Source organism: Magnolia sinica, chromosome 13 (genome assembly GCF_029962835.1).
Source record: "Magnolia sinica isolate HGM2019 chromosome 13, MsV1, whole genome shotgun sequence".
Taxonomy (NCBI): Eukaryota; Viridiplantae; Streptophyta; class Magnoliopsida; order Magnoliales; family Magnoliaceae; genus Magnolia; species Magnolia sinica.
In genome coordinates this window covers 21,939,905-22,011,993 of record NC_080585.1, presented here as the reverse complement: position 1 = coordinate 22,011,993, position 72,089 = coordinate 21,939,905, and the positions used below count along the sequence as shown (strand labels likewise).

Genomic DNA, 72,089 nt, shown 5'->3' with positions numbered 1-72,089 from the left:
AAATGATGTGGTCCCCCCTGGGTCCCACAGAAAAATGCCCCGATTGGCCCCTTGTGTAATTTGAAGCTTATCGGGTCATTCTGACAGAAATCAAACCGGCGATTTCTGGAAGGTTTAAAACTGAATAATGGGAGGGTAGACCATCTACACTCATTTATAGAGGGGTTTTGGGTCGCTGTGTGTGATCGGGTAAGAGTACAGACTCGATCTCGGTAAAGGTTTTCGAAACTTTCGCCGATAGAAACTACGAAGCACAAACACAAAGCGATGATAGACCCGCACCACTTACACTATAGTGGTGACAACGTGCGGTGTGTGACCATAACCGGTCCGGTTTAATCCAGATCATGCTCGGATACCAATGTAACGCCCCGAAATTTGGGGGTCGAGCATAACTCACCTCCCGAGTTCCAAAACATCACTTATGCAACATAATTAATGAATGATGTATGTTGATTGTATTAGCACATAAACAGGGATAGATTAAGCCAAAACGCAGATATGATTCAGGGGTAAGTGAATAAAGCAAGCGGAAGACTTATAGTAAAATATGTGTACAAGTGTAAGTCGCTGAATTACATATACAACCTGATCGTGTAAAAGTGTTATTTATCAAAATTTATAAGTACAAGTTACATCATTTGATTCCCAAAAATAGTAATCCCATAGATCCCGCGCAAGGCCGAGGCTCGCTAGAACCCGTTTAAAACTGCATATAGGAGAAGGCGGCCTCGTCGTCATCCAGCTCCGCTCTGCCTCAGACGTCACATCCACATCTGCAACATCGGGGCCTAAGACAGAGTCTGGTGGGTTAAAATACCGTCCCGTAACGTGGGGAGTGAGTGATCAACTCGGTGGAACAATAAGGCCTTTTAACATGCTATCGATTCAATCAAACAAGAAATGATAAAGCGGGACAATTAAATAAATCCTAAGTACTCTTGTTAATGCAAGTATGAATGCAATATGATGCGTGCCCCCAGGTACCCCTCCGCGTCTTCCTCTTACGTTACGCATGACCTCGCCTCAAAGTGCGCCACATCTACAAAGCACATGCAAATGCGGTGCATGGATATGATTACCAAGTTGTTATTAGTCCAATTCATACAAGTCCAATTCATACAGCAGGATTGCCTCATATCATCATCCAAACAGTGGTCCATCCTAGGGTCGTCAATCCTAGACATCTCATACGATGTTAGAGTTAAGGTCGGAGCAAAGGGCTCGTCACCAATCAATGCACGCCTTTCGTGCCCTTACTACCACGATCGGCTCGTCACCTCCTTGCGGTATCCAGGGATGCTCGAGGTCACTACAAAGGGCTCGTCACCACTAAATGTAGGCCGACAAAACGAATATAGTGTCCCAGGCCACCATAATCGGCTCACGAGTTTAGTTGCTCAGTGGTCACTACAGGGAGGCTTGTCACTGTCCCATACCACCATGTCGGCTCATGAGTCTTAGCGGATCGTACCATGGTTATTAGGATTTCACGGTAAGTTCGGTACCCTAGATTCAAGCGATCGGCCATACATGGTTAACATACACACAATCGGGTTATTGACGAACTCGACTAGCACGAGCGCACGTTTTGAAACGACATAGAGTGCGCAAACACTCCGCGTGGCCAAACCCCTGCGCCAACTCTAATACGACTCGGGTTCGTCTAATCGTCTCACGTGGCGAAAGCAATCTCAACCCGACCAATGGGTCAATTACCGATTTCCTGGACTAAGGCATAGTCCCAAACATCCTACACTACGACAGATATTCATATGGAATGTAAAACAGTAATGGAACAATAACTCAAATCATGTTACATACACATCTGAATAATATCAACTTAACATAAATGTAAGCATAGGAATGCTTGAATTTAAATAACTTGGAATGTAAATGCATAAGGGAAATCATGCGCATCCATAGGAGTATTGAGAATCACTTCTCAACGCCCACATTTAGTGTAATCAGTTACACTTAGGTCATTCATGCATTTCTACAAACACTTAGCATACAAGGAATAACATACATGACGTATGTTGGAATACATGCACTTAGACAATTCCCTTTACCAAGGAGTTGTCATACATGCATCTAGCATACATACATGACCAATAATCATGGCAAGCACAAGTGCGTATTTTATACGTATACGGTACTTTATAAATACACATAGAATACACAAATCTCAATATAGCACATGCATATCAGGAAAGCAATGCAAACATAACATTTGACATGTGAAATCTCATCCATAACAAGAATAAATCACTAACTGGGATTGAAAGCCTTGAAAACCATAACCTATACACTTAAAGTCCGCACCTTAAGCAAAGAAAGAACCGCCGAACTGATTTAGACGAGTTGTCTTCGTCAACGGCGCAAGAATACCCTAAAATAAGGATAGAAATGAGATACAACAACACCAAGTCTAATCTAAGCTCTAACACAGGTTAGGGTTAGGTTAACTTACCCCAAAGGAACTCAGAATCGTCAGAGGAACGATTCAAAGTGAAGATTCAAAGGTGAAGAAGAACAAGGAAGAATCAAGATGATTCACCAACCAATCTCTCTCACTAACTCTCTCTTTTCCACTCTCTCTCCAAGCTAGGGTTAGAGAAAATTCGTATGGAAATGAGAGCTAGGGTTTAAGGACTATATATAGGCCTTAAAATGATGGAAATAACCCGGGTCAAGGTATACTTAGGTAATAACCAAAGTACGCCTTTCTCGATCCAACGAAGCACTTGGTGGGCCTATAACCACGAAAGGTCGGACTTAAGCTCACCGACCATGGATCTAGGTCAGCCGAGTTTTCGTACCGACCGGCTCTTGAGATCGGCCGTGGCGGACCACACTCAATTCAACGGTCACGGAAACTCGATCAGTCCACAAGCACTAGGATATGCCGGGCCAACCATCCTGATCGGAGGGTGAAATTGGGTCAAGAATCCAACGGTCGATAGCTTAAAATCGTCGCGCGACACGACTCAATTTCATAAAAGCTTATTAAATTCCAACCGTTCTCACACTCTTCACTCGAACTCAATCAAATCGACCCAACATCGGATCGACTTGATTTTGAGGTGAAGACCAAGCCCAACTCAGTGAACTGACTAAGATCATCGCCATCGGACTTTCGATGCGCGGTCTAGGTCCGATCCAGATCTTCCAAAAAATCCCCAGAACGACTGGATTTAGCGATGGATCCCAGATTTCAGAGTGATGTAGCGCTCACTAATCTACACGTTTAGAGCCATGCAGATACAATTTAAAGTGATTGATGCGAATTTCACAAGCAATCAAGTAGAGCGCTAATTACCCCAAAAACAACTACTTAAGGAAAGATTAGCACAAAAATTCCAAGGTCGTTACATCATGGGCCTTAGACAATGGCTTTTGGATAATGGGCTCTTAGATCATGGGCCTTATGATGATGGGCCTTGGACAATGGCTTTTGGATAATGGGCCTGGGACTGTGGGCTTAAATCATGGGCCTTGGATCATAGGCCTTGGAATGTGGGCCCGGATCATGTCAGTGATTATTGGTGGACCATTCATGATGTGCCTTCCTTCTTTAGAAAGTTTGAGCTATTCAAGAAGGTAAGGGTGGATACTTACCTATGAATGTTGATCTTGCAGCATGCCTCGTCGTGGTAGGAGTGAGGCTGGACATTCTCGCCAATTAGTCGATCCTTATTATGTTCCTCAAGAGGATCAGCATCTTTCAAATGTGGCTCGGGAAGGAGGGGCTCCTGCTGTCTTGCGGGGTCGTGGGGTTCTCACCCATTGGTCAGATTGGTTCAAGGATCCTCAGCCACTGTTTTTCCAGGTGTTGGAGCATACTTCACTCTTCGGTTTGTTTAAAGTTCGTTTGAGCAAGATGAATATGGCACTCTTGTCTGTGCTGACCGAGAGTGGGGGATCACCCCCTATTACATTTTCATTCAACTGGGCCTTCAATACAAGGGGGATCCATTCCCTTTGAGGAGGACCTCCCTATTCCTACTGAGGATGATTGGACGAGTCTTTTAGGGATGGTTCCTCATTCTTCGGACTTCTCAGGGCCTCGATTTAAATTGCTCTAGCTATCGACGAATTTTTCCCCGCGCATTTTGCAGACCGAGGGCGAAGCTATTGTGAAAGCTCGTGCCTTGATTTTATACACTTTGGGAGCCATGATCTTCGGTCATGGAAATAAGTTAATGCGCTCTCATCTGCCGACACTCATGGCAAACATCACTTTTCCTACGCCGTATAACTGGAATGCGACGCTCCTGGCCCACTTGTATGAAGGGTTGGACAAGGCCAGTCATTGCAGCAGCAAATCGATAACTGGCTTTTATCCAGTTATCGAGGTGTGTATCGAAACCTTTTGTCTTGCATTTTTCTCATGAACGTGCCTTTTGATGATTGATTCTTGTGTAGGTCTGCTTTTTTTTACCATTTTCCATGCCTGGGGCTTACCTTAATAAACCACACCCCTCCTTTCCCTCGCATGATACTGTGGTACAAGGATAATCATAGTCGTACCTGCCAGTTTTCCAATCTCGTTGGAGATCGAATGTTGATGCCCTGATTCCTGATGATGTGAGTAATTGTCTTTTCCTGCCCTTTTTCTTTTTGTTTGTACCTTTATGCTGAGCCCATTTTGTTTTCACTAGTTTCGCACTGGGCCTTACTTTCGCTCGGCCACCTCTCTTACTCCTGAGGCCTAGGAAGCTTTTCAGGCCTCACGCCATCGTCGCATTCTAGAGGATCCTCGAGTGATGAAATGATACTTGGGAGAGAGACTTTTTTGGCAGTTGACTGGTAGTCCCCTTGTACCCTTTAGTCCTCCTTCCAAGCAAACGAACTAGAGGGCAGTCCCCGAGCGTGAGTTGGCAGCTGCTCTAGAAGGATATGAAGTCAGTGCTTTTGTTGATCCGTCGAGAGAGTACAGCTCTTGGTGCGAGCAATACGGCATAGGCCCGATTTTGAGTAGTGTCTATGCTCCTAGTGGTGGTGCACGCTTTGCTGAAGGGGGCCTTTGGGGACCTGAAGTCTTTCCGAAGGATACATATGATTATGTACCTAACGAGTAGTGTCTATTTACCTTTTCTACCCATGTATCTTGTGTGTACTTTCTTCTGTATATATCAGATTTTGCTTATCCCGTGTCACCCTTCGCATTGCTTTTCGAGCCCTTCCGTTGATCTGATTGTACAACATGTAGGTTCTTTGGCTTCCCTGACTTCTGTCCGTTTATTTGGAGCTGGCAGGCTACTGCAGCAGAGGGCGCATGCGTGGTGGTAATCTGATTACCTCCCCTGTTCATCTTTTCTTCCAGCAGCAGGAGCTTCCTCTCTGTTCATCCGAGGTTGCTGTCCTTGATATTCTTCTCTGCTCTTGCAACTCGAATCTTCTTTTTGTCTTCTTTTTCCTTCCTTTTGTCCCCTCTTTTATCCTTTCTCTCTCCTGTCTTCTTCTTGGTGTCATTTTTCAATTGCTGGAAATGGAGGAAACCTTGGTGGGTCCAACAATGGTGGGAGAATGGGTCCACTTGAGGTAAATGATGCACCTCTTTTCCCTTTTTATAATGAGATGGTGGGTGAGAGCTCATTTATGGATAAATTTGATGATGGGTTGGTGGATGTTAATGGTGGTTTGGTAGGGCCACATGGAGAGGTTAATGCTATTTATGGTGTGGCTCCAACCACCATTAATGGTGGGATGGGTTTTGATGATGTGGTAGGAGAAAGTTTGGAAGATTGATGGTTGCTTGATGGTTTGGATGGGCCTACATTTGGTGGTCCATTGGGTAGTGAGGATGAAGGATTTAGTGGATTGGTTTTTGGGGGTTTGGATATGGGCATACCATTGAATGGTGTGGATGGGACCATGATGATGGTGGATGGTCCGGATTTCACCATGATTGATGGCATGGGTTTTGGTGATGGAGATGATGGCTTGATTGGGATGGATGGTTTGGATGGGGCGGATCATAGGGTTATGATGGATGGTGGGCCCCACATTGATGGTTTGGGCATGATGGATGGATTGGATGTGATAGATTGTGGAGATGGTTTGTTGGACGGTGGGTCCCACGTTGATGGTTTGGGTATGATTTTTAACGCGGGTTACGAGGCTGTGATGGGTGGTATAACTGTTGGTCAGGATGATGGAGATCTGGGTGGTGGTATTGATAGTTCTTTGTACTGGGGTGACCCTGGTATCGCGACGCCTGGGTTGGGTACTGTTCTGACAGTTCCGAATGTGATGATTGTGGGTGACTCATGTCCGCATGTTGCTGCTTTTCATGAAATGCTTTGCGGGGCTATGAGAGCGTCAGGCTTCTTTCGTCACCCACGAGATTGATTGTTTGGATGAGGGGATGCCTATTTTTAACGACTCATCAGCTAGTCCCGACTTCCAGATCATTGAGGGTGTGTCAGTTCGTGTAACGCCCCAGTTTTAAGAACCCGAGTATATGACTCGAATTCCAAGAACCCAAGAGTTAGTTAAGGATAATGGTAATCAATGTATAAATCAAAGTGCAGATAGTAGGAAAAGGGACATAATATATATCCGAACCAACATACGAACAATATTCTGGCCCACTCAGCTGGGGGCCGATTACAAAACCTCAAATTCCTAAATAAACTGAAATGATAATAAGCAAATAATCTACTGATTTAATCCAAAATAAGTAGCCGCCTCCTGCTACGGCTCCTCGTCATAGAGTTCCTCCTCGACTGCCACATCCTCCGGGTCTGTCGCATACTCATCAGCTCCTGAACCTATATTTTCCGTACGGTTGAACATTGATGAATGAGTGGCCAACTCAGTGTGATCTCCCCTCAGATTACACACCGCCGCCTTAAACAAGAAATAACAAAACATACAGGTAATCCAAAACACAGTGGATGCAATCTTATTAGGTGCATGGATGTATAAAATGCAATCATCACCCCGGGGATGCTCATCTGTGCGGACAGTGGGCTCATCACCCATGCAATCATCGAACCTAGGACACATCATCCAGTTGAAACAATACGTACATCATGTACGATAGTAATAGATGCTGGTCTGTGCCATGTATGCATGATTAGCCAGTCCATTGTTAATCCGATTACACTTAACCATTTTGAATAAGCTCACGGTCACTACGGGGAGTGCATGGCCTAGCGTAGGTTGACGGCTCGGGCATAACATCCCATTACCACTATCCCTGGCCCATGAGGCTACCGTCTTAGGGTGTATGTAGTACCCACCAACATGTGGTCAATAATTCAATGTGAGGGGTCCACCACCAATGCTGATTAGGGATGAAGGGTTGAACTCACAAAGTGTGGCGATGAAAGCAGTACGGCATGGATGGTTCAAGGTTGGGTAAACGGCGGTGTCGGAAAAGTCATGAAATTCACCCCAAATCAGTTAGGTGAAACCACACATGGATGGTAAGCCATATGGTCAAATATCAACAACCAAAACATCTATGTTAGGGGCTACTCATATCACAACTAGTCCGACTACACCCAAAGCACGGACTCTCCGTTGCTTAGAATTTCCCATGGAGAGATTTTAATAGTACGTGTGTCATATTATCATAATAACAGACATGAATTTTATCATAAATAGGGAATAGGAAACAACATATACACTCCTATCAAAACATATTACTGAGTTAACGTAAAATACATATCATGAATGGTTGAATTATCTACTTAAGCAGTTCAGAGTATATAACAAAGAGTCTAGTCAATAGTAAGCACGGAAATCATTTTGTGAATATGGTCCATTTGTATTCACAATTGTTATCAGTTTAACTAGCCATTTAAAACCTACAAAACTACTATTTTTGGCCTAGTTAGGGATGAAAAGCTTAAGGGGAAAGAAATCATCACCTAAAGGGGTTGTATCTCCTTGGTTTAGTTTTCCGTGGCTAATTAGCGGTCCAATTCCAATTAAGGGGCTTCTTGAAATAATTTCCAAGACACGAGTTGCATCCATAAGTCGACAGTTTGATGACAAATCTTCCTATACATGGCTTTGGGCCAAACTTGGCCCAATTAGTCAAGGCCTGGACTGGGCCTTACCCTAGCCTGACCTAGCAGTCCATTTTGTAATTAATCTGGGCCCAATCGGGACCCACCTTACTGAGATGCGTTCGATTCGTACAAGTGTGTCCAGATCCAAACCACGCAGACACGGAATAATAGTAATAATGATAAAAGCCTTCCAGATTGGAAGATCCTAGCCATCAAGGTGTCTGGTCTTTTACTGTGAACCGTTACCACAATTTTTACTAGCTATGCCACTCATCAATCGTTTTAAATAATACTAACACATGGATGAATAATGAAAATATTTGTACATTTGAGGAACCTCTAGTCAGAAGTACGAATCAACGGTCCAAATGACCTAATGATTGGCCCCATTGTGCACGATTACACACGAATGTGGGAGATCGGCCAACGCCCATCCACATTCGATCAAACGTCAAAATATCGAACACATATGGAACCTTTTGACGTGGCCCGCCTGATCATCAGACCAGCCCTAAATCTCTTTTTAGGCCTTTAGGACGAGCTCGCCTATTGGGTGGATGGTTTGGATAAACCATAGGCATCAAGGTGGGGTCCACAGAATTGCTGACGTCACACGGCTGGTGGACTCACAGAACCTCACTAGTGAGTACAACAGCTGTCCCCTGGCATGAGGTATTCCGGCTAAACCAACCTCCCCACCGCGGATAGTGAGGGCACAATACATCCATCATGGCACGCTCTACACGTGTACAACATGCAGGGTGGGCCCCACTCCGCTGACAAAAACAGGTGGACGGCGTGGATACGCATCAAGGTGGACCGCGTCCAGACTTTGGACGGTCTATATTTAACACACGTATAACGTGGTTTCACACATACGTGGGTCCCACATGGGCCATCATATACATGATATATATATATATATATATATATATATATATATATATATCAATGTGGGTCCATATGGAGCCCACCACTGTTGCAGGGTGCGGCCCACCTGTAATTTGGTGGAGCCCAGCGTCAGACAGCCCACCTGCATTTGTGCGGGGCCCAACGCCAGATGGAGCAGCCCACCTACATTTACGTCCTGCACGGCCCATCTGCTACATATGAAAAAGAAAGAAAGAAACGGCCCAACTGAGGCACGTTTCCAACTGTTTGCGGCCAGGTTCTGGGTTATCTTTCCAGTCATGGATTGGCGTGGTTTTGACCCAAACTCCCGCCATTGCTCCCGAGCCAGGTCACCTTCATGCAGGGCCGTCGTTTGGCCACTGTTTTAGCTCATAACAGAGCCTGACGAAGGCCTGATTCCCGGTTCTAATCACAACCATTAAAAGAAACTGGTGCAGGTGTTCTTAGGCCCGGTTTTAGCTTAGAACCATGGCCATTGTTTGGCCCATATTCAGCTCAAAACAGAGCTTCGGTTTGGCTTCGATCCTAGCCACTATCATGGCCTTGACTTAACCATTTATTAGCTTGGCCAAGGTCTGAAACAGGGCCATAGTTGGGTCTGTTTTCAGTTCAGCATAGAGCCATTGATTGGCTCATCTTTGTTCCGAAACAGGGACCCAGCCTAACGGATTTCTCAGCCCACCACGCTGCCATTAATTGGCTCGGGTATGGACTGAAACAGAGTCTCTCTTCTAGCCTGATTTGACCATGTTGGGGACAAAACATACAAGTCCGCAGACTCGGACTAAATGCCTCGGGCCACCAAAGGATGTGTCAAATCCGAGGAGTTATTCGCTAGACCGAGGCAAAGGTTGAGTCGGCCCCGACGGGTCGGTAGGGTCGTCAGTGTCTCGGGCATGCTTCGGGCGGACCTCTTTATCGGATCGACCGTCACAAGATGAAGCCGCACTCCGGATGTCTTGGGATAAGATTCCCGATCCCGAAGCTCACGGGATCGGATGAAGGCATGAGACGGGCACGATCCTGTTTCCGTGATCCCAGGAGAAGATCTCGCGCACAATACCAGGAAGAGAATCCTCGTACGATTAAATGCCCCAGCAGCTATAAAAGAAGGGGGGGCCCTCACCTTGAGAGGTACGAAAACAAATTCCTCCAAAAGACTTTTCAATACTTTAAGACCCCGAGTCCAGGCCTGACTTTGGCATCGGAGGGTCCCCTGCGCTAGCCAGGGTCTCCTTTGTCCTTTTTCTGTGCAGGCATACAAGGGTCCAGGAGGACGAACCAGATAATTGCATCAACAGTTTGGCGCCGTCTGTGGGAACGTGCAAAAAGCCATCCCGTACCTCTATATTGAGTCCAATGGTGATGACTAGAAGGACGGTCCCAGAAGAAGATTTGAATGAGAACGCACCTAACAACCGCCGACGAGGGGCGACCGGAACAAGCAACAATCAGCGGGGTCGCGACGATGGGCGGTTGGACAAGGAGGTTCAAGAAATCCGTTCTGATATGAATACGATGAAACAGATGCTGGAACGAATGTATCAGCAGCAAATGCAGCCACTCCCGCATCCTCAAGGGGAGACGGCGCGCGTACCGACGGCGGCGGTTGATCCTCAACCTTCTGCGCCGCAGTCTTTCCGGCCGAGCCAACCCCAAGGCGGGTCAGAACCATCTCCAGCGCAGTCAGCCAACGCCTCCCTCCCCCCGACTGATCTTCGGCACGAAATAGAACGAAGAAGGCGCAATCGCCCTTCCATGGAAGGCACGGCATGAACCTTGGAAAGCCGACATTCAAAATTTCAAAAGAGAGCGGGAAGAGATGGCAAAAGAGATGGCGGACATAAAGCACGGAATGTATATTCAACCGGGTCGAAGCGAAAGCGTCCCCCTTTGTGGACTCGGTAATGAAAGCCCGATTGCGAGAGGTTTCGATTACCTCAAATCACTCCTTTCACCGGCACGACCGAGCATGCTTCAGAACCTATATGGAACTCCATGATGCCTCGGATGCGGTAATGTGTCGGGCCTTTTCTCTTACATTGGCCGATGTAGCTCGACTGTGGTTCAAACAGTTGAAAAAAATCCATCAGTTCATTCGTTGAGCTAAGCAACGCCTTCCTCACCAACTTCATCGGCGGAAAGAAAAAATTAAAGCCCCCTGCACATCTGAATAACCTAGTTCAGAAGCAGGGATATTGAAAGATTACATCAAGCGTTTTAATTTCGAATCCCTTCAAGTTCGGAAACATTCGGAAGAAACGGCCCTCAATGCACTCATGCAAGGAGTTAGGGATAAGCCATTCTTGGCATCTCTAGACAAAACTCCGCCCGATACTCTGGCAGAGTTTATGGCACGATCCGATAAATATGCCAACGCCGAGGAAGCGCGAATCCTGCGTGAAACCAAAACCTCGGCCAAAGAGTCGGCCCGAAAAGAAGCCGACTCGGCCGGGGGAAGGAAACGCAAGCACGTGACGAGCGAAGGTCAGGAAAACGGCCGGATCGAAAATTTTCCACATATACTCCCCTGAATAAAACTCGGGAAGAGGTACTGATGGAAATAAAAAACGAAGGCTTTGTTAGCTGGCCCAGTAAGCTCAGGAGTATAATCGGCGGGATAAGGATAAGTACTGTCATTATCATCGCGATCACGGGCATAACACAAGTGATTGCCGTCACTTAAAAGAAGAGATCGAAAGACTCATAAAAGACGGCCGACTCAGAGAACATATGGTCAAAGCTGGGGCATCTGAGGCGCGCCCGACCGAGAGTCAGCCTATGGAAGAAATCCGGACGATTATCGGCGGTCCACAATGTGGGGGCGACTCAAACAACGCGCGAAGGAATCACGCACGAAAACTTAGTCAGCCTCAGTCCGAGCTCATGATTATAGATCGGCCATCAAAGGAAAAGAAAAGAGAAAGATATTGCATATCGTTCACTGAAGAAGACGCCCGAGGTATCCATCACCCCCACGATGATGCGTTGATCGTCTCCTTGGCGATCGCTAACCGAAAAGTGTTTCGGATACTCGTCGATACGGGGTCATCTGCAGACGTGATATTTACCCAGGCGTTCGACAAAATGGGGATCGAACGATCCACACTGCGCCCAGTTCGGACCCCGTTGATCGGTTTTTCCGGAGGACAGGTACTGCCTGAAGGGATTGTCTCGTTACCGCTCACTGCCGGCAATGCCCCACATCAGACGACGATGATGGTTGACTTCCTGGTCGTCGATCAACCCTCGGTATACAACGCGATACTCGGCCGACCTTCATTGAGTCTCCTCCAGGCTGTGGTATCCACATACCATCTTACAATAAAATTCTCGACCGAGTCAGGAGTCGGAATTGTCAAAGGAGACCAGCAAGACGCGAGGCGATGTTATACGATAGCTGTAAAAGGAGCCGCCAACAAGAATCCGACCAACATTTTAACAATCGAATCATTGGACCCTCGGAGCGAGAATTATGAACGAGGACAGCCGGTCGAAGATCTTGTCTCGATCCCCTTAGTCGAAACAGATGGATCCAAGACAGTACGAATTGGCTCATCTCTGCAGTCCCCTTTGAGAGAAAAGCTGATCGCCTTGCTCCGAGAGTACGCCGACGTATTCGCTTGGAATCATGAAGATATGCAAGGGATCGACCCCTCCGTGGTGACTCACCGGCTTAACGTCGATCCGTCATATCGACCGATCCGACAGAAGCGACGACAGCTCGGCCCTGATCGAGAAAGAAGTCAACAAACTACTACAGGCTAATTTCATAGAAGAAATACACTATCCAGAGTGGGTCGCGAATGTCGTGCTTGTGAAGAAGTCCAACGGGAAATGGCGAGTCTGTATTGATTATACCGACTTGAATAAAGCCTGCCCCAAAGATAGCTTTCCGCTTCCGAGGATAGACCAGCTAGTAGATAGTACAGCCGGACATGAGCTCCTTAGCTTCATGGATGCTTATTCAGGATATAATCAAATTATAATGCATCAAACAGATAAATCAAAAACTACCTTTGTCACTGACAAAGGCCTTTATTGTTACCGAGTGATGCCATTTGGTCTGAAGAATGCCGGTGCAACTTATCAAAGGTTAGTTAACAAAATCTTTGCTCGACTTATAGGCCGAACCATGGAGGTATACATCGACGACATGCTTGTCAAGAGCATACACGCGGCGGATCATGTGAATGATTTGGAAGAAATGTTTCTAATCCTACGGAAGTTCCGGATGAAGCTGAATCCAAGTAAATGTGCTTTTGGAGTAGGCTCCGGAAAATTCCTCGGTTTCTTAGTCAGTCAGCGAGGAATAGAGGCAAACCCTGAGAAGATAAAGGCTCTGATTGATATGGAATCCCCCAAAACCATTAAGGACGTCCAAAGATTGACCGGACGAGTCGCAGCACTTAATCGATTCCTGTCCAGAGCTACGGATAAATGTCTCCCTTTCTTCAATCAATTGAAAGGAGACAAGCGATGGGTTGGACGGAAGAGTGTGAAGCGGCATTCCAGCAATTAAAATCATATCTCGGTTATGCACCTCTCTTATCGAAACCCGAACCGGAAGTCGTTGCTCCTCTACCTAGCCGTGTCCAAGCGGTTAGCTCGGCTTTGATACGAGAATCAGAAGGAAAGCAACTGCCGGTTTACTATGTCAGCAAAGCATGACGGCAGAAACAAGATACCCAAGCTTGGAGAAAGTTGCCTTGGCTTTAATAACTTCATCTCGGCGGCTTAGGCCGTATTTCCATGCCCACACCATCATTGTAATGACCGACCTTCCGCTTCGCCAGGTACTGCAAAAACCAGAAGCTTCCGGCCGACTCACCAAATGGGCTATCGAGCTGAGTGAGTTTGATATTCAATACCGACCAAAGGCAGCAATCAAAGGGCAAGCCGTAGCTGATTTTATCGCCGAAGGAACACCTTCAACCGAACTCTCAGTGAACGATACGCCGAAGGTCGATGCAGTGCCCGCCTCGACCGCTTCCCCTTGCCCTATTCCATGGAATCTGTATGTCGACGGTTCTTCCAACTCGAAGGCCAGTGCGGCTCGGCTGTTGCTCGAAACCCCCGATCACACCTATATACAGTATGCCTTACGACTTGGATTTCAAGCGTCGAACAATACGGCGGAATATGAAGCGTTGCTACTCGGCCTCCGACTCGCCGCTAGCATGGAGGTCACGCACCTAAGCGTTTTCAGCGACTCTCAGTTGGTTGTTAAACAAGTTACCAGACACGGAAAGACCGGCTAAGGGCTTACATGGAGAAAGCGAAAGAACTTATCAACAGATTTCAATTCTGTCGTGTAACTCGGATACCTCGTGCGGAAAACAGCAAAGCCGATTTGCTAGCAAAGCTCGCCTCGGCCGAAGAAGACGATATACCCAGGTCCGTCCCTGTCGAATACGTCGATAAACCAAGTATAGACGAGCCAATTAGCGAGGCCGTCAATACAATCGACCCGGAACCATCCTGGATTGATCCAATCCGCCAATTCCTTGACGAAGGAAAGTTGCCAGAAGATCGCACCGAGGCCCGACGAATTAGGATCCGAGCTTCCCGTTACACCATACTCAACGGGACCCTTTATAAGAAAGGATACTACGCCCCGTTGCTGCGGTGCCTCAAACCCAGCGAGGCAAACTATGTGTTACGGGAAATTCATGAAGGAATCTGCGGAAACCACTCTGGAGGGCGATCCCTCGCCTACAAGGTCTTACGACAGGGATACTACTGGCCCACTATCCAACACGACGCTCGTGAGCTCGTTCAAAAATGCGACAGATGCCAACGGTTTGCGGCAATTCCGAGGCAAGCACCCGAGGCACGACGCCGATGACTGGTCCCTGGCCTTTCGCACAATGGGGCATCGACCTCATAGGACCGCTCCCTATGGGAAAAGGCAGACCAAGTTTGCTGTGGTAGCAGTGGACTATTTTACGAAGTGGGCCGAGGCAGACAAAAATAACCGAGCAGAAGATCACCGAGTTTGTATGGAAAAACATTATCTGCCGATTCGGAGTACCCCGTACCATTGTCACAGACAATGGAAGGCAATTTGATAATAGGAGCTTTCGTGAGATGTGCAAGAACCTCGGGATCAGGAATATTTATTCATCACCGCATCACCCTCAAACCAACGGACAAGTCGAGGCAGTTAACAAGATTATCAAGCAACATCTTCGGACCAAGCTTGGCCGGGCCAAAGGAGCATGGGCCGAAGAGCTCCCGAAAATTCTTTGGGCTTACCGAACTACAACCCGAACGGCCACAGGAGAAACCCCGTTTTCACTCGCTTACGGCTCGGAAGCAGTCACTCCCGTCGAAATCGGATTACCTTCGGCTCGAATCACCTTATTCAATGCGGAAGAGAATGAAGAACTCCTTGCACTCGGACTCGACCTTCTGGACGAACAAAGGGAAAGGGCGAGGCTGCGCACGGAGGCTCGACAACGACAAGTGACTCGGTTCTACAATACCCGAGTTAAGATTAGAAGATTCCGAAGGGGAGATATGGTTCTTCGGAAAGTGTTTTCCAACACTAAGGAGTTTGGGTCGGGTACACTGGGACCCAATTGGGAAGGACCCTATATCGTCTCGGGCACCATTAGACCAGGAACATATCGGCTGGAAGACCTGAACGGACAGTCATTGCCTCATCCATGGAACGCTGAACACCTCAAGGTCTACTATCCTTAGCTTACTATTTGATGTTTAAAGACATGCTTTTTCATTCGTCCGAATACGTGTAAGTACAAAAGCAACCGAATACATCGGAGCAAAAAAAAATATTTACATATAAAAAAAAAAAAAAAAAACCAAAGTCTTCATGCGTCGGCCCCGTCCCCGGCAGTTGTGTCTTCAGCGGCGGCGTCCGGATTCTCGGATTCTGAGGCTGCCCCGCCTTCGATTTCTGAAAGGTCAAGGTCAGGAAAAGACTTCTTTATATCCTTGACGCATTCCAGATATCCGCTCTGGAACAGGCGATCCCTCTCGTCCTCAAACTCGGCCGACTCAAGGAATGCTTGGACGGCCTGGTCCCTAGCCGTCTCGGCCTCCGAGTCTTCTCGTTGGCCTGCTGAATGTGCCGCCGCCTCAAGCTTAGCCCGAGCTAAGTCATCCGCGCACGAAGCATGGTCTGACTCGCTGATTCTCCTCTTCGGCTTTGGAGAGTCGAACCAGTGCCTGAGCGACCTCGCTTCGTCCAGGGCCCTTCTGGAAGAAGCCGCCTCTGCCCTCGCGTCTTGGCGGCTTTCGAGCGAGACGCCTCGCTGTCGGGGCCAGGCCGGATCTCGGCCTCGAGGCGAGAAGAGCACATGGCCGATGAGTTGAGATAGCTCCTTGCGGCCTTGATTAAGCAAGGAGCGAGTTAAAAAAAGAGCTGACGGTCTGCGATGACGGGGCGTTGTACAGTTTCACGAACTCTCTTTCACACCCATGGGCCAGGGCCCAAGGAACCATCCCCGACACCACTTGTTGCAGGATTGACGGCCCCTCCTGGTTCGTCTCTTCCCCTCGGGAGGACGCAGTCCTCGTCTCTTCCTCCCCCCTTGAGGTCGTGGCCCCGGTCTCTCCTTCCCGACTCGGCACCGTCGTCTCAACGCGTGCCGAGTCAGGTGCCGCCTGAGGATCCGAAGCAGCAATCGCCGTCTCTTCCGCCCTTTCGTCCAGGTCGGGAATCACGACGACCGGAGGGGCAGAAGAGCTCGCTGGCTCTTTCTCCTTCCGCGGCACCCTTTGCCTCTTCGGTGGCCGAGGCTCTGAAAGAAGAACTGACCGTGGAGGAGCCTTCAACTTCGTGACTGGTCTAAGGGCAGGACGAGCTCCAGTCATCTCCGGTTCGGGGACAATCCTTAGGTTGGGACGAGCTTCGGGCAGATCTGCAAAAACAAAAAAAAAGGAGGGGGAGAGCAAGGCGAAGTAAGTCGGCGGAAATTTGAAAAGTTCAGAAGATTCGTTCTTAATTACCTGTAACTTCCGAGTCCAGACCTGCAAGGTGAAGGCGCTCCGGCTGAAGAAGCACCTTCCAAGACCTGTCCCTCGGATCCAACGACTTCAACTCTTTGATCCGAGCCGAGGCAGTGCTGCCGAGCTTCGGCTTCTTCGGAATATCTGCCAAACACAAGTCCGTCAGACAAAAATAAAAAAAATGAAAAAGGGCGAGGAGAGAAGACCCAAGTCACTTGCTCTCTGAAATGTCCGAGGGACACGAGCCTCGCAAGACCCGGACTCGTCCGTCTCCCATCGACCACATGCCCGAACCAACGCTCTTTCCAATGTTTGTTGGAAGTGGGAGGATCGGTTATCAGAGAACCGCCTCCGCCTCGCCAAGCAGCAAAGACGTAGAAGCCGGGGTAGTTCGGATTTACCCGCACTTGTACAGTGGAGAAACTCGTCGGCCGTGAGCGGTGGGTTCCATCTCGACCACAACACCGCACATCCGAGTAAGTTCCTCCACCCATTCGGGACTATCTGCCCGGGAATCCGTATGCGAGATAAAACTCCCGGACGATGGTCGAAGGGGCGACGCAAGCCGCACCGCATCGATACTTGGTAAATTCGGCGCCCCGGAGGGTGATCTGGCGAGTCATTCGGGCGAGGAAGATACGTGATGACCGACTCGGGGATATGATACCCGACTCACTCGAACCAAGTCCGCCTCGATCAAGGCCAAGGAACCGGACGCTTAAATCTTCCCCGATTCTTCCCCTTCGGACTCGGCTGCGCCGATTCATCGCAGAAGCTGGTCGGGGTTCCTCCGTGATTAAAATTTCATCTTCTTCCTCTTCATCTTCCTCCATGTCCCTTGGTAAGTTGGGCCTCCCGGCGGGTTAATAAGGATGACCCGCCACGGGAAGGAACGACGGAAGCGCTCCGCTTGATCGTCGGTGACTCTCTCAGGCATACAAGCGGCGTTGGCATCCATTGCTATCTCCGTTAGTAAAGAGGGCGATTCCGGTTCCAAAAGCGTTGCGCTTCGCCTTCGTCTCGGGAAGCTCCCCCCTGGGGAGAACCCCTATCCGCCATTATTATCTAATAAAGAGGAAGGAGAAACTCACCGGAGAGAAAGGAACAGTGGCGGAAAGAAGTGCCGACGATAAAGAGAGAAGAAAGGAAGGAGATGAAAGGCTACGCAAATCCCAGAGAACACGCAGAGCGAGAATGGCAAGAGCAGTAAAAGTTCGAAGTGCGGGACCCCTGACGTTTTATAAGGTCGCCCTACGGCGGAGACATTAATGGGAAAATGATTCGACGCCTGCATCGATTCCCCCACTCGACACGTGGAGCACGCCGACTAGCAACAATAATAGCTTTACTACGTGTCCAATCCTCATTGGCGGGACCTGCGATTTGATAGCTGACGGCGCATACGATGTCAGAAGCTGAACCGTCCCCATCAAAGGTCTCAATGAATGCGCTTAACGACTACTTCTCGTCTCGGACTAAGTTATGAACCGACTCAGCACTCGCTACTCCTCAGTGTCATATGAAAACACTCGGAGTAAGGGGGCTTACTGTTGGGGACAAAACATACAAGTCCGCAGACTCGGACTAAATGCCTCGGGCCACCAAAGGATGTGTCAAATCCGAGGAGTTATTCGCTAGACCGAGGCAAAGGTTGAGTCGGCCCCGACGGGTCGGTAGGGTCGTCAATGTCTCGGGCATGCTTCGGGCGGACCTCTTTATCGGATCGACCGTCACAAGATGAAGCCGCACTCCGGATGTCTTGGGATAAGATTCCCGATCCCGAAGCTCACGGGATCGGATGAAGGCATGAGACGGGCACGATCCTGTTTCCGTGATCCCAGGAGAAGATCTCGCGCACAATACCAGGAAGAGAATCCTCGTACGATTAAATGCCCCAGCAGCTATAAAAGAAGGGGGGGCCCTCACCTTGAGAGGTACGAAAACAAATTCCTCCAAAAGACTTTTCAATACTTTAAGACCCCGAGTCCAGGCCTGACTTTGGCATCGGAGGGTCCCCTGCGCTAGCCAGGGTCTCCTTTGTCCTTTTTCTGTGCAGGCATACAAGGATCCAGGAGGACGAACCAGATAATTGCATCAACAGACCACGTTTGGCTTGCACCCTGAGCTGGTCTTGAACTCTACAAAGAGCTCAAAAACACAGCTCAAATGGGGCCTGAATTAGTGTCTCGGCCTGACTGGTTTCAGTTTGAAACGAAGCCATTGCTTGGCTCATCCCAACCTTACTGCGGCTGAACTGAACCCAGTCATTGTTTGGCTTGGTTTCGGTCCAGGCAAACATCATCTGAAGCCACAAAGAAACATGAAAACAACAGCAGGGAGGTGGTTTACCTGGGACAGTCGCTACCAACCTCACTTACGATGGAACAGGGGGTCGGTTTCCCTGTTATCTCTCTCTTTCCTCTCCCACTCTTTCTCTTCTCTCTTCTACTATCTCTCTCTCTTAACTGGACTCGACCGGACTGCATTGACTCGTCTCAACCTGCATGGGTTGGGTCGACGCAGTGCAGCACCGGGTCTGTCCTTCTCACGCTCTCAGCTCTCAGTTCTCTGTTTCTCCCTCCCTACACTCTCTTTCCTCCTCTCTTTCTCTTTCTCTTGGCGTCAATCCCAAGGGATACAGTGCCCTTTTATAGCTGAGGGAGAGAGAGCAGGAACGACTGAGATTGCTTCCACAGCGGACGGCTGGGATTCCTCCTTCCCAAAGAGGAAGGTCGGCTCTCTCTCTCTTTCCTCCCACAGGCCTTGGTCGGGCTGTTTTTGGCAAAGAAAGGGCGTGCGTTCGATGGGAAGATGGACGGATGGGATCACATGATTGGACCGACCGTGATCCGCCCAATTGACCTCATTATGGTCCCCACTCTCGGATGCCTCCCACGTGTAATGTATTTGATGGTGGTAGCCATCTTCTTCATCCGTTTACAAGGGGTTAAATGGCTATAGGGTTCTATTAAGATGGGCCCCATGGAGACTTTGAATGGACCGGATGGTTCGGAAAGTGATCATGGTGGGCCACTTAGGGGCTCAAAAATTGGTTGCTCGGACCTCTGTTTTGGCGGGAGGGAAAACCATTTCAAATGGTTGAGAGGAGCTCGGTCAAAGCCAATTTGACCAAGCCCATTGCTTTGGTGCACGTCGTGCACATGTATATGGGGTGCACACACGCACCGCATGGGGCCCGCTACGACGTTAGTACCATAATCCACTCCGTCCATTCACATTTGGAGACCCTACACAGGAATCCCAGCCCATTTCGAGCTGATGGTGAGGCCCAGGTGGGCCGTTACACCCTTCTTTGGTCTATCATTGGCCCATATGATGTGACCTGTCAATCCCGTGGGTCTGATACTTATTTTCAACGATTAATATAAGGTACTGGTTATGATGAAGGTTTGATTTGTCACTAACAAATCTTAAGATGTTTGTAGCAATATTCATTAACATAAATGCTTTAATTTAGAGTGTTCAGGTAACCATACCCTCTTGAATGTTGTAGGGCATGTTCTGGCTATTGGAGACCCTGATGGATGACTTTAATGTCTACTTGAATCCCCATCCTGCGTATGTCGAGTTCAAGGTTCTGATTAACCCAATTTGTTTTATGTTAGTGTGGGTTTAAAAGGTAACACCCGTGTACTAAAGGTACAGGGTGTTATAGTTCGTATCGGTCGCCTGCAGCTACGCAATACCTGTTCAAGGAGATTGTGCGTCTGGATTGGTAGTCTAACCATCTCTAAGAGTCACGAGCTGCATCTTGTGGGATTTAGAGAGGTCCTACACCTCTGTCGAGTTCGCCTGGATTAGCGATTGCTGAGTGCTGCTCCTTACGACTGGGTTCCGGCGTTGAACCTGTTCTTCTTCAATGACCTAGAGTTAGGTCCTTCTCTAGAGGAGCTGTCTCGTCTGACTAGCCTCCTTTTCTCCCAGGAGCCTTATCTTCTTTTATCTCATCGGATGCAGTCTTCAGATTTCAAGCCTTGGTTCGGATTTTCAGCAGCTCTACCCATAGTTGATGGTAGTACCAGTGAGTTCTCTCTTAAGCTCTTGTATGATTGATGTTCGTCTGCTCGAGGAGGCGATGGATCTGCTCGTCAGCTTCAGTGCTTGAATGCACTTGATATTTTGTGTTTTGGCTTAACTGCTTTTCTCGAGATGGCGGCAATCATCTTTAAAAGTTTTTTTTTTTACGCTTTTTGCCGTATCCTCTCTCGCTAGAGTATCGTCCCAGTGGTGCTGGCGGAGCTTTTCCTAGGTTTGTCTGAGTATTCGCTTGGGCTGACCCGCATCCTCAGGGGATGCTGCTCTTTCCTCCAAATACTTCTCGTTCCATCACCTTCTCTCTCCCCCATTTTTTTTGTTTGGTTCTATGTATGATTTTTTTTTTTCTTTCTTTAGGTATGGTTATGGAAGTACTTGTTTATGACACCTACTCAATCACTGAGAATTTGAACACGTGGTATATAAGAACCTCAAACTCAACTGTCCAATTTATGTGTCCTATCTCAGATGTACCATAAACAAAAATTGCATTTATATGATCATTAAATGATGAGGTTGGCGAACATTTTAATTTAACGGTTGATATGAAACTAATTCCTTGTTCCCATTTAAGAAAAAAAGGGTACACCAATCAGAGGTTAGTATCAACTAATCTGACTTTCGGATCGTAATCTGGCTACAGTTGTTTACACAATTTAAGTGGTTTCATTTGATTTATCTATGCCACGTGTACAATTTCCGTGTACTTCCTGCGGATTAAGCATCAGACACTACGCTGCCAGAGGATCGCATACTTTCTCTGAAACGTGGGAAACGGATTGGCTACTCCCCAGCCATCAGCCAATGGATGATCGTCGGTGATCTGTGGGCCCCACCATGATGTATGTGTTTCATCCATTCCATCCATATATTTTTATAGATCATTTAATGGTATGATACAAAAAATGAGGTATATCCCAATCTCAATTGGGCCACATTACAGGAAACAGTTTTGAATGAGCGTTGACCATTAAAAACTTTTTGGGCTCCATAAAAGTTTTGGATCAAGCCGATCTTTGTTTTTTCCCTACATCTGGGTCTGTATGACCTAATCATCCAAGTCACTAAATCAACTATGGTGGAGCATGACTAAGCATACGTGTCAGCCTCCAAACACATGGTGTTCAAGTATCAAACTCTTTACACTATCCATGCATGCTTCTACAAATAGGTAGTTTCACTGTCAAACACTAACATCATTATAATCATCGTAAAATAACCTTACTTAGGAAAAGCTATCTACACATCCGTGTGATGCACACAAAACAAACCCATAGAGACAATATCTCCTAGCTCTCAGTTTTCTAGATACAATTCAAATTCCTTACAATTACTGTCACTTATCTTGCAACCTACTTGTTGCTTACCAAACAATATCAAGACAATGTGAAATCAATCTCATTTTAAAGCTTATCGGGTTACCTTTCCAACAAGCTTAAGATTATATGATTTTGATTCCCTTTTGAGTTAAGGTCGCAATTTACTGGAATCATGTATTATTGTGGTGAGATTAGGAGATAGATAGTTTTATGTTTCATTGAAACAGATGGCTCGAATTTAAAATGATAGATGGTTATGATTATTTTAGGATTTATTTTAAGGATTTATTTACAATAACAAATATGGTTATGTATAAAGACTTTTTTATGACTGGTTGATTGATTTTGATTTCTAAAAAGCTCTTTTTGGTGCCACTTAAAAAATGAGTTCATCTCCTTGTAGGTAACAGTAATTGTATACCAAAGATTACATTAAGGATAAAAGATAATCTTGATAACCAATAATTTAAATGGACTATGATCACTAATACATAATCATTTTTAACTAAAAAAAATGAGTTTGATGAACTATGATCTCTAATACATGTTACTGTTAACTAAAAAATGAGATAAACTTATTTTTAATTGGCACGCAATAGGCCCTAAAAGGTCGAGTTTTCTCCTTAAATTTCCAACATTAACGTGCCTGATTTCCTAGAGCTTTGTGCTTGATCCGGCTGAGCCACTCGCTGGTCAATTGTAATTGGGTTTTCATCAATTCTCACCGAGCCACCTAGTCAGGGAAAATGGGGTGGGCTTAAGCGGGTAAAAGGGTCATAAATGGGTCGTACAGTGGTAAATTTCTCCGCTTTCACAGCGGAAAAAATGGGAAACGGTTTGGCTACTCCACTGCCACCAGCCAATGGCTGATGGTCGGTGCTCCGTGGGTGCTACTATGATGTATGTGTTTCATCCATGCCTTCCATCTATTTTTTAAGATCATTTTAGGTTATGAGACTAAAAATTAAGTATATCCCAATCTTAAGTGGACCACATTTTGGGAAGCAGTGTTGAATGAACGTCGACCGTTAAAAACTTTTTGGGGCCATAAGAGTTTTGTATCAAGCTTCTCTTTGTTTCTACCTTCATCTAGGTCTGTATGACCTAATCAACAGATTGGATGTCAAATAAACAGTGCAGTGTGTCAAGGAGGATTTTAATGGTGGATATCCAATCCTTATTGTTTTCCTGTGGTGTGGTCCACGTGAGATTTATATCCGTTTTCTTTTTTTGATCAAACTCTAAAATGATCTCTAAAAATGGATGAACGGAATGGATGAAACACACACATCATGGTGGGTCTCACAGATCACCGACCACCAGTCACCGGGCTGGTGGCAAGGGGAGTAGCCAATCCGTTTCCGAAAAAATGGAACATTGCGATCAAACCCTACCGTTCTGGGAGGAGTAGAGAGGGAGGGCGGTCGTTAGACAGAGAGAGATTGCAGAGAGGGAGGGTGGTCGTTGCAGACAGAGAGAGATAGCAGAGAGGGGGAGAGAGAGAGATTGCAGAGAGGGAGGGCGGTCGTTGCAGACAGAGAGAGATAGCAGAGAGGGGGAGAGAGAGAGATTGCAGAGAGGGAGAGTGCGTTTCTCCCTCTTTCCCTCTTTTTAAAAATCCGACCGTTGAGCCTGTAAGTGGCTTACAGGGAAGTGACTTCTCACCCCCATCGCCCTGCAGTTTTTTGGTAGATTTGCCTGTAAGTGACTTACAGGTGAATTTTCTCCCCCAAACACCACCTGTAAGCTGTAAGTGATTTCCCTGTAAGTCACTTCCCACATACCCAACTTACAGGCATCCAAACAGGCTCTAAAGCATGGAAGCAACGCCATCACCTGAGCTACCAGCCAGTCAAATCCCGGCCACCTCGTGTCAGATTCCGCTAATCCCTTCAAATCTCCTCCAAACATTTCTCTCCTCCACTAATTCGAAAACCCTAGACGAAGCTCTCCAATCCTTTTTAGAAGCTTCTAGAACCTCTGAAGGCCGCTCCCATCTCGCCTCTATAAAATCCCTCCTTCCATCCCTTCTCTCTCTCCTCTCTCACTCCCTGTATCCAATATCTCTCCCTCTTAAAATACTACGGAACCTCTGTGCTGGAGAGATCTTGAACCAGACGTCATTCGTTGAATTGGATGGCATCAATGTTGTTGCAGCCGCTTTCAAATCTCAGCCTCGGGATCTCGATGTGGCTCGGTTTGGTCTGCAGCTCCTGGGGAATGTTTCATTAGCAGGAGAAATGCACAGGTCTGCAGTTTGGGATCGGTTCTTTCCAGAAGGGTTCGAGGAGATTGCGCAGGTCCGGATATCTGATGTTGTGGATCCGCTGTGTATGGTTCTTTGCACATGCTGTGAAGGCAGCAGTCGAAGATTAGAAGAGATTCATGGAGATCAAGGGCTGAGGATTGTTGCAGAGATTCTCACAACAGCATCAGCAGGTATTTTATTGTAACACCTTCCTTTCTTTGCTCTTAGTGTTATCTTTTAAAGACTCAGATTGAAAATTGTGATAAAGAGAAACTGGAGAATTTGAGTTGACTCAGCTGATTCCTGAGTCAGGTTGGAAGTTCTCCTAACCAGAATATATCACATCGCATTAGGAATGTAACACAATGAATTCCTGTAATACAATAGAAATGCCCATATTGTATTACCATTATGTATTGAAAAATGGCATTTGTATCGATTTTCATCATCAATGCATCCTGATAAAAATGTATACAAGTGTAATATGTTGTTGTCACATTCCTCACCATAATATTTCAATGGAATTCGATATCATACCAATGTCGATCATCATATCAAGAAAGTATTGTGGTGAAGTCATAGAATACTACAATAAGTACAAAAGATGCTTTGCAACTTGTTTCCAACCTTTACCTGATATGAGATATATCAACAATGGTATGCCTGCTCTAGTGGTTACTGGTTAAAAGAAAAAGAAAAAGAAAATAAAAAATAAAAGAAGCACGGTCGACATCAAGACCACAATCTTTCATTTCCTTTCCAATTATCGATGATTTCTCAGTGAAATATCATGTGTTGTTGATATTATCAAATATCGATAGATATTTGGATGGAAGGTTGTATGGATGGGATAGTTGGATGGATGGGATTGTTGGATTGGTTTCTTACGACAACACATACTTAGGCCCCCATTAAATGAAAACTTATTATGTATGCATTCTTTTTTGCAATTTTTTTAATTCCTAAATATGCAAATATGTGTATTTTAGCATCTCCTGAAGTTTCATTGAAAAACTCCATTGTTTCCTTCCGGTTACCAATGATATTATCAGTGATATCGACATTGTTTTCGTATCCCTAGCCAACGAAACTTGTAGCGATATTGATACTTTGAACACCGCAACAATACCACCAAATATACTTATTTAGTTCAGCATAGCCAAACCCTATCCTCTATTGCCACATATAGATTAAAGAAATGACACATTCAACACTTGAAGCTTTGTCTCCTTTCTTTCTTTTTTCTTCTTCTCTCCTTTTTTTTTTGGGGGGGGGGGGGTGTGTGTGGGTGGGTTTGGTGGGTAATTCCTGGGTTGTTAAGGGATATATTTTCCTCTTGGTGGACATGCTTCATGTCACCCATTGTCTCTTGCTTTGGAAGTCTCCTACTCATGTGGTCTGCTGATGAATATGGCTGGAAAGGAATACTAGAAAAATTTCCAGGTACATATCCAATGCGGATAAGTCATGTGATAAAATCCAACCAAACACTAGGCATTCAATCTGTCAACAGAGGCGGACCCAATACAACTCACCAAGGCCCATGCCCTCTCCTCCACCTCTTCGAATCTCCCTTATTCTTTGCCTTTAGAAGAACCTTTCATGTATCCTGCTTCTTTGCATGTGGGTGATTAGAGTTTGTCGGGGGGCTAGATGGTCCACCTGATGCCTAATGTGGCTCCTCCCTACTAGCCCACCTTGTCTCACTATCTATATCAAATAGGATACATGTCATGCTTTCTTCAAATGTAACCCCAACTTCTCCCGGACATAAATACCATTCAGATGTTAAATCAAACTCATTCCACCAATCATCATCCTTTTCGCCATTCAAATAATCATTGTCCTTCTCGCCATTCAGATTTTGCTACTTGTCTGACTATGGACCACCAGATTTTATGCCCCATCCTCCTTCACACCTTGCTTCCTCATGCCAACATTCGTCGGGTAGCTCTGTACTACCGGTTGGGATTGACTTTGCCCCCTATCTTTCGACAACTTGTCACCACCACCATTTCTGGCCAACATCCACTAGGGACTAGCTTCTACCTTGTCAGATGCCATAACTTCTTGTTCCAACTTGCAAAATGCTGCACGTCCACCGTTACAGAAACATTCTCCATCCATACTTCACCTGCTTTCTACCTTCCCAGCCTTGTGATTCCTTAATTTTTACCTTGGAGAATTCAATGCACTCCATCGAGATGGACCGTGAATCTACCTCTAGCACTCACCTCACGCATTCTTCTATGGTGGCTACAGAGTAATAAAAGGGCATTTTCTTGGGCTATGAGATAAATTGATTTGCCATGCTCTATCAGTTCGAGCTTTTAGAGCAAGTGGTTAGTTGTCCTACGTCAAAAGTGGGATCAGAGTGGGAGGTTCTGTGTTCGAGACTCCTCACCGAGGGTAATTAATGCATGGGTATTTTCACACCAGGATCAAGTGGGGTGGCCTATGGGATGCGGGGGCACGCTCGGGGTGGGCAGCCCATGTGAGGTGAGACCCATGTGATGTGGGCCTGTGTGAAGTGGGGCTCACAAGGGGGGTTTGACTGAGGACCTAACTCATGTGAAGTGGGGCTTGGGCTGTGAGATGAAGGGATTAATTCGCCACGCTGTATCAGTTCGAGCTTTTAGAGCAAGTGGTTAGTTGTCCTGTGTCACATAGTCCACAGAGCTAGTAATCAGCGGAAGGTTATAGATTATTACCCATTTACCCTCCTTTCATCGAATCTTACCACCTTACAAGACTTCGCACTGGGGCGTCGTTTGGCATCTCCGTCAGGCTTCCCATTATCACCATTGTCTCCTTATAGCTTACAAGGTAGGTCTACACCCTTCCGTTCCTCATTCTTCTTACCCCGGTCACCAGCTGGCCAACTAGGTTGTTTCTTCGACTTTGTTGCAACCCCCCCCCCCCCAAAAAAAAAAAAAAAAGAAAAAAAAAGAAAAAGAAAAAGAAGAAGAAGAAGAAGAAGAAGGCTTTCCTCCTTGGCTTCATATTCTTTGCTTTGATTCCATTGCTTTCATCTAAGGGCTTGTTTGATTTTTCAGCTCAACTGTAATTACCATGTAAATGGGTAATAATTATTTAGCAAGGTAATTACCACATCTTTCCAATGCAAATGTGACAACTTACTTTTTTAACACTTAAATCGAGAAATTTACAAAATCAATGTGAGGCCCATTGTGTGGTATATGACTTATCCACACCGCTCATTTGCTATTCCAGCTGAATTTTGAGCACGAGCAAAAAAATGAGGAATATCCAAAGCTCAAATGGACCACCCCACAGGAAATTGTGGAAATCGAACACATACCATTAAAAACTTCTTAGGGCCCTTAAAAGTTTTTGATCAAGCTGATATTTGTGGTTTCCCCTTATCCATGTTTGTGTGACCCTATGAACGGGTTAGATGATGAAAAAACCTCAATATGGGCCCCATGAAAGAAACAACTTTCAATGGTGGACGAATGAAGACCACTGTTTCCTTTCCTGTGGGCCATTTGAATGTTGAATCTGTCTCATTTTTCAGTTCATGCCCCAAATTGTTCTAATAAATTAGATGGACGGTGCGGATGTATCATATACATTACGATGGGGTCCACAGATTTAAGTCAACATTTTTGTATCGATTTTCGAGGTGGAATTACTCTCACATTTTCAAACCAAGTGAAAAAGTAATAATTACTTATTTACCACGATTTACCTATATCATGGAAAATCAAACAGGCCCAAAAGCTCTAGTGGCATCCTCCTCTGCGGGCATGCGCACAAAGCCAATTTTGTGCTTCTACCAGATTCTTTCTCCTTTCGGATGACAACCCCCCCGAACCCACCATTTCGAAAATATCCTCCAATTTTTCCAGGGTTGGATTCGAAGGAAGATTAGACACAATGTTACCTATCCCTCTCATGCGGTGATCCTTATTTCATCCCCCTTTCCCACCGTTCTCCATTCCCCTTCCTCTTCGTCACCATTAGCTTGTGAGTAATTTATCAGCTAGATTTTAAAGCCCTATTAACAAATGGGCCTGGCCTGAGCCTAGGTTTTACAAAATATTCTGTTATGGCCTGACCTGTTACCGAGGACAAGGATGGTTGTGATGCTGAAGGGTGGGGTTTGAGCCTGAAATCATAGGCCAACTACTAAAAGGGACAGTCTTGAGCTTAATTTTTTGGCCTGATTAATACTTGGACTGCGCTTGGGCTGATCTTCACCTGTCCCTTGCTACCTCTAGTTCAGAGGCTAGATATTGGGTGGTGTGCGGATAATTGCATTTGGGTCCCATGAATGGATAAGCATTAGTAAGGCCAGAGATGCTTCAAATGTGGTGTAGTTACTTTCTCTAGCGCAGCATATTTTAAAATCAATGTTCATGAAAATGTTGCCTTTGGGAGGAATTATGGATTGGGGACTTTACTTTAGCTTCTCACCTCTTTCTAGCTGCATTGCCTAGTTTTGATGAAGGATATTTTAGTCAATGATTGCTTTGAAATGTTAGGAGGAAAGAGTAGACTTGAACAAAGTTTTCAGAGGCGAGAGGCCTTTAGGACTTTCAAAAATGCCAATATCGGAGCTCTTAAAAATTAGGGAAGGCAAAAGTTCCTTGGTAAAGATTAGGCGAAAGGATTGGGCTCCTTTAGTTAATGATGTGTTCTTCACAAGATCCTTCTTCGAGGCTTTATTTTTGTTGAGAGGTGCAGTGCCAAGGTTTGGAAATCATCAATTTCATCTCAAGTCGCAATTTGTGGGACGGCCACAACCAACGTAATTAATTGTTGATGACCACACCACCTTAAATAACTTCTTAATTCCAAACATTTCTTGCATGTGTTGGAAGGAGCTACTGGATGATTGCATCTTCACTCCTTACTGACGAGTTTACAAGCATTGTTTAATCTTTCTTTTGGAAGTGTTTTGGCATTGAAGGTTGTTGCCTTGCTCAACTAATTTGGTTTACTTTCGCCATTATGGGATCCATTGGAGGAGAGAAATAGCCATATATTATGGCTTCTCAAAATCATGGGGCTATGTTCTTTTGTGCCATATTGTATTTGATCTGCAACTGCTTTCTAGTTGTTGTATCTAGTTGAATGAGTTTGTTGTCCCTAAGTGCTCGACCTGGAAAGATAATGGATTACTAGAATATAGTCGAGTAGTGATCCTCCCAAAATATGTGCAGTGGAAACAACCGGATCTTGCTCTACAGGACCTCAATGTGCATGGATAATTTGAGAGGAAATTTGGTTAGTCTTTGATTTGCAGGATTATTAAGGACAGCAAGGTTTTTTTCCGCCCTCCCCTTTTCCTTTCTTTTGATGAATGAGATAATTAGGCAATATTAAGTTGGCTTTTTCTGGACATGAGTTGAAGAGTACTCAAATGAAGTGGAAGTTCGGCCTTTTCTAACTGGAGTCAAATTATTTAAGAGTCATTTTCTCACTGTGCAGTAGAGGGTGGCTCAAGGGATGCTATCTCTTGGACTTTTGGTAAAAGGCAGAACCATGAAAATGATAATCAAGTTGGGTAGTAGCGCTCATCATTTATTTAATCGACAAGTGACCTGGAAAATTTAGGGTACTTTGTAAATCTTGTCATGCGAATTTCATTTTCCAGTTCAAGTTAGGTAATGTTATGTGAAGTTGGGATGGGGGCTTATTGAGAGCTAGAGGAAGGACTATTTGGCAAATGCCTCCTTGGACTCTGTTGGGAGGTGTGGAAGGAAAGACATAATTGGATCTTTGATGATAAAGTATTTGCTATTAAAAGTGGCAGAAGGAAACAAAACTCGCTTTTTAATATCGTTTTTAAGACCCAAGTTCTAGAGATCACCACTTCCAAATTTCCTATGTGATCGGTCGGTTGTTTTATTTTTCTTTTTCTTTTTATGAATTCATGATAATTTATTAAAAGAAGAAAAGAGCAAGGCGAAGGTGAGAGAGATCAACTCATGAAGATTACAAAGATCTAGATAAAAAGGGTGAACAGAATCAAAAGACCGGTTTAAAAATGGCTAGAGGATCTAAGCCCGAGAAATCACATCTAGATTAGCCCTCCTGAACACCTTTCAAGGACTACTGAATGATTACAAAAGCATCTATTACTGTGCTCCACACAAATCGACCAAATACCTGCTGAAAGAGAGAGCCCACACAAAATTTTCCTTTTATGGCCAACTTCGTCCCCTTGCCACAAAAATAAGAATTAACAGTCAATGCTGGTATCACCTAGCAGCACTATAAAAGATCAAGGAATTTGTCCCACATTGCGCTTGCGGTAAGAAAAATCGTCCATGGATTTGGCATCTTGAAGGCACATTGGTGATAATTGTTTGCCTCTTTCAGAAATTGGCATCTTGAAGGCACATTGGCAATAATCATTTCCTTCTTTCAGAAATTATCAACTGCTAGCACTTTGTTTTTGCCCACTAACAGAGAAATGGCAATGACTCTAGGAAGGCCTTGGTATGACTAAATATGCAATAATCATTTCCTTCTTTCAGAAATTATCAACTGCTAGCACTTTGTTTTTGCCCACTAACAGAGAAAAGGCAATGACTCTAGGAAGGCCTTGGTATGACCAAATATGCTCTACCACAGAGTGAGAAGCCTGGGAAAAAGGAGGGTGGGACACTGCATAGAAGTATCTAACAGAGACGGTACCCATCATCTCTAGTCTCCAAACCAACTTGTCTTTGTCAAACATTGATGGGGCCTAATTCCCCAACAGGTCCAGAAGTCTCACCATATCGTCCAATTCAACATCCCGTGGGTTTCTGTGGCACAGAGCAGCTGAAACCACTTAACCTCTTAGAATTAAGAAGCAACAGGAAATGTGCATCTCCTTCTCTGACGCAATGCTGTGCAGGCAGGGGAAGGCCATAATAAAGAGGAGTATCGACATACCAAATTTCCTCCCAAAACTGAACGAGTCCCATTGCCAACTGTGAAAACGTCTTTCATCTTGAAGTGGTTGACTATTTTGAAGATGGCCTTTGCCCTTGATGCTCTATACACAAAAGGACTTGGTGAGCCAACCCCACGCCACCCAATGTTTGTTAGCTATCACCTATTTCCATAAATCCTCTTTTTCCACCCCAAGTCTCCATAGCTGTTTCCCTAATCCCTAATACCAATGCCTTCTTTCCAATAGTCTTGGTGGGCCCATGAAACCAAACCCCCAGGGCCCAACTTTTACTTTGATCCAAAACTTTGGTGGGCCATGAAAAAAGAAAACAGTTTCCTCCCTTGATTTGCATCTCCCTTTGCTAAGGCCCACCAGAGTTTTAGATCAGGGTGAAGATTGGTCCCTTGGTGTTTCATGGGATGCCGCATCACATGGACTGTTCGGATTAGATGCCCATGACACGTGCGCCGGTGAGCATGTGTGTGCGTGTGTGTGTGTGTGTATTCTCAATCACTCTAAACCTATAACCTATAACACCCTTATATTTACATGGGTGTAGTCATTTATAACCTAAACCTATAACCTAACCTATAATATAACCTATTTATATAACCTAAACTTGACCGTCTCATATCACAAGGTTTGGGTTATATAACCTATACTATTGTTAATAAACGTAATAGTTATATAGGTTATATATACTACTTAATGTTATGATTTATAACTAAACCTATAACCTAAACCTAAACTTAAACCTAAACCTAAACCTATATAAACCTAAACATCACATAAATGATGTTTAGGCTATATAAGTTTAGGTTTAGAATAGGTTTACGCTATAGGTTTACTTATAAATCATAACATTGAGTAGTATATATAACTTATATAACTATTAGGTTTATTAACAGTTATATAAACCTAAACCTAACCTATAACCTACACGTAAACTATAACCTATAACCTAAACCTAAACCTATAATATCCGTCAACCTAATCAACTCAACCTTCCATCATTAATAATTATATTAGGACGAATCTACATATGCTATTAGATTTCATTTTATAACCAGAATATGTGAATAGGTTTAGGTTTAGGTGTATAGGTTATAGTTATAGGTTTAGGTGTAGGTTTAGGTTTGGGTTATAGATTATAGGTTATAGGTTTAAGTTATATGTTTAGGTTACCTATAACCTAAACCTAAACCTACACCTAAACCTATTATAAGCTAAACCTAAACCTAAACCTAAACCTATTTAGGTTATAGTATATATTAATGTTTAGGTTTAGGTTATAGGTTTAGGTTTAGGTTTAGGTTATAGTATTTATAGGTTATAGGTTATATAATATTAAACCTAAACCTATAAGTTTAATCACATCTATAATATTATCTAAAGCTAAACCTATAACCTATAACTTAAACCTAAGTCTAGTAATACTAGGACAATATATCATATCCTAAACCATAGACCCTTTGTAAGGTTATAGGTTTAGGTTATAGGTTAGGAGTCGTTCATAAAAGAGGTCCGGGCATGAATAGGTTTATTGGATAATAAGTTGGAAATAAAAACATTTGATTATTTAGGTTATATAGGGATACGATTATAAACCTAAAGCTAAACCTAAACCTATAACCTATAACCTAAACCTAAACCTATAACCTATAACCTAATAATTGTTAAACCTAATCATCTAATATATAGGTTATAGGTGGAAATAAAAACATTTGATTATTTAGGTTATATAGGAATACGATTATAAACCTAAACCTAAACCTATAACCTATAACCTAAACCTATAACCTATAACCTAATAATTGTTAAACCTAATCATCTAATATATAGGTTATAGGTTATAGGTTTAGGTTTAAGTTTTAGGTTATAGGTTTAGGATTAGGTGTGAGTACACACCTACATGACCTAAATTGTATAGGTTTAGGTTTAGGTGTAGGTTATAATATCACTATCATTTAGTTTATAGGTGTAGGTTATAGGTTTAGGTTTAGGTTATTATCGATAGTATATACTATATTATAGGTTATAGGTTTAGGTTATGGCTATTATAAAATTTATGATATCACAACCTATAACCTATATGATTGGATGTTATAGGTCATAGACAACTAATGAGTATATACCTATCAACATATTATGTTATAGGTTTAGGTTATAAAAGTAAACCTAAACCTATAACCTAATTTAGGTTATAAGGTTAGGGTTATAGTTTTAGGTTATTAATAATTGGTTTAGATTATTAATAAGATAATCTAGTTTTAAATATAGGTTATAACCTAAATTTGTTAATAGGTTACCTAAACCCTAACCTAAACCTATAGCCTATAACCTAAACCTAAAACTATAAACCTAAACCTAAACCTATAACCTAAACCTATCACTAAACCTATAACCTATACCTAAACCTAACCTCAACCTATAAGTAAGTTATAACTTATTATAGGTTTTAGGTGTAGGTTATAGGCTTAGGGGTGAGTGTATGTTGATATTATAGGTTGAGGTTAGGTTTAGGTATAGGTGTAGGTTATAGGTTTAGGTTATAGGTTAGGTGTAGGTTTAGATTATAGGTTTAGGTTATGATCATATAGGTTTATGTTATATAAATCCCAACCTATAACCTATAAGAGTCATTACGAACCTATAACCTATAATTTATAACTGATGATCGATATACTAAACGTATAACCTAATTCACTATAGGTTATAGGTATAGGTTTAGGTTGTACACCGAATCAATTTATAGACAATTTAAAGAATTGATATAACATAACCCTATAACCTATTTTGATATGATAATTAGTTATAGGTTATAGGTTTAGGTGTAGGTTATAGGTTATATTATATAGTTATATAATATAACTATATGATTATATTACTTTAAACCTAAACCTATAACATAAAATCACAATATTATAGTTTAGTTACTATAGGTTATAGGTTTAGGTTATAGGTTATAGGTTTAGGTTATTATTAGGTTATAGGTTTAAGTTTAGGTGTAGGTTATAGGTTTAGGTTAGGTTTAGGTTATACGTTATAAGTTTAATAGGTTTAGGTTATAGGTTATAGGTTCAGGTTTAGGTTATAGGTTATAATATTATAAGTTATAAGTTATAGGTTATAGGTTATATGTTTAGGTTAAGTTATTTAATATATTTTATTATCATTATAGGTTATACGTGACTTATAATGATAATAAAATATATTAAATAACTTTACCTAAACATATAACCTATAACCTAAACCTAACCTAAACCTATAACCTTAACCTATAATACTATAACCTATAACCTAACCATATAACCTAAACCTAAACCTATAACCTATAACCTAAATCTATAACCTAAACCTATATATATAACCTAAACCCAAACCCAAACCTAAACCTATAACCTATAACCTAAACCTATATTCTAAACCTAAACGTAAACCTAAACCTATAACCTATAACCTAAACCTAAACCTAAACCGAACCTAAAATTATAATAAGCTAAACTTAAATCTATAACTAAATATCATAATAAAATAATGACAATCCAAGATATACAACCGATTATTTATTTAGATTTAGGTTTAGGTTTATATATAAATAATTTGTGGTACACCATATGAGTTATATGTTTAGGTTTAGGTTATAGGTAAATTATATAGGTTTAGGTGTAGGTTATAGGTTATAGGTTTAGGTTTAGGTTTAAGTTTAAGTTAGGTTATAGGTTTAGGTTATAGGTTTAGGTTTAGGTTTAGGTTAGAGGTTTAGGTTTAGGTTATAGGTTTGGATTATATATTATTAGGTTTAGGTTTAGGTTATAGGTTATAAGTATAACCTATAACCTAAACCTATAGTTATATGATTATAGGTTTAGGTTTAGATCTTTTATTATAGATTAACAATAAAAGATCTAAACCTAAATTACCATAACCTATAACCTAATTATAGGTTTAGGTTTAGGTTTAGGTAGTATAACCTATAACCTATAACCTATAACCTATATCTAAACCTATAACCTAAACCTAAACCTATAACTTACACCTAAACCTATTAAAATTTAAACCTAAACCTATATTATAGTGTTATATTATCTAACCTCCAACCTAAAGTATAACCTATAACCTATCACTAAACCTAAACCTACACCTATAACCATATATTATAACCTAAACCTATTAGTTATAAACCTATAATTACCATATTAAAATTATAGTATTTAAATAAACTTATAACCTAAACCTATAACCTATAAACTATAAACCTAAACCTAAAATGGAGTGTATCACCTAAATAATGTATAACCTAAACATATAGGTTTATACCATATAGGTTTAGGATATATAATCTATAACCTAAACCTATAACTGTTATTTAACCTATATTGTGGCCCTTATATTTTTGAATGTTATAGGTTTGATTTAATGATAGCGATGGGTTATTAGGTTATAGGTTTAGGTTATAGGTTATAGGTTAAGGTTAAGGTTTAGGTGTAGGTTATAGGTTTATATTTAGGTTATAACATATAGGTTTAGGTTTATGTGTAGGTTATAGGTTTATATTTAGGTTATAACATATAGGTTTAGGTTTAGGTTTAGATATTATAGGTTAGTTATAGGCTTAGGTGTAGGTTATAGGTTTAGGTTTAGGTGTAGGTTATAGGTTATAGGTTTTTATCATTATAGGTAGGAAACTACTGGAAATGTTATAGGTTTAGGTTTAGGTTATATGTTATAGGTTATAACATATAGGTTTAGGTTTAGGTTTAGATGTTATAGGTTAGTTATAGGTTTAGGTGTAGGTTATAGGTTTAGGTTTAGGTGTAGGTTATAGGTTATAGGTTCAGGTTACAGGTTTTTATCATTATAGGTAGGAAACTACTGGAAAGGTTATAGGTTTGGGTTTAAGGTTTAGGTTATATGTTATAGGTGTAGGTTATAGGTTACAGATATGACCTAAACCCAAACCTATAACATTAAGATGACATACGTTATATTAACCTTATAATAACTATAAGGTTAATATAATGTATTAACCTATCACATATTTAAATTGTTAATACGTTATGGGTTTAGGTTATAGGTTTATAAACTAAACCTATAACCTATAATACACCTATATCCTATAACCTAAACCTAAACCTAAACTACCTTATGACCTCACTGAATTAGGTTATAGAGTTAATAAGTGATGCTCATACTTATAACCTATATGTAACTTTCCAGAAAATCTTCATTATACTAATGGTATAATTTGATCACAACCTATAAAAACATTTAGGTGTAGGTTGTAGGTTATAGTCATTAACTCAACCTATTGTATAACTAAACCTATAACTTATAATAAACCAAACCTAAACATAAACCGGTTTAAGTTATAACCTAAATAATGAGTATAAATGATAACGATCATTGTTATAGGTTATAGGTTTAGGTTATATAATAATTGGTTAGGTTTTAAGATAATTTCATTAATAACCTATAACCTATAACCTAAACCTGTAACCTATATTTAGTAGTTTGATCTGATAACCTAAACCTGGTGTAGGTTATAGGTTATGAATTATAACCTATAATTATAACTTTTAAACCTATATAAAATATAGGTTATTTTTTTTATGAGGTTATAGGTTTAAGTTATAGATTATAGGTTTACATAAATATTATAGGTTCAGGTTTAGGTTATAGGTTATATAACTTTAGGTTTAGGTTTATAGATAATTTGTATATATATTTGACGAACAAATTTTATGTATAACCTATAATATATATATAACCTATAACATATTTAGGTTTAGGTTTAGTTATAGGTTTATGTTATAGGTTACAATTGGAAGGTTTATACCATATCACAAAAAAGAAATGTGTGATTAGCCAATATAATAGTATAGTTTATAGGTTTATATTCACTATAAAATAAACCTATATACATTATTGTTTGAAATAATTCATATTATTTACTTTAACCTATAACTTAAACCTATAACCTATAACCTAAACCTAAACCTAAACCTATTACCTAAACCTAAATTAATTATAGGTTTAGGTTATAGGTGTAGGTCCTAAACCTATAGCCTAAACCTAAACCTATAACCTCCTAAACCTATAACCTATAACTTAAACATATTTACTTAATCTGTTATCATAACACAACCTATAACCTATAACCTATAACCTACACCTAAACCTAAACCTATAACCTGTAACCTGTAACCTAAACCTATAACCTACTCATAATAACCTAAACCTATAATCGAGAAAAGTATAACCTAAACCTAAACCTAAACCTATAACCTATAACCTATAACGTACACCTAAACCTAAACCTAAACCTAAACCTATGAGATGGTCAGTAAAATAAAAATATTACATAAACATATAACCTAAATTTATAACATAACCTATACCTATAATTTTGGTTATAGGTTATAGGTTTAGGTTTAATATTATATAAGCTATTTTAATAATTTATAACGTATAACCTAAACCTAAAATATAACCTATACCTATAATAATCCCTACATATAACCTAAACCTATCACTAAACCTAACCTATAGGGTGTAAAGGAACCTATAACCTGAACCTAAAACCTAAACAATATAGGTTATAGGTTCCTTTAAACCTATTATTAATAATTATAATAACCTAAACCTAAAACTATAGCCAAGTGAATTTAGGTTATATATATATATATATATAGGAAAGGCACATGAAAGGGACAAAGGTATATTGGAAACGTCCATGATAATAAGTGATTCGTCCTCTAGGCAACAAGGTGCCCTTCTGACTAGCGTGCTTCCTCTTGATTCTCTCACCTTTTCCCATAGATTTTAGTAGGCTTCCTCATATACAACAGGTGCTCCAGATAAAGAGGACGGGAGCTGCCTGCTCCCAAATACCCTGGGAGGCCTTTAACTTGGGAGCCAATCTGATACCCAAGATTTCACTTTTACGACTACTGCTGCTGCCACTAACCAGTGTTTTAAAGAGCGAATAGTGTAGTTGAGTTGGGTAGATTTGGAGAAGAAAATTAAAGAAAGAGAGAACAGAGGAGAGAGGAGAGAGGAATTTGGGAGAGAATCCTCATGTGTTAGGGCACTTACGACCTAACACACCTTTTATTGTATTGTAAATAAAAAGAGACACATACTCCACTTTTCACTTTTCCTATAAGCGTTCACTCCTATGAAGCGTAAGGTATAAGCTACACACTACTTCTAGATTTTTAATTAAGGTTGTGCTTGGTTGTTCCAAATATCATGAAATTTCAAGAAAGTTTTAGCCAAATTAGTCTGATTAATAATGAAATTTAATGATATTTGGTGCAACCAAACAGCCTAAAATAATAGGAAAAATAGGCTAAGATTAAGTATAAAGGTAAGGAAAGAGTAACATAGCTGATTTAATACTGTTTCTTATAATATGTTACTAAAATCATTCAAAAGATTAACTAACTTATATTGAAAATTGAAAAATGTAACAAAGCATTGAAAACATTAATTGATTTTAATGTTTTAACGAAAAATCATTTGTGGTGTAAGCTACATAAAATGTACCATAGGCTATGTAGAATTTGCAAATTAGCATGTAATGTAGGCTACATCTGACTTAAGCTATTTTCATTAGCTACATAATGTTAAGCGTGAGCTTCATGCTACGTAGAGAAGCTATTTAAAACATTGCTACTGACTACTATTACTACTACTACTACTACCCTTGGCACATTCTTGAATCAACCTCCATTTATCACCACAGAAAATGATAAAGCATATAATCTAGATACTTCCAGATGACGTGGTCATGAACCTTCTCAATGTCAATCTTGCATATGACACCAACGGCCCCCCTACTAGTGCAGGATCTGCTTGACATGGATGAAAGCCCCTTCCATCGTAGAAATGACACCTCCCCATAACTTTACAAAATCTGGTGGTAAGAACCTTTCCAGGATCTTATACGGACTTCAATCAAGCCAATCAACCTGAAATAGCTTGGGCATCCAGCCCTCTCCTTGGGGATAAAATCCTATATCATGTGTTTAAAGAAGAGACCTCTTTCATTGTAGACTTGCTGTTTGTTCTATTCTTTTGTTAGGCATATGACCAGTGGGAATTTTTTGATGGAATTTTTTGTCATCACATACTTTTTTTGCCTTATATTCATGAGTGGTTATAATTTGGTTTTACTAGTAGGGTTTCGAGAAGATTGGTTGCCAGCTCTTGCAACAAGAATTTGCTTCAAAGAATCGTACTTACATCATTTGTTTTTGGAGTTAAGCTCCACCAAAAATAGCAGTGGCCTGAAGTGTCTGGAAGCCCCATTTACAGTGGAACAAGCATTTCTGCTGAATTTGCTTTCAGAGACCATAAATCAGCAAATAGACAGAATTAATGTTTCCAATGATTTTGCTCTGTCGGTTCTTGAAATTCTCAAGAATGCTTCTACAGTTGTTGATTCTATCTCCAGAGGCCAGTCAGCTCTGCCAACGGGTTCTCCTACAATCAATGTCCTCGGATACTCTCTTAGCATTTTGAGAGATCTATGTGCCCGTGAGGATCCAAATGAGTCGTCATCAATGCTCTCTACGGGAGGCTCCGAGACAGAAGGTTCAATGCTTGTTGTTGATTCACTGTTACGTTCAGGCCTACTTACTTTGTTGTTATGTTTGCTTCATGAGCTGGAGCCCCCGGAATTCATTAGAAAATCCAGGGCACAGGAAGAGAATCAAGGAAAGGTCTGCCCTTACATAGGCTACCGTAGAGATATAGTTGCTGTCATTGGGAATTGCACTTTCAGAAGGAAGCTAGTGCAAGATGAAATTAGACAGCAGAACGGGATTCTGTTGCTAATGCAACAGTGCGTCATCGACATGGATAATCCATTTCTGAGAGAATGGGGCATATGGGCAGTGAGGAATCTACTCGAGGGAAATATAGACAACCAGCGACAGGTAGCTGAAATTGAGCTTCAAGGGTCCGTTGACACCCCTGAAATATCTGGATTGGGATTACGAGTGGAGGTAGACCAGAAGACCCAACGTGCAAAGCTAGTCAACATCTCTTGATGCAAGATTCCAAGCCTGAGTAGAATTTTGATCACAATGCATTCCTGGATTGGGACTATGAGTGGAGGTAGACGAGAAGACCTGATGTGCAAAGCTAGTCAACATCTCAAGATTCCAAGCCTGAGAAGAATTTTGAGCACAATGCATTCCTTTTACGTAAGTTTCTTAATCATTTGTATTTAGGAAGCCTGCCTGCGGGCATGCTTTTGCAATCACCAAATCCAGATGCCCCCCACCCTCCCCCAAGAGTTGTGCTGAACCTCGGCTGTTCATCGGGTGGGACGCTTTTCCGTATGTGAGTTGGAAAAACAATGTGGAGCAGTCAATGTCTTTAACTGCCCTCTTTTGCATTTGTGTGCGGGCTCACCTATGAGTGGACTAGCTTGCTGGGGTCATTGCACGATAGCTGTGGGGTGCAGCCCTTATCTCACATATGCCGCCATGGTGGCACTTATGGGAAATCTGGGTTTGGCAGCTGCAGATGTGTCTGCAGGTTGCATTCCTCATTTGCATTTCTTATTTCCCAAGAAGCATGTCTTGTATGCGTGTTTCTGTATTTCCTACATTATCCTTTGTATGGTAAATTTTTTTTTTCCTTGAAAAACTAACAAATTATCTGTTCAACGGCCCTTTGGTCTTATCCCGAAATGAGTTTGATTCCTACTTTCTCAACTCTTCCTCCCTCCCTATGGGTTCAAGCTCCACAAGAACCAGTTTTCCGGTTTCTAGCATGACACAACCTGTTTTGGTAGCTGGTCCCAGTCCAAACTGGCCTGGTTCAGTCCTTGGTTTTAAAACATTGCTCTCCCTCTCTCTCTCTCTCTCTCTCTCTCTCTCTCTCTCTCTCTCTCTCTCGCTCCTCTCTCTCTCTCTCTACTTGTGTGTCTATATATGTGTGTGTGTGTGTGTGTGTGTGTTGGATCAAATTATCTATTGGAATTATTTTGTGTAAATAATCATGACCGTCGATATTAAAGCCCATTGATCAATGGTTAATTTTTATCAGATTGATGAAATGTTTGCATGGTAGGCCATAAAATATCCTTTGACCTAATAAACGGTCTGGATCTATGGATTGGACTAAGTGTCCCAATACATACAATTGTACCATAAAAGACATAACTTAGGCCCATATTAAATGGGCCTGTGAAGCCCAGTAGCCATTCAACTACTTGCACTCCTACTTTCTACCACTTGCATGCAGGTGTGGCCCACCTTATGAGCGAACATGGACTTTTGAAGCAGCTTGCTTTTAGTGTCAGTAGATTCTCTCCTTCACATTCAAAATCAAAGGCACCACTCCAGAGAAGGAAATTAGAACTTGCGGCAATGGATGTCTTGTATGGAGCAAGGAATGGTATGTCCATGTACTTATTACAACCATATGTACACATGCATACGAGCAGTTCTTTTCTTCTACAACCCAATTTCCTACATGGGTTTTCATTCTCTTCCCATCTTGTTTTCATGCTTGTATTGTCCATTACATGGTCCATCAAAAGATGCAAGATGGGTGGCCATCAACATTCAAAAGAGAGGCTGAAAAACAGCAACTTTTTGTATTACAAGCCAACCCTTTTCTCTTCTTTATGCCTCTCTTTGTTTTATCTCATTCTATACAATTTCAACTGCTCTGTTTGGAATGGACATTGTTGGTCTCATGAGAAGCTTCCCATACAACTGGATTTAGTCCTTAGAACTTTTGTTTGGTTCTCGATCTCCATGTATTTGCGTGTTGAGTTCTATCACTCAAAGGAGAAGAAATTCCCTATGTTTCTAAGGGTTTGGTGGAATTTATACTTCTTCATGTGCTGTTCTTTCATTATTATAGACCTTGTTTGTTATAGAAAACTTAGAATTCTACCAACCCATTTGTGGGTTTTGGATTTCGGGTCAGTTCTTATTGGTTCATTCCTTTGTTATGCCGGATTCTTTGGAAACAGGGATGAAGAAGAGACCCCTCTTCTCGAAGAGCCTCTTTTGAATGGGGGAGCTTGCAAGAAGAGTGCCGAGGACGATGCAAGTCCTTGTTCAAATGCCAGCTTTCTTAGCATCCTTACATTCTCTTGGGCGGGCCATATAATTTTTGCCGGTAACAAGAAAACATTGGATTTTGGTGATGTCCCCCAGCTTGCAGATGACGATCGTGTTAATGGGGTCTTCTCTGTTTTTAGAGATAAGCTTGAATGGGATAGTAGAATTTGTCATTCTGATGGAATTGGAACACTTAAATTGTCGAAAGCTTTGTTCTTATCTGTATGGAAAGAAGTACTGTGGTCGTGTTTCTTCTCTCTTTTATACACACTCAATTCTTATGTTGGTCCCTACCCGATTGACGCCTTCGTTCAACACCTAGACGGCTATCAAGAGTTCCAGCACGAAGGGTATGTGTTGGTTTCGGCATTTATTGCTGCGAAACTCGTTGAGTGCCTTGCACAAAGGCATTGGTTTTTCAGAATACAACAGGCCGGGATGCGGGGCCGAGCAGCACTGGTCGCGATGATATTCCACAGAGGTCTGTTACTGTCGAGCCAGTCAAGGCAAGGCAATAGCTGTGGGGAGATCATCAATTTAATAAGTGTCGATGCAGAAATGGTCGGGGAATTCAGTTGGTATATGATTGATCTCTGGCTGGTCCCAACACAAGTTGGGCTGGCCTTGTTGATCTTGTACAAGAATCTTCCCTGTTTTGAAAAATAAGCTAATGGGGTCTTCCCTGTTTTCAAAAATAAGCTAGAAGAAGATAGTAGTAATGGAATAGGAACACTAAAATTGGTGAAAGCGTTGTTCTTCACTGTTTGGAAAGAAGTGCTGTGGACAGCTTTGTTCGCGCTTGTATACACAGTGTCTTCTTATGTGGGTCCCTAGTCCCTACCTTATCAATGCCTTTGTTCAATACCTCAATGGCCATAGTGAAATTGCGAATGAAGGGTATGTTTTGGTTTCCACATTCTTCATTGCGAAGATTATCGAATGCCTTTCGCAGTGGCGTTGGTTCTTTAAGCTGCAGCAGGCTGGAATCCGGGGCTGAGCAGCTTTGGTCGCAATGATTTATAAGAAGGGCCTGTCACTGTCAAGCCAGTCAAGGCAGGGCCATACCAGTGGAGAGATCATAAATTTCATGAGCGTTGATGCGGAGAGGGTGGGGGATTTCAGTTGGTATATGCATGATCTATGGATGGTTCCTGTGCAAGTTATACTGGCTTTGCTGATCTTGTACAAGAATCTTGGGCTGGCTTCAATTGCGGCTTTTGTTGCAACTGTGGTTATTATGTTGATGAATGTCCTGTTGGGGAAGTTGCAAGAGAATTACCAGGGCAAGTTGATGAAATCTAAAGATGTACGGATGAAGGCGACATCTGAGATCCTTTGGAACATGAGGATCCTCAAGCTCCAAGGGTGGGAGATGAAGTTCTTGTCCAAGATAGTCGAGCTAAGGAAAGATGAAACAAGCTGGTTGAAGAAATATGTCTACACCTCGGCCATGATGACATTTGTCTTCTGGGGTGCACCCACATTCGTGTCTGTGATTACGTTTGGAGCTTGTATGCTTATGGGGATACCGCTAGAATCGGGAAAGATTCTATCTGCTCTTGCGACATTCAGGATATTGCAGGAGTCCATTTATAATCTCCCTGATACGATTTCCATGGTTGCGCAGACAAAGGTTTCTCTTGATAGAATTTCGTCGTTCCTTCGCCTTGAAGACATTCAGCCCGTTGTTGTAGAGAAGCTTCCGGAAGGTAGTTCTGATGTTGCAGTTGAAATAAGCAATGTGAATTCCTCTTTGGATCTCTCTTCTGCGAATCCTACTTTGAAAGATTTGAATTTCCGAGTTTTGCATGGGATGAGGGTGGCTGTTTGTGGAACAGTTGGGTCGGGAAAGTCAAGCTTGCTTTCTTGCATCTTAGGAGAAGTGCCGAAGATATCTGGGACCATTAAATTGTGTGGGACCAAGGCCTATGTTGCTCAATCACCTTGGTACATAGCGGGAAAATCGAAGAAAATATATTGTTTGGTAAGGAAATGGATAGGGAGAAGTACGAGCATGTTCTTGAAGCTTGTTCTCTGAAGAAAGACTAATTTGGCGATCAGACAGTCATTGGCGAGCGAGAATCAAGTTGAGTGGTGGCCAGAAGCAAAGAATACAGATCGCACGTGCTCTATACCAGGATGCAGACATTTATCTGTTTGACGATCCTTTTAGTGCTGTTGATGCTCATACAGGAACCCATCTATTTAAGGTATGTCTTATTTTTTTCCTCTGGATTTTGTTATATTTTCACATGTTACATCCTGAAATTAACAACTAGTCCAATATATTTGAGAACAAACTCTTCTCATTTGTAGTAATATCAGGTGATTTTGTTTGATCACATCTCACAAACGACATGGTAAGCTATTCAACTAGCTAGTAGTTGCAAACATTAGTTTAAAAAAACTGAATATGGAGACCTCGATTTGGTTTATTGTGCACATGAATCAGGATGACTTAAATATTGGTTGGGTTGGCTCAAAGATTCAGCTGGGTATTTAAATAAACACGCATTCCTCTATCCCTATGAAAGGTTTTCAGGATAAACCTTGTTTTCCCCATTTAAAAACTGAGTTGGAAAAGTGGCCATTCCTCAAAATTCAGCTGAGTTGAGTCGACCAGACTGAGTTTTGAGTTAAATCGTCGGTTTTTGGAACTACAGTTGCAAATTTAAACCCCACCCAAAGGACTCCTACTTATTGTTTTGCTTCTTTGAGCATTTGGGTAATTTTCATTTTTGAAGAGCTTTAATACATGTAACCAACCTCTGAATGGCAGGAGTGTCTGCTCGGGATTTTAGGATCGAAGACAGTGATCTATGTTACCCATCAAGTAGAGTTTTTACCTTCCGCTGACCTTATCCTGGTGAGCACTTCTCTGTTTCTTTACTTTGCATTGGTTCCACAACCCCGCATAAGTGGATCACCAATGCATAAGAAAAAAACCTTTCTCTGGCTTGGCAGGTAATAAGAGAAGGGGGGATTACACAAGCCGGAAAATACAATGACATTCTCAATTCGGGAACAGATTTTATGGAACTTGTCGGTGCGCATAAGCAAGCCTTGTCAGCCCTTGATGCTGTGGAGACGGAGCCTGACTCACAAGCAAGTAATAGTATGGAAGATGGTTCGTGTGATGCTGGAAGCAGAAAACAATCCCCACACAAAGACACAGAGAAGAGAGAGGATCAGAGTGGTAAAATGGATGAAATAATCGGGCAGAAGGGGCAGCTAGTTCAAGAAGAAGAAAGGGAGAAAGGCAAGGTTGGCCTATCAGTCTATTGGAAATACATTACAACGGCTTATGGAGGAGCTCTCGTACCATTCGTATTGCTGGCCCAGATTCTCTTTCAGGGTCTTCAGATTGGAAGCAATTACTGGATGGCTTGGGCGGCTCCTGTCTTGAAAGATACGAGAGCTCCAGTTGAAGGCTTGGTTCTTATTCTCATCTATGTTGCTTTGGCCATTGGAAGCTCCATTTGTGTCTTTGTAAGATCGTCGCTTCTCGTTACAGCTGGATATAAGACGGCGACTCAATTGTTCAATAAGATGCATATGTGTATATTCCGAGCTCCCATGTCATTCTTTGATTCCACTCCAAGCGGACGAATCCTCAATAGAGTAAGAGACCTATATACTTCTTTTCAGGATTCAAGCCATGAGACCGGACTTATTTGGTATTTTGAGGCCACTATGGCTATGCATCTCTTTATGTAAGCTGTATTTTTCTTTTACAGGCATCGATTGATCAAAGTGCAGTAGATACAAGCATTCCCTTTCAAATTGGGTCAACTGCCTTTGCAATCATTCAGCTGCTGGGAATCATTGCTGTAATGTCTCAGGTTGCGTGGCAGGTTCTCATCGTTTTCATCCCTGTTATTGCAACCTGCATTTGGTATCAGGTAATGCCTGTAGCTGGTTCTTCTTCTTGAATTTAACAAAGAATTAAAGTACTAGATACAAAATGCAGACAGCTTCAGACATTTCTTTTTGTTCCCTAATTTTTAGTTTTTAATTATTTTTTTAAATGTTTGCTAATCTTCTAAGATATATATGTACACAATCTGATCATGGATCACTTCAATCCCTAATAGAATGATACTGTAACATGATAAATCTTCAGGTAACTTCCTCTGATGTTGCTTATGTTTGTCATTCCACAGCAATATTACGTCCCGACAGCACGAGAGTTAGCACGTCTTGTTGGAGTTTGCAAGGCTCCCAACGTTAGGGCTGAAAGTTGGGCGGGTTGAACCCGACCGACCCGTGACCGACCCGACATTGGGGTTGGGCTTGGGCAAGATCTATCGAGTCCGATCTCAAGCTTGGGCTATACAAACACCAACCCGATAAATCTTGGGTCGGGCTCGGGTTGAGGTCTTCGATCGCCCGACCCAACCCGAACCCGGTCAATATATAAATTATAATTGAGTGCAGATCGTATGTGTTGAAGACATAGGAAATTCCGGTGTTGTCGGATCTCATTGGTCCACATCATTTCCAATGACTCAAGCTAACAAGAAATGTTGGATTTCTCTCTCCCAAATAGATTGTGTGCTACACAACACGACTTTTAAATGAGTAGTTGTCCTATGTTTTAGCTTGTTTGTTTAGAATAAATGAAATTCTTTACGATAAATAACAACATATATAATTAATAAAATTATAAATATAAAAAATAAGATGTGTATTAAAATATAATAAACTAATGTAATCATTAAAATATTAGCATGTATCCACCTGACCAACCTGACCGAACCCGCTTGGGCTGGTCTTGGGTTGAGAATTCCCAACTTGAGGTTGGGTCGGGTCGGGTTAGGGTTGAGGTACAAGAACCTTGGGTTGGGCTAGGGTTGAGCACCAACCCGACCCAACCCGCCCGACTTTCAGCCCTACCCAACATACAACACTTTGCTGAATCTTTATCAGGATCGACGACAATCAGGAGTTTCGATCAGGAATCAAGATTCATGGATACGAACCTGTCTCTGATCGATGGGTATTCACGACCCAAGTTTCATACTGCTGGTGCAATGGAGTGGCTGTGCTTCCGCTTGGATATGTTATCATCCATCACATTCGCCTTTTGTTTGGTTTTCTTGATAACCATGCCAAAGGGTGTAATAGATCCAGGTATAACTTCATTCAAGAGGAATGACATGATCCTCAACCTGAGGGTATTCATAGCATCCTCATGTTTTCAGTTCATATATGTAGCATCCAGGATTCAGTGATCTAGTCTGTTGATCAGATGGGCCTTGCCTAACTCCAAATTGGAAGGTCATAGCTGTTCAATCTTTAGCCTATTTTCATTTGGATATGGACCATTATGGTTTCTATTCCTAACAGTCTATTTTAGGCCACCCATGGAAAGGTTAGGATTGTCCCATTGAAGAGATTTGGACTGTTTCATTCACTGTGTGCTCATCATTCAAATGGTCTGGATCGTGGAAACGTGGGCCCCACTTGTAGAAACTTAGAAACCAAGGGTACTATACATACCCTCAGGTTGAGGATCCTCTATCCATCTATTTGTGGAATGACCTCTGTCATCTCATTGATGACAGGCATGTGGAAATGGAATCTTACTCTTTTTATCTTCTTTTTCAGGCATTGCGGACTTAGCAGTAACGTACGGACTTAATTTAAACATGCTCACAGCTTGGGTTGTATGGAATCTGTGCAATCTTGAGAACAAAATCATCTGTTGAGAGAATATTTCAATACATGAGCATTTCTAGTGAACCCCCTCTTGTCATAGAAACTAATAGGCCAGACCCTAACTGGCCAGCGGAAGGAGAAGTTGATATTCATGATTTGCAGGTAATCTCAAGTCTCTTACTGTCAAAGCTTCTTTGTAATCCATGATACCACAAACTCCCATCTTTTAAGAAATTCGTTCTGTTGGATGCATTGAAACTGCTACGGGATATTCATTTAGTTTTGAATTTTTTTCCTTAATAATAATTAGTTTTTTTTTTCCCCAAAGACGATGGATCACCTACAATTGCTTGTAGGCTAACTTAACCTACAACCATTGTTAGCATGCAAGGGATTATGGGTAATCCGTAATCCCCTAATTAGTTGGGATAAGGCTTAGATGATGATGATGATGATGATGACAATGGGTTGTGGGTGGCTGGTTCCTCTTTTTCTACATAGTTGCTTTTATGTATCTCCTTATATAATCACACAATTTTCTTCCTTCTCTTTTAATAATTCATAACATCTATTTGAAAATATTTGATGCAGGTCCGTTATGCCCCACATATGCCTCTTGTTTTAAGAGGTCTTACATGCACTTTCCCAGCCGGGATGAAGACTGGTATCGTTGGGAGGACTGGCAGTGGAAAAACCACTCTCATACAGACACTCTTCCGCATCGTTGATCCAGTTGCCGGTAAGATTCTGATAGATGGCCTTGACATTTCTACTATAGGACTGCATGATCTGCGATCCAGATTGAGCATCATGCCGCAAGACCCGACTATGTTTGAAGGGACTGTGCGAAGTAACCTTGACCCTCTTGAAGAGTATACGGATGAACAGATTTGGGAGGTGTGTTTGTTTTACTATCTGCATTGCTAATGTATTTACAATATTTTTTCCATGGATTCCAAAGCACAGCGATTTGCTGACTTGCACTTCTTTCCTATTTTAGGCTCTAGATCGGTGCCAGCTAGGGGACGAAGTAAGGAGAAAGGAAGGAAAGCTTGACTCTACAGGTTTAGTTTCTTTTTGTTTTGCTGATATTTACTTCATCTGGCCCACTAATTTTCAGAATATGATATATACGCCCAAGGTTTTTTTTTTTTTTTGGTGGGGGTGCCTTTTGAAACCTATAGCAGTGACTGTATCTGCTATTTACAATGTATTACAGAGTCTAAAATGCCTGATGTGAATGGCAGTGGTTGAAAATGGAGAGAACTGGAGCATGGGTCAGAGGCAGCTGGTGTGTCTGGGACAGGTGATATTGAAGAAGAGCAAGGTCTTGGTACTTGACGAAGCAACCGCTTCAGTTGATACTGCGACCGACAACCTAATTCAGCAAACACTAAGGCAACAGTTCTTTGGCTGTACAGTCATCACGATTGCACATCGGATAACATCCGTTCTAGATAGCAACATGGTCTTGCTTCTTGATAATGGTTGGCAACTTACCAATCCAGCTTTCTTCTTCCATCTTTTTTATCCTTTTCAAAGCATTTGTTTTTTTTTTCCTTTGTCTTTTACCGAACAGGCCTTATTGTGGAATATGACTCTCCCAAAAAACTGTTGGAAAACAAATCATCTTCATTCTCAAGACTTGTTGCCGAGTATACTGTAAGGTCAAACTCTATTTTTGAAAACTTAGCGAATCTATGAATGGCTGGCAATACTTGGGCTGCCATTAGTTGATATACAACCTGATTGATTATGATGATAATGGGTGTGAGTCCGTGACATCTTCTCTTTTGCGCTGCAAGTACATCAGCAACATCTTTTGCTATTTAAGTGAAGGTTTAAAATCCCGTTTTGTGGATCAACAATAACATTTACTAAATGGTATCAATCCGACAAACCCGTGGTACCCAGAAGAATGTCCACAGATTGAATGGTCAGAGAACAGCCACTTGGTGCAATTTTTTACCATTGTATCATCAACAAGGTGGGCCATCATTTGGTTCTGATTGAGCTGCAGATTTGTCTATCTTATTCTATTCGCTAGGAGGTTGATAATATTTAGTAAATGATATTGGATGCACACTGGACCTGTCCTCGTATATATCTGATGTTTTTCTTATGCTTTTTTTTTTCCCCTGCAGATCTCACGATTAATCTCAATGACGGGTTGAGAATACATGGCAGGAGTGATTCACAAATGCTGTAGAAAATCTCACACAGTTCTGTTTTTTTGTGATTCCGATAATACTGTAACCCGAGTTTTGGATGTCTAGGAACTAGGCGTGCTTAAATAAAGCAATACAATTTTTGAGTTACGCGTGGAGGGCACATCATTTCTTGGCTTTGCTAATGAGCTTATGACCTGTTTGGGTGTTTACATTTTTTAGGGCAGATAGGATTTGCTCTTTTCAATTTCCCATTGGGATATCTCAAGTCTGACTTGAAGCCATTTATATGGCAATGTGGGGATAAGCATGCTTTGCAATCCTGCAAGTGGCTTAGTGAGAAATTGACGAAAACCCAATTACAAGAGATCTGTGAGTGGCTTTGCAGGATCAGGCACAAACCTCTAGGAAATTGGGCACATTATTTTTGGAAATTTAGGGACAAAGCCTTTTAGAGCCCATTTGGGTGCCAATTAAAAGATGAGTTCATCTCATTTTCATTGAACTCATTTTTTTAGTTAACAGCAATTATGTATTAGAGCTCATGGTTCTAATAAATTATTGGTTATCAAGATTGTCTTTTATCCTTGTTGCAACTTCCAGTATATAATTACTGTTAACTAAAATGAGATGAACTCATTTTTAAGCGGCACCAAATAGAGGTTTAAGAAATCAAAATCAATCAATTATTCATTAAAAAAAATGCAATATTTCTTAATGTAAATAAATCCTGATATAATCCTAGCCTTGTATCATTTTAATCCTGATATAATCCTATGTATCGTTTTTAATTCTAGCCACATTTTAATTAAACATAAAACTAACTAAATTATCTTCTAATCTGGCCACAATATTATGTAACTCTAGTAAATTGACCGTAACTCCAAAGGCGTCGAAATCATGTTGAAAAGGTAACTCAATAAGCTTTAAAATGGGTCTAATTTTACACAGTTTTGAAATAGATGGATTCTGCTTTTTTATCTCTGAAATCCAGCTATCCATGTAGTGCAACACCTAGCATTGGAGATAAAGAGGTGTGGGATAGCACCATTTTGCTAATTATCCTATGAGCATAGCATAATATCAAATGTGAAATTATTTATGCAAGCAAACCCCATTTCTACACTAATAGTCATGACGCATGCGAGATGGATGGCTCATGATTACGGTCCTCTACTATCAAAATGAAATAAACAATCGAACATTCAGAAGAGATTATTGCAATCATGTCAAAATTTCAATCTTACATGATAGTATAGATGGAGTCACAAAGAAGTGAATATTCCACAATAAACTCAGGCGCTTCTTGATCGATGTTCTCTTGAATATTGATGTTGTGATTGAAACAATCACAAGTCGGGCCTTTCTAAATATTGTCATCCTTGTCAAAGATCCAACCTCTGTCGATTTCATAGTCTTAAAGATTGGGCCTTTGTCGAGGTCTAGAATGTTGATATACTCATCGACCTCTTCTTTGGAAATCCAGGAAGGGAACTAACTCCTTCAAACATGTTGCGAAGGTGTGTTTGAGCTACATGGGGCCCTCTATATGATGTACACGTTGGATCCAACCAACCATTTTAGGCCTACGATCCAAAATCTAGCCTTATCCATAGCTTGAGTGGGCCATACCAAAGGGAACAATAAAAGACATGGTGGAAGGTTAACGCCTACGGTAGAAAATCTCAGGTGTAGTTTGCCCCAACAGAAATTTGGATCAACAAGATTCTTGAGACGTATGGTGAACATGAGGTGGTTGACAGTATGCATTTTTTGGGTTCTACACAAACAATAAAGGTGGGCCCAAAAAGCCAGAACACCCTATAAATGCATGTTCTTGGATGTATCATGCATGCAAGGGAAAGATACTTGCAATTGCAAATATCTGCCTATCTTTTTCATTTTACCGAATTATCATCTCCTTAGGAAAAGCTTATCCAAGCTTTTGAAAGCCCAAGGGATTATTAAATGTGAATCTGTGCATGAACTTGTGCAAACAAGGTTAAAAACTGTTTATAGCCTGGTTTCTATAGGCCATGGTCGAGGAGAACTTATAATGAGGGACCGACAAGCTGGAAACTCTGGCCCCTTCTATCATAAGAGTTTTCTTTTATAAAAATTTATGACAATTCTTTTATTTAATTTTATGACTCCCAACTGTTTCCTTCTGTATAGCCCACTTGAATCACGGATCAGGATGATTTTTTAGGCTCTAAGGCTACAATGGGGTGACTCATGTGGTGATCAGGGTGGATTTCACTTAAACATGCTGATGGGCCCACTAAATCTTGAAGTCCAATTTAGACCCTTTTCATGCAAAAGTAACTTACCTGATGGGATGCATGCTTAAAAAAATTCTCACATGTGGCCCACCGTGATGTTTATGTAAAATCCACCATGCTTGCTAGGTGTGTAATTCCATTTTAGCTGTAGAGCCCAAAAATCAGCCCAGTCCATCATTTAGGTGGACCAGGAAACACTATAATGGGTGTTCCTCTCCCAACTTTTCCCCTTCGTATGGCCTACCTAAATCACAAACCGGGCTAATTTTTGAGCTTTATGCCTAAAATGGGATGACACACTTGGTGATCGAGGTGGATTTCAGTTAAAGATCATGGTGGAGCCTACCAAATCTTAAGTCAATTTTAGGCTCCCATAGGGTAGTGTGGCAAAGGCGATTGAAGGAGCCACTGCGGCAATCTGTTGCTTGCAGTGGTAATGTAACTGGAGTAAACATTGTGTTCAGAGAGAGAGAGAGAGAGAGAGAGAGAGAGAGAGAGAGAGAGAGAGAGAGAGAGAGAGAGAGAGAGAGAGAGAGAGAGAGAGAGAGAGAGAGAGAGAGTTGGAGAAACTCTAACTCTGATGCCACGTGGAAGAGGTAGAGAAGGAAAATTTGGGGGGAAATGGAATAAGAGAACTTCTATTTTTAAGAATAATCCTAATAACAAAATGAATGTTGTCTCGAGGGAGCATCGAATAAAAATATACAAAATAACATAAAATACACTTCTTTATCACTTCCGAATGGGACCAATTTCATGTTGTTTCAATATCATTTGGTACACAAAAAAGGCTACAAAGTATTGAAAATAATAAAGGATATTTGGACTCTATCTACATAATTAAAAACAAGGAAAATGCAAACAATGTCCTCAAAATTGGACCATTTAGCAAGGATGACATGTCTTTACAAAAAAATGGAATAAAGATGAGGAAAACTTATTCTAATCAAAGGCATACAAGAACGCTATTTTCTATAAACATCTGTCACATGTGATGAATGTACCACATATGCAACCACACGAGTTCAAGAGCCCTACTTGGGCAATTTGTACCACTCAATATTAAAGGGTCCTACATGTTCCAAATGTGTCTATGTACACATCCACTATAACTACTATATATGCCACCATACATCTTAAGCTCACTGCATATGCTATATTCCATCTTTACTCCCTCGCGCATCCAGAGCATTTGAGAAACAAGGATTAGAATAGCTAGTCCCAAGGCAATATGACCTACATAGCCTATCCAAGATAGCATGACCTAAACAACCTATGCCAGACACAACTTTGCTTCCATCCGAGTGGCCCCTAAGGGTGCGTCAGAATGCTCTATCAAACCGAATTTCCATTTCTTGTCTAATAAAGTGAAGTGATCAAATTGCACTGGATAGCATTAATATCAAAGGACAAAATCCAGCGGGATACAGTTGAGGTTTGATGGATCTGCTTCATTATAAATACTTGGAAATGCCATCGAAATGTCATCATTTCAATGTTTACAATTCAATTCACTTGTGCATCCAAACACAACCTTGGTTTTTTCAGAAAGGGGATTATCTAGGATGAGTTTGGATCAGCTGTCAACTTAGATTGTGAAATTGAAGTTGCAATGAGGTGTAAGTGAATGATCATAAATTATTATTATTATTTTCAATTCGAGACTTCAGGCATTGAAATTATGTTTGTTTCAAGTTAAACAAAATTGCAACTTAGATCCAGTTCTCTCTAAACAAACTGCGACTAGGCCCATCTCTGGTTTTAGACTTCTATGGCAACTTCATTATCACAATCTAAATCTACTGAACAAGTACATCTGACCTTAAGATCAGTCTCGGATGAAGTTCTCAATCCTAAGTGATTAAATTGAAGGGATTAAGCCCTTAAAGCTATTCTAATCTCTTCCTTGGGCATATCCATTTTAGCCATCTGATTAAAGAACTTGGATATCTAATTTCTGGGATCTGAATTTGTCGTATTTCATCAGCAGCAGGTCCTTGAAAGCTTTGGTGGAACGTCTATCCATGACTTTGGTCAATTCCCAAATCTTCTCACCCATGAATAGCTGGAGTGGGACCATTTGACCAACCATGAAAAAGTAGCTGAACTGATCATTACATAGATATTTCTTCTCCAAACAACAGATGAGCCAACAACAGCTCTGTAATTTTAAACACTAGTCCTTTGTATTAACTTAAAGTAAACTCATGCATGATGTGACATTTGGCCCCCATCATCATATTTTTTTCTGTTTTTTCTCCTCTCTAAATCAAGCTTTTACATGATTGATAGACTAACGAGGGAAGTTTTCACCTCAGTGTCAGATAGAAAGTCTCTTCCTCGTCATCAAATAAGAGACCTGCAAGTTCAAGGGAAGAAGAAAAAGGTTATGATGATGTGAAGATGATGATACGTACATAAGAACATGCATGCATGCATACATGTAAAGTGGGACTACATACTTGTACTGTACCTGTAAAACACGATCTCTTGTGCAATTGACACCATTGGATCTTTTTCGTTGAAGTGAAAATCGACCTCAGTTGAAGAATTCTTCTTTCAGACACCTGTCAACTTTTTGGTACTAAAAATTTATCTCATGATGTATGCTGTGACCAGTTTTGCAAATGCAGATGACTTGTTCTCTAACAATCTAGTAGGAGAGTCATATTCAACAATAATCCCTGATAGAACACAAAACACAACTCAAAATCAAGCATCTAGAAAGGATTGTTGGATGAAAGAACAAGTCCATTTGTTCATACTAACCATTATCAAGAAGCAAGACCTTGTCGCTATCAAGAACAGATGATATTTGATGTGCTATTGTAATAACTGTAGAATTAGAGAAGTGCTGCTTCAATGTTCTCTGAATTAGTTTGTCAGCCACGGTATCCACAGACGCTGTTGCTTCATCGAGCACTAAAACTTTGCTCTTCTTCAGTAGCACCCGACCCAAACAGACCAGTTGCCGCTGACCCATACTCCAATTCTCTCCATTTTCAGATACTGCAACACACATTAAAAGAACAAAATTAAATCAAATAATACAAACTACCAAAAATAAAAAAGAAGAAGAAGAAGAAGAAGAAGAGGAAATACAATTGGACATTTTCTTGGAAGAATGAACTATTGGAATGTATGCCCTTTTAGTCCAATGAATTATGTTTATTTTCTTTATTAATGCTTTGTTTATTCCTTATTGTTATTGTGTATTCATGGAATGGATATGAATGGGATGCATTTGTTGGGAGACTTCATTGAGGTCTCTGTATCCCTAGAGAATGAAGTGGGATACGTTCGATACGAAATACATTGAGACCCAATTTGTCTTGTTCTTCATAGACCTAGAATATTATCATGGCCAACAGATAACTCGAAATAACTTAATCCATGGGCCACTATACATGATGTAACTGTTGTGCATATGATGAGTTTCTACCGTGAGATATTGTCTCACCTGCAGGTGTGTGCATGTATACACATTGACTGGATCTAAGAAGTCAGGTTGAATTTAACTGTCTGGTATTAGCTTGCAATTTCAATGCTAAGAGGACTTAGGGTCCTAGTGAGGATTCAATTGATTGCTTTGATTCACCAATATGTGAGCCTTGTAGGTGGATAGTGGGGAGTTGGGCAATCAATCATGTTCTCATGGGCATTAGGATTTTCAACATAGGATCTACAACCCTTATAGGTTTAGTCTTATATCAAGAATCGGAATGATTGATCAACATGGCCTACCAAATTAGTTTTGGTGAAACAATTGATTTTAAAATCATCATATGCATTTTTTTTTTTACAAAATCAATTGTTCAAACTTGTTATTGGATGATCCATTATGGCCGTGGGATATGATGGGTCTGGGATAGTGGGCCTTAAGGCGGCACATAGAAGGATGTGTATGAAAGCATAAGATAGGGTGATCACATACATCCATGCAGTGTACATGTGGAAATGTCCAAACTTGTTTGAATCGGTCAAAGTTCTTGTGTGGTTAGGAAAGCATATTGTGGGTGTTGCTTGCACTTTAATTAACCTATAAGTATTTCCATAGAGTGCTCTCTCTATGATAAGTTGAGCTTGGTGGCAAATGCTTACAAGTCTTTTACATACATGAGAGCAGCCAAGGAAGCCCCATAGAGTTCCATGCTCTAGGAAAGCTATACATAAAGCGAAAATGCTAAGGTGGTTGGTTTGAGAGAAGGAGAGAGAGAGAGCGAGGCACTGATCGTCTTCCATTCTCCATAAATCCATAAACAATACTGTTGGTTTTAAATTCATGTTAATTCATGAATGACTAAAATAGATTTGATTTGATTTGATTTGATTTATTCCGCTTCTGCCACGTGCAAACGCTTTCACAAACTATACAAATGGGCCCCACATTTAAGTTGTCCAAAATTCCAAATTGTTCATTCTAGGCTTGTGAATGGAAATACCCCACAATTCTCCTCCATCTGGTGATCTAAATGTCTGATTGGATTCTTCTTAACTGTGGACAATTTGTTGGAACTGTCTGATTTCAATGGAAGCTAGGATAATCTGTTAGTGGGAAATCAAGGCACAACCCTTTGATGGGTCCCACCTGATCATCGCTTACCAAGAGGTCCATCCCACCTATGCCAGTTAACAATTATGTGATGAATCTAAGTATGAACAGAACCTGCGGAATAAAGCTTTTCCTCTTTCTTACTAACTTCTCTCAAGTGGCACTTGTCTAGAGCCTGAAACAAAAGAGATATTGCATTAGCAAATCATCATGCGCAAGCATCAAACAACAAGTATGAGAATATTATTAGAGATGTGTGCGTAGTAAAACCAATGAACCTCCCAAATCTGTTCATCTGTATACTCTTCAAGTGGGTCAAGGTTGCTCCGCACAGTCCCCCCAAACATAGTCAGATCCTGCGGGATGATGCTTAATCTGGACCTTAGATCATGCAATCCTATTGTTGAGATGTCAACGCCATCAATGAGAATCTGACCACTTGCAGGTTCTATGATACAGAAGAGTGTTTGTATGAGAGTAGACTTTCCACTCCCGGTTCTCCCAACAATCCCAATCTTCATTCCTTCGGCAAAACTGCATGTGAGACCTTTTATAACAAGAGGCATATGTGGGCGACCTGCACCCATTAGCATAGAGACGAACCATACTGAGCAATGAGCTATTCTTTGAAAGGCAAGCAAGATGCATTCAAACCTGTTACACTAAAATGTCTGTACATATACATCATATGCCATACAGAGATTATTGTTATTTCAACATAAGCACATATAAAATAAATAAAGATTTGCCATTGGTATCATCATGGCAATGGGACCATTGGTTATTAATAATAATAATCATCATTATGGTTATTAGGAGAATCATTGTTTTCATCATCATCATCATAGCCATGTCCCAGCTACTTGAGGTCAGCTTTACAAATACCGTTTCACCAACATGGTAATGTGGCAAAAGCTCGACCATGGTCTGTCCAGCTTACATCAAACCTATTTGATCTGGGCTGGGGAACAGCGATGCAAATACTATCAGACAGAGCTGTCTATGGTCATTAGGACAAAACTTAATTTATTATTTTATTTGTTTTCTGCTGTTATCTGTACACTAATTGTACAGCAGACTTAAAAATCATATTATTCAACCTGAATAAAGCAAAAAGCTACTCTTGATTGGACTTGAATCCTGTTTGATTATAACTATATAAGAACTGTGGCAATCTCTTAAAATTGTAATGAAATAGAGTTTCATGAGCAGTAATGGTTTTAATTTTGTTTCATCTTATGGACTGAAGGCTGACGAAATAGAATCACGAATGAATACTAGGGGTCGTTTGCCAGCATGAACCAGTTAGGAATTGGAATCCAGGATTTTTCAATCCAAATCATGTTTGGCACCCCCAAAATCCTAGATTTCAAATCCACTTTGGAGTGGAAATCCTCAAAAGGGTCCCTTTTAGAATCCACTAGAAAAGGTGGGGTGCAAAATCATAGATTTTCAGTCCTCTCCAACTGTCATAACTGCTTTCTCATCTCCTTTAAGGGCCAAGTAAATATCCATGCTACCAAACATAATTTCTGGATTCTGCAGGATTGAAAATCCATGCTGCCAAATGCAACAGAACGAATGCAAAATCTGATTTGAAAATCCAGGATTTGGATTGTTAAGTCAGAATCCAAATCCTGCTACCAAAGATCCCCGACTTTTTAATGTCAATTGCTGTGAACGCTAAATATAGTTCAATACCACATTGAAATGACATGAAACATTATGAATCGGTTGCATCTGATGTGAAATGTTAGAATGTGGTTGATTTTGTCCAACCAGTTTCCGATATAATTTTTACTTCTATAAAAAAAATCAATAAATACTTCTCAAAAAATCAGTAAATCTTTTAATTTATGATCTGACTTTACAATTAGAATCAATCTAGCTATCTTAACATTTAATTTGCACTCAATTCCCAAAGCCTTGTCATATAGCTTTAGCACATTTCAGTTTATGTACATACGTTTTCAAGTACCTTATTGGAACCCATGGATTTAAGACTCGAACGATTCCGATATGACTCATATGATTAGAATCAGATTCACCTGATCCAGTTCAATACCATTAGTTGGCCCCCAAAATCACCCCTGACTCAGGTGAGTTGGGCCGATATACCTGCTGACTCAGGCAAGTCGTGACACTACTACAGACCAAACAAGTCAATCCGAGCCGCCAAGTCCAAAAACCATGATAGGAACTAATATGATAATACACTAATATGCATTTCAATAACATCATACAACATGGGTTGTTTCACTCGGTATAAAGGGTTGACCATGGCATAAAACAGCTGATAATCAAATAATCAGTGATGAAAATATGAATTCCAAAGAAGCTTCCATAAAAATGAGACTTGAGCTCACCTGCAAATCATTGATGTCAATTTGTCCATGTGATGGCCAATTACGATCTGGTCTGTTTGCTTCTACCACAAGCAGAGATTCTCCAGGGATGCATGTGTACTGAAGTATTCTCTCAACGGATATGATTTTATTATCAAGATTGCTAAGATTCCAGATAACCAATGCCTGGAGTGCATTCAAATTAAGCCCATATGTCACCGCTAAGCCCGCAATGCCTGAAAGTAGGAAAGCAATGAGTGAAATTCCAATGCCACATGTCGACAATCAACGGTCACAATTGGATTTTATTTATTTATTTATTTATTATTTTTAAATTTAAAAGTTTCAGAATTTCTTACTTGGATTAATTACTCCCATAGGCATTGAGATCATGATTACCAAAGAGAACGCAAATGTAATAGATGACAACATATCCAAGCGGAAGCATAACCATTCCATTGCACTGGCATTATGAAACTTAGGTTGGGAATGCCCATCAATCAGATGGAGAGTTTCTCTCATGAATCTTGATTCCTGGTTGAAACTCCTGATTGTCGTCAATCCCGATATTGATTCGGCAAAATGTTGTATGATAGGAGCATTGCGTACTCCAACAAAACGGGAGAGTTCTTGTGCTGCAGTGATGTAGTACCGCCGTGGCGTAATGAGATTGGTTGTAAGCGGATTCATTTGGATCGAAGTCACTAGTTTGACAATTTGTAGTTTCGGAACTGTAACCTTACTACTAAACAGTCTATGATCTGATATAAACAAAATGATCAAATGGGGATGGCAACTCACAATTATAACCAAAGCCCAGAGTTCTGTAATTCCCACTTTATTGAATTGACTTATTGCAAATTTGATTGAATTGAGAATCCAAACACGGCCAAAATGTGCATGAAAACACCATATCATTGGGAAAAGGGATAGCAGTAATGAAATCGGTATTTCAACTTCATGAGTCATATGATATCTCATTACCCATCCAATTGCTCTGGTCATAGCCAATTTGAAAATTTCAAAGAGTGAACCATGGTGTTAATTATCAAGTAGCTGACAAGATAACCCCAACAAGATTCTTTGGTTTTTGAACTACTGTTCCTATGTTCAACATAGGCATATGCATTACCTGATAACAAATGCAAGCAGCAACTGTTGGGATAAAAACGACGAAAACCTGCCACGCAACCTGTGACATTACTGCTATGATTCCCAGTAGTTGTATGGTTGAAAAGGCAACTGATCCTATCTGAAATGGAATCGATACATCAACTGCACTTTGATCGGTTGATGCCTGCAAGAACAAAAAGACACCCAATTAACAGACAACATTGGCTCTTAGAATCATCAAGGGTGGGGTTGGATGTTCAATTCTATTTAATTGGAATAAGCAATTCAAAGTGAAGACATGACCAAAGTGAGGATGACAGCATTTTAATTCATAATCATGACCAAACCGCAAATTGTAATTTCAAGCATTGCAAGTGTGACTTGAAATGATTGCAATGGTAATTTTGGGGACCCATTTCTCATTATGAATGGAGTAGAGCTGGCCCGTTTAACAGTTGTTGGATTGAATTTTTTCAGTTTATCTCAATTGAATGTCTAAACATGCCTGAAAATAGTGACATGGCTTGCATTACGAAAGAGGAGAGATGTTCGCTTACTCTGTTAAGTATAGGCCCACTTGGAGTGGCGTCAAAGAATGACATTGGAGCCCTAAAGATGCACGTATGCATTTTGTTAAATAGCAATGTAGCCGTCTTATAACTAGCTATTGCTTGAATCAAAGCTCTTACAAGGACACAAATGGAGCTCCCGAGGGCCAAAACGACATAGACAACGATGAGAAGTGAACCTCTAACTCGCAGTTCTGCATCTTCTGACACGGGAGCTGCCCAAGCCATCCAATAATTGCTGCCTATCTGAAGAAGCAGAAAGAAAATTTGGGCCAGCAATATCAGTGGTACAAGAACTCCCCCATGAGACTCTGTAATGTATTCCAGTAGACAGACAGACCAACATTTCCTTTCTCCCTTTCTTCCTCTTGGATGAGCTGTCTGTTCTGTCCAGTTATTTCATCGGTCTTTCCATTCAGTTGATATCTCTCCTCTTCTTTGCTCAATTCTTGTATTCTTACATAAACCATCTTTCACATGAGCACACAAACTTTCAGCAGTAAGTTGCTGGGTATTGCAGGACGTCTCCATAGAATCAAGGGTTGACAAAGCTTTCTTATGTGCACCAACCAGTTCCATAAAATCCGTTCCTGAATTAAGAATGTCGTTGTACTTGCCTGCTTGTGTGATCATTCCATCTCTCATAACCTGTAAAATCATAGAAAATAGTCTTTCTTATACATTGTGTTGAGGGTCAAATATTGCATATTAGACCCAGTTATTGCATGGTTTTACGAACATCATACTGTTTAACATCCTATTTTAATCATGTTATGTTGCAAGGTGAATTTATGAGCTTGGACTAAAAAGGATGCTAAAGGCATGAATTTAATGCTTATAAATCACCAAGGCAAGTGACAGACTCCAGAGGACTGTGATCGAAGAATTTACACGCCTGGGATTCGAGGAGATCCAGTCCGTCACTTTAAAAAGGTCTGAAATTCATCCAGAATACAAGATCATAGGGTTATCACCATCCGTTTGGCTTGAAACTTCATATACGGACTAAGGACTATAAATTAACCGTACACGTTAAATTTCAACCAATGAATCCCTGTGTAAGTGGCCCAATGGTCAGATCATCCCATGAATCATCAACATGGGTCCACATGAGATCTGTATATGTTTTAAATTTGGATTCATTCCATTATATGAGGATAAAAGAAGGATGGACGGAGAAGATTTTATAAGATCATCATGATGGACCTCACACTACACTGTATGTACATGGGGTACACATGCACTAGCCGTGCACCGTAATCTCAAGGACGGTCAAAACGCCTTTGACCGTCAAAAACAGAAAATTCGTTTTTTTTTTTTGTTTCTCTTCTCCAGCGTCCGCACAAGTACTTGCGGTTGAGTCTTTGTGGGCCACAATCATGGATCAGATTATTAATCTGGACCGTTCATTAGAACCCCGAGGTCCTTATTACTAAGATATAGGTGGAAAATTTCCAAGCATCAGTGATGATATGATTACAGGCGTTCAGAAGGAAGATGGACGGTGCAAGAAGAGCTCTGTGGACCACACCGAATCTGAATGGAATCAGACCATTCCCCACCGAAATTTCTATTAGAATTCAATGAACGGAGTGGATTTATCTGTAGAAGCCTTTCATGGGCCCCACCATCAGCACAGCGCAAGAGCGCAGGCTCTGTTTGCGCGCGTCCGAGACCCAACTGATCCAGGCCGTTTTGCACTCGTGAACAGGATCGTTCCCACGATCCTGGCCGTTCAAAATCGTCCCAAGGTTGGGCCGACCAAGTCCAAGGGACCTGAATGGGTTGGATCTCGCATCAGATGAAGGATTTTGCTGAAATTCACATCAAACCGTAGCTGTGCTGCGTAAAGGAAGCTTCTGTCCGAATTCCCACAGCCTCCAGCTCTGCGTAAGCTCTCCTCCCTGCGCACGTGGCTGCGAAAATTCCCACCAACTCTCATCCACCGTCCTTCCCTGCTTATAAGAAAGAGAGAGAGAACGTGAGGAAGAGCTGGGAAGTTAAGAAGAAAGAGAGAGACGTCAGCCGGCCATCTATTTTTCATTCTTCATCCCTCCTCTAGGGTTTCTTTTCTTTCTCCCTTATCTTCTTACAAGATGTTTAGTCTGACCATGTTCATGAGTGGCTTAACCTCTTAGCCATATCTAAGAGGTGAAGCTTGTAGCGCCATGGGAAGACTTTTTGCTTGTGTCTTTTGTTTAGATTAAACTGATGTTGATTTTAGTTTAATTAAGAGAAAAGTTTTAGCTTTTAACGGTCTGTTGTGACTAAAATTACAATAGGTCTGCAATAGCTTCAAGTATGTTTCTTTTCTTTTTATGATTATGACATTAGGAAGCTTTGTTGTTCACCATCGTCTCCTGGGCATGGTTGGATGATGAAACCCTTTCTAACTTTCATATATCCTTTGATTAGTGGTTATTTAGTTTAATTCTGTTGTTTACTTTGTCTCCTGAGCATGATTTGGTGACGGAATCCATTCTAAGTCTTATACCTTTCATTTCTTGAAAACTAGATCAAAGGAAGTTCAGTTTTGATTTTCATGGTTACACCCTTCAACTGGACGAAGATAGGACTCTAAGTCCAATTGAATTCTTGAACCAAGCATAAGATCTCTCTGGCTTCTACAAGTGGATCCTTTGAATTCCTAATTTTTTACCTCTAAATTCTTTAAGTTTTAGATTAATATTTCACCATTATTCTCTCAAATTCATTCGATTTAAATTCTTTAAGTTTTAGATTAATATTTCACCATTATTCTCTTAAATTCATTCGATTTAAATTCTTTAAGTTTTAAATTAATATTTCACCATTATTCTCTCAAATTCATTCGATTTAGATTTCATCTTAGCCTAATTATAATTCTAATTAATCTCAGATTAAGTACAAGTTTCAACCGACCTCGGTCTCACTAAGTTTATTACTACATCACAACCCTATACTTAGGGTGTGAACACATTATAGATCCACGCTTAACGAGAGTTATAGAAATCAAACCAATGAAAAAATACGAATGGAAAACTGCTCACCAGGATGGATAAGGTCTGCATGACGTAGAAACTCTACCTGATGGGTAACAAAAATCACCGTTTTTGAACCCAAAAGGCCGAGTAGACACTCCTGCCATACATATTTTGTTAACAATTTTAAGGGTCTTGGTGATACGGTGGTGATTGAGACGGATACTGGAGACCAGGATTGCCTACTGGACAGTGCTCTTTGTGCCCGCAATAATATTTTTGTTATATCTAAGCTGTTGATTTATTTTTTTAGATCATTATAAATCATGAGACAAAAAATGAGAGAGATCAAAGTGTAAGGTGAACTACACCACAGGAAACAGTGGCAATTAAACACCCACCATTAAAAACTTCTTAGAACTACAAAAGTTTTGGATCAAGATGATATTTTACTTTCCTTCAACTGGTCTCTTTCACACAATCAACAGGTTTACATGATAAATAAACATTACAATGAACCTATAAAGTTTTTAACGGTCGAAGTTCAGTTACCACTATTTTCCTATGACGTATAGTCTATGGATCAATCTCATTTTTAGGCTTACGACGGAAAATAATGATCTAAAATGAATGGACGACATGGATAAAATACATAATCATTGTGGAGCCCACAGAGTACTGTCCAGTAGCGACACTGGGTTAGCCCAGCATGATGTATACATATTTCATGAAACCGGATTGTGTATTGAGTCACTCAGTACGCTCTTATCGCACTGAGTAAACTCTTTTAGGCCCACTGTGAATTTATGTAGTTTATCCACACTGTCCATCCGTTTTTCCAGATCATTTTAGGGTTGATCCCAAAATTGAAGCTTATCCAAAGATTAAGTGGACCATACCGCAGGAAACAGTGGAAATAATGATTTCCACCGTCGAAACCTTGCTAGGCCTCACAGTGATGTTTATTTGTCATCCAAACTTCTCATAAGATTAAAAAAACATGGATGAATGGAAAAAACAAATATAAGATTGATCCAAAACTTCTATGGCCCTCAAGAAATTTTCAACGGTAGACACTCAATTCACAATGATTCACGTGGTGTGGTACATTTTAGCTTTCTATATGTTTCACTTTACGGCTAACGCCCTAAAATCATCTGGTAAAATATATGGACGGATTGGATAAAATATATAGATCCTAGTGGACCTCACAAAGTTTACTCAGTAAGCTTTAGCATACTGAGTTACTCAGTAGGCAATCCGCCTCCGAAGTGGACCGCAGCCCGGGAAGTCGTGGAAATAGGAAATCGATTACGTCCGACATCCACTTGGACAATGAGTCCGACCAGCACTCCTATGGGGTCCACCATGTTGTATCTGGTCATCCACGCTGTCCATTTATTTTATCATATAATATTAAGGAATGAGACCAAAAATAAGGCAGATCGTACTTTTAATAGACCACACCAAATAACGAGCTTAAGTTGCATTAAATGCAAGAATCATATTTGGTGTGCTCCAATTGAGTTTTGGATATGCCTCAAATTTTAATTCAATCTTTAAACTGATCTAAGAAAATGAATAAACGGATTAGATAAATAAATACATCACGGTGGGCCCCACAAGAGTGCTGGTTGGACAGTTTATTATACAAGCAAGGTCAGACGCAATCAACTTCCGTGGGCATGATGATTTCCATTGTTGAAACCTTTGTGTGACCTATTACTGATATTTATTTACCATCCAATTTATAGATAAAATTAAAAAACTTAAATGACAGCAAAAAAATATAAAATAATAATTAGAAAAAAAACAATATCAAATTAATACAGCTGGCAACAATTTATATGTATTTTATCTAGGGGTGTACATGAACAGAGATAGCTCGGTTAGCTCACTCGACTCAACTCGAAAAAGCTTGATTCGACTCGGTTCAAAGTTGAGTTTGAGTCGAATTAAGCTGATTTTTTGAGCTTGAAAATGAATTTGAGCTGAGTTCAAGCAGCCCTAGCTCAACTCGACTTGAATCGAACCAGTTCAATGACTGAGTTACTTTGCCATTGATGTTGCTCACCAACTATTTAATAAAATGACTCAACCAAATGTGGCCGGTGGCAAGGAAGGTTTAGCTGGTGGCAAGCAAGGCATGTACATTAAACAAATATTTACACCTTGATCCATAGATCAAGAGGTAGATTGAGTGAAAGATACCTCGTTTCAATACTGAGGTCTTGGTATCGATTCCCTGTACTGTCCATTCATTTGGGGAGGTTATTTTAAAGTATGAGATGAAAAATGAGATATATTTTAAAATTAGAGTGATTTCTAAATAATAATAATAATAATAATAATATAATGGTACGAAGACTGGAAGAGTGACTTCTACTGTTAATTTTTTTTCCTTAAATGTCAACCAAAATGCTTATTTAAGATTGAACCTGTACATGAGTTAACAAGTGATCAAAAATTTCTGTGACCTTCAGAAGTTTTTAATAGTAGGCATTCAAACTCCTGCTTTTTATGGCAGAGTCCAGTCCAGCTTTAGATCTAACTTATTCTTTACATCATGTTTTAAATTGGCCTCTCCAAATGGATGAACAATGTGGATAGAACTGGTTTAGCTCACCACCCAATGCGTGGGTCTGCACACATGAGATTTGGATCTGCTTGATTTTAACACACGCACCCCCAAACATATTCACACAGTAGTGAGATTTCACCACCCACGAATATTCGAACCCTTCACCGACTGTTGAAACCCTTGAGAGGCTACCACCGGAGCAAGAGTAAGGATCCTATTGCTTCCAAACCTACTCAGTCACTGAGAAACTGAACACGTGGCATATAAAAACCCCAAACTCAACTGTCCAATTTATGTGTCCTATCTCAGATGTATCATAAGTAAAAATTACATTCATGCAATCGAGAAACGATGATGTTGGTGAACATTTTAATTGAACGGTTGATATGAAACTAATTCCTCGCTCCAATTTAAGAAAAAAGGGGTCCACCAATCAGAGGTTAGTATCATCTAATCTGACTTTCGGATCGTATTCTGGCTACAGTTGTTTACACAATTTAAGAGGTTTCATTTGATTTATATATGCCACGTGTACAATTTACGTGTACTCGCCTGCGTATTAAGTATCATGCGCTAAGATGCCCGAGGATCGCGTAAACGCGTAGTGGAAAATGGGAGCGGATTAGGTGTGGCCCCGGGCTCACTTAAGACGGTGCGGCCTTTACCGTTGGCCCACCTTGATATATGTAATCTATATCTACACCGTCCATCCGCTTTTCCATATCAGAAAATGATTTCAAAAGCCAAGCAGATTCAAATCTCAGGTGGACCTACGTGATTGAATGCTTCACCAATAAAAACTTCTTAGGGCTCCCAGTAATGTTTTGTTAATGTTTATTTTTTCAAAAAAAGAAAAGAAAAAAAGAAATAAATATCAGCTTGATCCAAAACTGTTTCCTATGGTATGGTCCACCTTAGATTTGGATCTGGTTTCATTTTGAGCTTATACCTTAGCATGATCTGGAAAAACGGATGGCCAGTGTGGATATAGAATAAATACATCAAGGTGGGCCCCACGGTCAGTACCGCAATGGGAAAATAGGACGAAAGGGATTGCCTGTCACCCTGGGCACAGTGATGTCTCTGTGCCCGAGGCTTTGTGGATCCATAGATATGTCCGTGGTAAATCTAATCCGTTCATCTGTTTTGAAAGACTACAATAGGATAAGGTTATAAAAATCAGGCAAATACAAGCTGAAGTGGACCACAACAAACGAAACAGTGGGAACGGAAACGTCCACCGTTGAAACCTTCCTGGAGCTGAACATGATGTTTATATACCATCCAAACCGTTCATATGGTTATTAGCAACCAGATAAACTGTAGGCTCAAGTATCATCCTGATACAAAACTTCTGTCACCCCAGGCATTCAATCCCCACCATTTCGTGTGGTATGGCCCACACGAGTTTTGGATCTTCCTGATTTTTAAATTTTCATTCTATTGTGTTCTTGTAAAACAGATGGACGGAGTGGATTTGTCACGGGCATCTCTCTGGCCCCACAGCCCTGGGCAAAGGAATATCACTAAGCTACCCGGGAACAAAGGCAATCAGCTTCCAAATACGACGAATGTGGTGGACCATCTTGGAGGACTTTCATCGCATCAGTTGCAGTTGATTGATTCGGGTTGGCTTGACTAAAACTTCTTCAGTGTATGTACCGATGATCCAATAATAGATTCGGACCGTGTGATGGTGGGCCCTTAATTTTCCCATGCCTTAAGTTTACTTTGTCTGGTTGTTCTCAACCGTCTGGATCAACGGATCGTTAGCTGATGCATGTAGACCCTCTTATTATTTCATCACCATCCGGTCCCAGGCTCTTGATTGGATGATCCAGACCATCCAATAGACGGATCTTTGGCAATCGTTGATCCTTGCCTATGTTTTGATCTCGATGGTCCACATGCGCGTGATACACATGTGGTCCATAAGATAACACTATATTCTGAAATATGGTTGGTAATGTTGGTTCGATGCTTTCTCAAATTCAATTGCAATTATTGATTTCAAAATGTAGAATTTATTAAAATGCAATTTCCTTCTTCACCATCCGTTTCAAAATGAAATTATCAAAGTTCGATCTCCAATTTATTTGATTTGATGCTTTCTAGTGTTTGAATGGTAAAGAAAACTTTTCTAATTAATAATTAAAATTTATTCACATTTATTACATATTCAAAATAAAAATATTTAATGAGAAATGAGATTTTCATTCGTTTAGATAGAAATGACATTTTCACTTATTATCTAAATTTACCACCACGGTAGTAAGAACTAGGGTTGTACATGAACTGAGTTAGCTCGGTTAGCTTCCTCAACTCAACTTGAAAAAGCTTGACTTGACTCGGTTCGAAAATGAGTTCAAGTTGAGTAGATCTGATTTTTTGAGCTTGAAAAAATTTTGAACGAGTTTGAGCTTGCCCAAGCTTGACTTGGCTCGGATCGAACCCAAGTCAAATTGAGCCAGTTCGATGACTTGGTTACTTTGATATTGATGTTGCTCGTCAAATGTTTGATGAAATGACTCAATGAAAGGTGGCTGATGATAAGAAAAGTATGTATATGAAACAAATATCTTTTTTTTCCTTGATTTTTATGTTGCTTATAAGGTATTTGATAAAATACTTGGAAAACCACTGCTGTTGTTTTACATGTAGTGAGATTTTAAAGGTATAATTTATGTGTTTATGAAAATGCTGCACAAGCGAACTCGTCTCGATCTTGACTCGAACTCAACTCGAACTGGCTCGAGCCGCTGACTGAACCGAGCAAAACTGGCTACTCAGACTCGAGGACCGAGCCGAGCCAAGTTCAAGCTGTGCCCAGCTCAACTCGGTTCATCTCGTGTACACCTCGAGTAAGAACCAAGTCTATAAAGCAATGTGGGTGGAACCCACACTATCTATCAATTAAACCACCCTGTTCGTGATCTAAAGCCAAGAGGCATGACTGCCATGGTTGAACCCACCCTATCTACCAATTAAACCACCTTGTTTGTAATCTAAAGCCAAAAGGCATGACTGCCCAAAACTTAGGTACCCATACCATCAGATAAAGGTTGAGATGGAACACCCACCATTAATTTTGTTTGAGGCCTACTGAGTTGTTTGTAAGCCATCCTTCCCATTCAACTCAGGGGAGCCAATTAGTTGTTACCCACCGTGGTGCTCACATTGATTATGTATTGTATATCCACACTTTCTATCTATTTTCTAATCCATTTTAGAATGTCATCTCAAAAATTAAGCAAATCCAAATCTCCTGTAGACCACATCACAAGAAGCAGTGGTTATTGAATGCCTCACCATTAAAAACATTTTAGGGTCCATATAAAGTTCCTGTAATGTTTATTTGCCATCTAACTTGTTGATAACTTCAATCAGACATGGATAAAGGGAAAATACAAAGATAAGCTTGATCCAAAACATTTGTTGACAACAAAAAGTTTTTAATGGTGATTCACAACTGTTTCCAAAAGTATGGTCCACCTGAAATTTGGATCTCCTTAAGTTTTGGGATTGCGCCCTAAAATGAGATGGAAAAATAGATGAACAAACATATTTATATGTACAACAAATACATCATGGTGGGCCTTACATGGTCAAGGTAATATCTGAAAAACACCAAATCCACTCCCCTTGAGCCATACCATGTGAATTTAGAGGTCCTAGTAATAATATTTTATAGTGGCTTACTTAAGATTTGAATCAGCCAGATCTTTTTTTATTTTTTGATAAATTTATATATGAGATAGTCAAAAGTTTTTTTTTTTTTTTTAATTATTAATTTATTTGTGAATAGTATTAGAAAGCATAATCATTATAATTATCCATGTCGTTGAATGATTTTATGCATCCGAACACTTGCTTAGACAAGGTAAGCCAGCTGGACACAGATTAGCTACTGACAGGTTGAGTAGCCATACTGCTACCGAAGTGACGTTACCAAGTTTTGTAAAGCCCACCATGATATATGTGTTGTATCCGCACCATCAATCCATTTGGAGAGATCATTTTAGGATATGAGACAAAGAATGGGTCAGATCCAGAGCAGTAGTGGACCCTACCACAGAAAATAGCGGGGAGAGTGACGCCCACCATTGAAACTTTCCTAAGGTCCACCATGATGTTTATTTGAGATCCAACTTTTTCATAAGTTATCATAGACATGAAAGAAAGGAAAACAAAAATATCGGCTTGATCAAAAACTTTCGTGGCCCTTAGAAGTTTTTAACGGCGAGCATCACTCTCCCCACTATTTTCCATGTTGGGTCCATTGGAGCTTTGGATATGAATCATTTTTTGGGATTGCTCTCTAGTAGAGCTGGGCATCGGATCGAGTTGGATCGGATTGGGCCCAACTCGACTCGGTTCGAAATCTATATGGCCTGACCCAAACTCGATCTGATCTGGGACTGAGTCCGGGACATCTAACTCAAACCGATCCGATGCACGACTGGCCTGATCTGATCCGAGTCCGACTCGATCAGGAAAATCGAGTCGGATCGGGTTAGGCACGATTCGGATCGGTCCATAAGACCTTCTCCAAGCTTTTCTGCCATTAGAGGAATGAAATCCTCGAAAGCTACTACATTTTTTGCCATTTTTTGACACCCCTCATACACTCATCCTCACCTCCATCATCATCATGTTCCTCTCCTTCGTCATCCTCATCATCATCCTTGTTTTCAGGAGCAGCAACCATGGGTTTGCTTCTGCCGATGACAGCTGGAACATCCTTCTCGTTTAAGTCAACTGCTCTTGGCAAAACAACCATTTGCTTTGACAGCAAGCCCATCGCCAAGAGCAGCAAAACCAAAGATTTCCCAGCAACAGCCAAAACAGCTTCTGCTATAGCATATTCCATTGCAGAGTAGAGCATCCTCTCCAAAGCAACCAAATCCTCGTTGTCATCTGACTTGTGTGCTATGCATATATCTATTCGGATCGGGTCGAATCGGATCGGATCGGTCTGAATTGACCACAATTTGAACTCGATCCAAAAAAACTGTCGGATCTGGATGGCCCTACTCGATTCACATCGATTCAAGCCGTCGCTTCGGTTCGAATCAAGTCCGATCGGGTCGGACATGCCCAGTTCTACTCCCTAGTATGATCTCTCCAAATGGATGGAAAGTGTGGATACAAAACATACATAATGGTGGGGCCACTGAACTTGGTGATATCACTTTACTAGCTAAGTCCAGCTACTCAACCTGTCACTAGCTAATCCGCTTCCAAGCCAGCTAGTCTAACGAGGACGCGGATTAGATACTGACAGAGCTAGTCTAATGAGGACGTGGATTA

The 72,089-nt window shown here is 41.2% G+C and overlaps 1 long non-coding RNA gene and 2 pseudogenes across 1 annotated transcript; 1 reads left to right on the top strand and 2 right to left on the bottom strand.

The window, feature by feature from the left end:
- Positions 1-23,771: 23,771 nt before the first annotated feature.
- Positions 23,772-50,530, top strand: LOC131223202 (ABC transporter C family member 3-like; annotated as a pseudogene).
- LOC131223203 (uncharacterized) lies at positions 46,552-47,579 on the bottom strand. The gene is made up of 2 exons (XR_009160336.1): positions 47,457-47,579; positions 46,552-46,781 (listed from the first exon to the last, which is right to left on the bottom strand). It is a non-coding gene; the product is annotated as an uncharacterized LOC131223203 (long non-coding RNA).
- Positions 50,531-54,758: 4,228 nt separating the features above from the next.
- Positions 54,759-71,874, bottom strand: LOC131224157 (ABC transporter C family member 3-like; annotated as a pseudogene).
- Between the last annotated feature and the right edge of the window lie 215 nt (positions 71,875-72,089).